The sequence below is a fragment of the Phaseolus vulgaris genome, chromosome 2, assembly GCF_000499845.2.
Source record: "Phaseolus vulgaris cultivar G19833 chromosome 2, P. vulgaris v2.0, whole genome shotgun sequence".
NCBI classification, from domain to species: Eukaryota; Viridiplantae; Streptophyta; class Magnoliopsida; order Fabales; family Fabaceae; genus Phaseolus; species Phaseolus vulgaris.
Genome location: NC_023758.2, coordinates 13,567,214 through 13,636,794, shown reverse-complemented (window position 1 = coordinate 13,636,794; position 69,581 = coordinate 13,567,214). Strand labels below are relative to the sequence as shown.

General features: G+C 32.6%; 3 protein-coding genes across 3 annotated transcripts; 1 reads left to right on the top strand and 2 right to left on the bottom strand.

Annotated features, from left to right (window-relative positions):
• The first annotated feature begins 13,485 nt into the window (after positions 1 to 13,485).
• LOC137810745 (E3 ubiquitin-protein ligase MPSR1-like) lies at positions 13,486 to 14,711 on the top strand. The gene has a single exon (XM_068612159.1). The coding sequence runs from the start codon at positions 13,893 to 13,895 to the stop codon at positions 14,565 to 14,567; it is 675 nt and encodes a 224-aa protein (XP_068468260.1). The 5' UTR covers positions 13,486 to 13,892; the 3' UTR covers positions 14,568 to 14,711.
• A 179-nt stretch (positions 14,712 to 14,890) lies between these two features.
• LOC137810744 ((R)-mandelonitrile lyase-like) lies at positions 14,891 to 17,416 on the bottom strand. The gene is made up of 3 exons (XM_068612158.1): positions 16,908 to 17,416; positions 16,165 to 16,815; positions 14,891 to 15,893 (listed from the first exon to the last, which is right to left on the bottom strand). Exons 1-3 carry the CDS (start codon positions 17,005 to 17,007, stop codon positions 15,016 to 15,018), a joined length of 1,629 nt encoding a protein of 542 aa, XP_068468259.1. The 5' UTR covers positions 17,008 to 17,416; the 3' UTR covers positions 14,891 to 15,015.
• Positions 17,417 to 32,289: 14,873 nt separating this feature from the next.
• LOC137810743 (myb family transcription factor PHL8-like) lies at positions 32,290 to 34,498 on the bottom strand. Its single transcript, XM_068612157.1, has 6 exons — positions 34,023 to 34,498; positions 33,831 to 33,907; positions 33,669 to 33,726; positions 33,510 to 33,585; positions 33,327 to 33,396; positions 32,290 to 33,054 (listed from the first exon to the last, which is right to left on the bottom strand). The coding sequence occupies exons 1-6, from the start codon at positions 34,153 to 34,155 to the stop codon at positions 32,434 to 32,436; spliced, it is 1,035 nt and encodes a 344-aa protein (XP_068468258.1). The 5' UTR covers positions 34,156 to 34,498; the 3' UTR covers positions 32,290 to 32,433.
• Between the last annotated feature and the right edge of the window lie 35,083 nt (positions 34,499 to 69,581).

Genomic DNA, 69,581 nt, shown 5'->3' with positions numbered 1-69,581 from the left:
TCATCCTTTTTTACTTGTGGGATAAAGGGTCCATTCTCTATGGCTTCCCAAATTCCTTTATATGTATATTGAATAAAAAATTTCATTCTAATTTTCTAGAATTGATAATTCACACAACAGAATAAAGGTGGTTTATTAATAGAAGCTCCTTCCCCAAAAGGCAACTTGTCTGCCATTAAAAAAGTTTTGAAAAACAGGACTTGAGTAAATTTCAAGAACCTAGCTCTTGATGTCAATTGATAGAATTAATGGCCTTAACAAGAGAGGGTGTGAAATTTTTAAGGGGCGTTTTTGAAAAGTTGTTAAGAAATTCAAAAATCAACCGGTTGAAATGTCGTTTTAACTAGTTGAATTGATTTTGAAAGTTAGTCAACCAAGTCAAAAACAATTTTGAAAACCCTCAAACAAGTTGGGTGCAAAACAACCGACTAAACCGTGAAATCAACCGATTGTTTTTCACTTGGCTTAGAAAGACACTTTTCTTTTCCAAAACAGATTGATTCAGTTGTGCATTGGTTTAAGAGTGAACTTTACAAATTCTAAACAACATAGAACTAAACCCCAAACACAGCAGCATAGACACCAAGTTTTTTTCACAGATTTGGAGACATCAAAACTTTATTTTCTACAAATTCCTCTATTGAAGTATTCTTATCATCACTTTTTGAAACTTCTAATTTTGTTCTCAAAATTTGTATATTTTAGTAACAATTTTACGAGTAAAAATAAGTAACCTTAAAACCAATCCAAACAAGATAATTGAAATTCAAAAAAATTAAAATATTTATTAGACATACTAAAAAAGAAATTTATTAGACTACTAATATTTATATAGACGTAAAGGAGTATGTTGAAGATAACTTTTGTGTTAAAAAAAAATAATAGATAAAAAATAGGTGTAAAAATTTTTTGAGTGGTAAAAAAACTACCAAAATTCGATATATAATTTGGAAATTTCCTTGAGTTACACAATCTATATTTTGGAAGTCTATATTTGTTGGGAATGTCCACAAAGATCTTGATGATTGTTCCTGTATGCTATAACACATGCAGCAAAATTTTGGCAATTTTAATAAAGATTGAGTGTACCTAATTAGTGTAAGTTGTAGAGAAACCTAGATTTCATAGTTAGCAAGAATAATATTATTGAATTCAAGCATCACAAGTTGCAGCATAGTTAGCAAGAATAATATTAATTTTATAATGATTTATTTACTTAACCAAATCTTTTCAATATTGGTAGGCAGTATCTGGTTTTATTATTTGCCACCGAGCTGTCGACAAACATTAATAATTGTCAACTAATTAAAAGCATTGAATGTATCACAAATGCAACATCAGCATATGATCAAACTATTAACATTAAAATATACATGTTTTCTTCCATAGATATTTTATTATTATACTCATTGTTCAATTGCTAGCCAATTCATCTTAGTTCAACTTCTTGTCGCATTTATTGTTCTAACAAAATTAATTTACATTTTCACTAGGGGTGGCAAATAAAGCAATACGAACAACTTTCATTTCATACACCAAAAAAAGTTACTTTTAGTGCAGGGTTGGACTTTAGTTTAAAAATAGTTTTTATTCTCAAAACAAACAAAAAATATTTCTTCTTTGTTTTTTTTTTGTATTATTTCAATTCCTAAAAGTACATTATCTTAATCTTAGTTTTATATTATTATAACACTAAATTCAGTGTTTAGGTAATTTTACTCTTATTTTCTAACTAAATAGAATATACTTTAATAATCTACAAATTAAAAAGTATTATTAAATATCTGTATAAATACACTTAAAGTTATATTTCAAAAAAATTATGAAATAATGATAAATGAGTTAAAATATTAAAATCATCATACTAATAAAGAGTGATAGTATATTTTTAACAAACCTTTTGGAGAATTCATTATAAGAACTCCAAATTATCTTTTTAATTTTGCTTTTTTTTTTCTTATAACGAAATTTTCAATGAGCATAAAAATACATTAAATTTTGTCAATGTATTAAGAGAGTAAAATTTAAGATTACTCAATCTCAAACAATCATCTTTATACAATTAAGTTTGTGCATTAACTTTTTTATTATATATATATGCTGAATATATATATATATATATATATATCATTTTTAATATTTTTCTAATAGATGTGAAATCTTCAACGAGAACATCAAGCGTTCATCCTAAAGACAAAGACAAATAGCGTGCAAATTTAGGAGGGTTTGATAGCGAGTAACATGACACGTCCAATTAATATTGACTAGGATAGATTCTTAGTGGTTCCAAATGTTAGAGATCTCATATCAGCTAGATATATCACCAAATTATAATATATAAGTAGGTGCAATTCTCACATTACCGAATCGATTTTGTGAGATTAAGTTTTATTTAAATTCCACTATCTTAATTTGTATAATTGTCTTCCCTCTATGTTAACGTATTTAGTTTTTCTGTTTTAAGTTAGTGGGCTTTGTTTGTTTAACCCAACTTTCTCTTTCTGTTTCAGCCAGGTCTTAGTCTTTTTTCTTATATACCATGTATTTTACTCTTTAATACACAAGTAAATAAGAATATCTTTTGTATTTTCTTTTCTATGCTTTTCTCTCTTTTATGCTTAAGTCATTGTCTCTTTTTCATTTGCAATTAGGGTTCATAAGAACCTCCTTTTCTTCATTGCGATTACATGCGATTATGTGTGCTCCATTTGATGCACTACATCAGACAAGGAATATTCATCTTCATTGACTGTAATATGGTATCAGAGCTCTTCAAATGAAGAGTTCTGCTGCGCTTCTCTTTGATCTTTATTTCCCCCCTTTGTTGTTCTTGGTTATCTCTTTTCTTCTCTTTCAAAATCTTGATTGTGTTTCAAAATCTCTTAGACAATGTCTAATGAAAACCCTAGTTTTCATAGTCTTAATAGTAGTCACACCATTACATGCAATTTATGTGGTAAATACGGTCATATTGAGGCGGTTTGTTTTCACAAAGTGGATTTTCCTTCTGGTAATGTTAAAACCTCAAAGTTTTCTTCTACTAGAAAATTCTGCACTTTTTTTTAATCGTCTTGACCACACTGTCGACACTTGTTATAAAAAGCATGGGTTCCCTCCTGGCTACAAATTCACCAATTGGACATCCCAAGCCAATAATATGATTACTACTGCATTTTTTTTGAGCTTTTTCCTAAAGAACATGATGTAAAGGGGATTCAACTTACATCACAGCAGTGCCAATTCCTGACCAACATTTTGCGTCAGCAAAACCTTGAGGATCCTTCTCCTCACACTCAAATTAATCAAGTCGGCACCTTCTCTGCAAATGAAATCCCCAATACTGAGCAATATTCAACATGTAAGTTTCTCTCTTCACTATATGCTATAAAAGAATCTTGGATTATTGATTCTGGTGCCACAGATTATATTTGCCACAATTTGAACGTTTTTACTACTTATACTAAAATTAAACCTGTCTTAATTAGTCTTCCAAATGACCAAACTGTTTATGCTACATATTCTGGTTTAGTACGTTTTTCTGATAAGTTTTATTTGTCTGATGTGTTATATGTGCCTCATTTTCAATTAAACTTAATATTTGTTTCTAAACTCACACACCAACTTAAATGCACTTTAACATTCACTTCAACCCATTGCATTATACAGTACAATCTCACCCAAGAGAGGATTGGTACAGTTAAAGCCACTGTTGGCTTGTACCTTGTCACTACCTTGCCTACTTCTAGCCATTCTAAACCGCATTATTTTGCTCCTTTTATTAATTGTAATATCACGGAAAAAACATTGTGGCATTATAGACTAGGACATCCTTCACCTGAAAGATTACATGTCTTAAGCAAACAATACTCTTTTATTACGGTTGATACTCATCATGTATGTGACACTTATAGTCGTGCAAAATAGAGAAAACTTTCTTTCACTTTAAGTAATGTTGTTACCTCTGTTATTTTTTATCTTGTACACTTTGATATTTGGGGACCATGTTCCATCTTTTCTATGCAAGGTTTTCGTTATTTCTTGACTATTGTTGATGATTACTCACGTTATACTTGGGTTATTCTGTTGCATAACAAATCTGAAGTGCGTCAGCACATCATTAACTTCATTGTTTTTGTTCAAAATCATTTCAAAACTAATATCAAAACGATTCGTACTGACAATGGTGTTGAGTTTGCTATGTCAAATTTTTATGCTTCAAAGGGAATTATACATAAAAAATCTTGTGTTGAAACACCACAACAAAATGACATTGTAGAACGTAAATATCAACACATACTAAATGTAACCCGGACTTTACTTTTTCAAGCAAATCTTCCTCCTATTTTTTGGGAATTTGCTGTAAATCATGTTGTTTTCTTAATAAATGTTATTCCTACTCCATTACTTAATAACAACACTCCTCATGAAAAGTTGTTTGGAAAATCGTATGACATTTCCTTTTTAAAAGTGTTTGGTTATCTCTGTTATGCTAGTACCATTACTGCACATAGGAAAAAAAATTAGATGATAGATCTATTAAAGGTATTTTTCTTGGCTTCCTGCAAAATACAAAAGGTTATATTATCTTAAATTTAAAGTTTCATAGCACAGAGATATAAAGACATGTAATCTTTCATGAAAATCATTTTCCATATAAATTGGACAATGGCTTGCCTAGGGACCCCAACACTTTATATCTCCCTATTTCTAACGCATATAATTCTGCTTTTGATTTTTTTTTTGATACTGCACCTCCTGCCGAGTCATGTGCCTCTACTTCTGCACCCAATAATGTCCCTCCACCAGCCTCATTATCCTCTGATCTTCCAGCAAATAGTGTCTCTGCTCTTGCATCCAACATTGCACCTCCACCAGAATTATCACCGCCTGCACCTCCAAGAAGAACCTCACCCCAATTTCCAAGAAGATCAGCTCGTCCTCACCGGCAACCTGCCAATCTTGCGGATTTCCACACTGCAACCAACACTGTAAGTAGTAGATATCCTATTCATAATTACTTGTCTTACAATTCCTTATCTTCCAATTTTAGAAATATTATTTCCTCTATCAATTCTCATCATGAACCTCAGACCTATAACGAATCCTCCAAACATGCTTCTTGGCAATCTGCCATGCAAGATGAGCTTCAAGCTCTTGCTACTAACAATACTTGGCAACTTACCCCTCTCCCTCCAGGAAAGAAAACTATTGGTTGTAAATGGGTATATAAAATCAAATACCATTTTGATGGCACTGTTGAGCGCCACAAAGCTAGAGTTGTTGCCAAAGAGTTCACCCAACTTGAAGGACTTGATTTCTTAGACACTTTTGCACCTGTTGCTAAACTCACTACCCTTCATCTTCTCCTTGTTGTTACCACTACTAAAAATTGGATTTTAAAATAACTTGATGTCAATAATGCCTTTCTTCATGGTGATCTCCATGAAGAGGTATACATGACCCCACCACCTGACCTCTCTCTTCCTTCTCCCCAAGATGTTTGCAAGCTTCAACGGTCTTTGTATAACCTTCGTCAAGCTGGTTGTCAATGGTATGCCAAACTTTCTACTTTTCTTTTATCAAATAATTACTCTATTTTTGCTGCTGATCATTCTCTTTTCTTAAATATAATAACGATAAACTTATTGTTATTCTTGATTATGTTGATGATTTGGTCTTAACTGGTGATGACACGGAGGAAATCAATACAATTATTGCATCCCTTCACCATCACTTCAAGATAAAAAAATTTAGGTCATCTCACTTACTTTTTGGGACTGGAAATTGCTCGCAACAGTTCTGGTCTTCATTTAAGTCAACACAAGTATACTCTTGATCTTCTTCACTAAACTGGCATGCTTGACTCTGCACCTGTGCCCACTCCTATGACTCACACCTCCCGTCTCTCTCCCGACCAAGGCTCCCCTCTTGATGCTGATGCAACTTCCCAATACAAAAGACTCCTTGGATGTCTAATCTACTTAACCAACACACGACTAGACATCGCCTTCGCTATTCACAATTTAAGCCAATTCATATATGCACCCACAACTCATCATCAACAAGTTGTCTCACATCTTGTGCGTTACCTCAAGGGCACCCCTGGTGAAGGATTATATTTTTCTCATACTAGCTCACTTCACCTCTGTGATTTTAGTGACTCTGGCTGGGCAACATGTCCTACCACACACAAATTTGTCACTGGATATTCCATCTACTTATGAGATTCCCTAATATCTTGGAAATCAAAGAAGCAACCAACTATCTCCCGCAGCTCCTCCGAAGCCGAGTATAGAGCCTTTGCCACCACCACATGTGAGCTACAATGGTTGTCTTACCTCCTTTAGGATTTACATCTTCCTCTCTCCTAGCCTGCAACCTTGTACTGTGACAACAAATTTGTCCTTCAAATAGCGTCCAATCAAGTCTTTCATGAATGCACCAAGCACATCGAAATTGATTGTCACCTAGTTCGTGAAAAACTTAACTCTGGTCTCCTTAAACTGCTGCCCATTACTTCTGCCATGCAAGTTGCTGACATATTTACCAAGCCCCTTACTTCCGCACAATTCTCTACTCTCAAATCCAAGCTGGGTCTGACGAATATCTACTCCCCAGCTTGAGGGGGGTGTTAACATATTTAGTTTTTTTGTTTTAAGTTATTGGGCTTTGTTTGTTTGACCCAGCTTTCCTTTTCTGTTTCAGCTAGGTCTTAGTCTTTTTTCTTATATATACACCATGTATTTTACTCTCTAATACACAATTATAATATATAAAATAGTGCAAATTTGACCAAACTAATTTCACTACCTAATTAAAAAATTTAATTCTTATGTTACGAAAAGTCACTACCTTAATACAACAAGAAAAAATTTATTCAATTCCTATGTTACAAAAATAAACAATTAGTCTAAAAAGTTAATCCTTATAAATAATAACAATAACAATGTCAAAAGAGGTTAAAATAATAATATATTATAAGTGAAACCTGGTAGGAAAAAAAAGTATGAATACTCATGAAACATTCCCTTTTTTAATTAAAAAATATAGATTTTGGTGTCTTTTAAATATAACAACTTGGATGACATGATTTAGAAAACTCCATAAGAGTGTGTTTGGATGACATGATTTGGTGTGAGGAGAGAAAGCTAAAGTAATGTTGACGTTACTGATTTGAGTAGAAAAAGGAGGGAGGTGCCCCTAAGAGAGGCAACTTACGGTGTGTTGGGCAATTAGCCCTTAATATATGTGAAGAGACGCAATTTACAACGTATTTGTATTTATGTGTGATTCAATTGTATTGTATTATGGTTAAGGGCATAATATTCTTTCTTTAAATTTTTTTTAAGAAATATGATTTTCATTTCACTTTTTTAATTTTTTTTTATAGAAAGAAAATTACATCTACTTTGTTATTTGTGATATTAATTATTAAAAATAATAAAGTTAAGAAATTTTTTAAAAGTATAATTTATTAATTATTTTATTTTTAAATTTAGATGGATTATTATTATTATTATTATTATTATTATTAATGGTAATAATAATAATAATTTATATGGTGATTAAAAAATTGTATTTATTTGATATTATAAGAATATATTTTTAATTTTATTAGTATAATTACACTTTAACTTAAGAGTCAAATGTTTACCTAAGTAACTATTGTAAATGATTTTGGAAGGTATATAGGTATTGGTAATTTTACAAATTTGCTTTTAGTATTTATATTCATTAGCAATAAGATAAAATTGATATTTGAATCTATAGTCCTTACAAGAAGAAAAAAAAAGTTTTATCGGGGTTTATTTTTACATTATCCAAGATTATAACCTTTATTAAGTCATTTATGCAGGGTTACAGTTTCCCCTGCCAAACCATCCTTGGGGAACGTGTTTATTGGGATTTTTTTAAACCTTAGAAAAAGTCTTTCAGAACCCCTGTTAAATATCATGAGTTTAATAACCTCCGTAAAATACCATGAGTTTCAAAACCTGCATAAAATACCATGGGTTTCAAAATTTTCCTAAAATGACTTGTCGTTTGAAATAACCTTCAACTTCATTTTACACCATCTCTAACAGTCCTATTGATTTCTCTCTTCCAATTCAGCCACACTTATGTCTATTATATCTAAGGAGAAGAAACACTAAATAAGAAATTATCTTCTTCTTACTCCAATATTGCTTCTTCCATCACCGTATTACCCAAACTTGGGTCACAAGTCACTCTTACCTAACTCAACAACAATTGGTGTTTATCACTGCTTTATATATCCTAAATAATTGCATTATATATCAGATGTGGGCTTCAAAGTCATGTGTGTTATTGGCTAAAGATTGCAATAACATATTGCGAAGAAAAATTAACTTTTTTACTTCTCCCTTTCACATTGAATTAATTATTAGATACATTTTAAAATAAAGGATTTAATTTAAAATATTTTAAAATTATGAGAATTAAATATTAACAATTATAACTAAAACTAAAATTTAACATAAAATATATGTATATCAAAAGATAAAACAAAATAAGTCATATTTTTTGAAGTATGAGCTCGCAACAAAAAAAAACTATAAATTATATAAACCAACTACCATCAATCATAAAAAATATATGCAAATATTGTTGATATACTTATTATCCAAGATTAATTGTTAACATACTTATTATCCAATGTTATTTTGCTGAGTTTTTAAAATAAATTTTTAAAACCTTAAAATATTTATTTGTAATGTAAAGTTACACTTTCAGAATTTTTGAGAATTTATATGTAGTTTTTAATTAATTAATTATAAATAAATTTAATTATATTTATTTATTGAAGTTTGAAAATTCTAGAATGTTTTATTGAAGTTCTACGATAAATCTTTGGAATTTAACGAAGGTTTAAAAAACCTTTGTTGTTTTGCTGAGGTTTTAGAATAAACATTTGGAATTTAACGAAGGTTAAAAAAACTTCTATGGGGTTTTAAAATAAACTTTTGAAATTTTACGAAGGTTAAAAAAACTTTTATTATCTTGCTGAGGTTTTAAAATAAACCTTTGAAATTTAACAAAGGCTAAAAAATATCCATTATTTTGCTAAGGTTTTAAAATAAACATTTAAAATTTAATGAAGTTTAAGAAAATCTCCATTAATTTGCTGACATTTTAAAATAACCTTTGAGACTTAAAAAATATTAAAAAAACTTCAATTAACTATATCATTTTCTAGAATTATATTAAACTCCCCTAAATAATCTTCGTTAAAACATTTTTTTTTATAGTAATTTTTAAGTATAATTATCTTTTTAACGTCATTGTTTATTTAATTATTTAGTTGTATTATTAATAAAAATTTAATTATGTTTCCAACTTTTAAAAATATTACAATATGACTATTTTTCATCCAAACTAAATTCAATTCTTTTATTAATAGGATCAGATTTAACAAAATAAATAAATGATAAAACAAAAATATCTTTATTTCTTATTAATTAATAATTATTCAAATATAATTTACACATTTACAAAATAATAACATAAGGACATATTAGTAATTTACACATTTAATCAATTTTCAATTAAATTCAGTTACTTTTCCTATATCCAAACAATGTTATTTTTTACTCATTTTTTTTCTTATTTCCTACCCTCATCCAACCAAATAAAAATAAAGCATAATGAAATACTTATTTTTCGATCTGAAATGTAGTCATTTAATTTTTTTTTTTAAAATTGATTTACATTTTCATCTTTTAACAAACTATTTTTTCTTCCTAATTTATCTTTAAATGAATTAATTTTACGCTCTCAATTTATGTAATTGTTCTTGTCGGTTGACCTGGTCGCCAGTTGCTCAAATTCCAAGCTCTGGCTCCGTCTATCTCTAGTGGAATCTGTTCTTTCATTTGGAATGTTGGAATGCGACTGCGTTGAGACAAAAATGGTCTTACCTGTTGATTGCACTCCAACGATCAAGTCAGTACAGGGTTTATAAGAATCAAGAAGTAACTAGTTTCAGTCTTAGAAACAACATACCTTTACCTGGTATCTCAAGTCTCTTTTATAGCCTACCTCTTGTAACAACTTCCCATCACGAGAGTCTTATCTCAACTGAAAGCCTATGCGTTTAGGAGGATATTCTGTTTAGGGCACACTTTCTTAGTGTCGCAGCTGAATAGAATCCTTCCCTCAAGGGAGTGCATCAAATCTTAACAGAATAACCAATAGGGTACCAACTCATGTACCAGTATCAAGGGTCCAATCTGTTTCACGTAGGCACGCTCGACGATGTGCTACGTATCACACATGCAACCTACTCATTGTGCCCTAGCACACATGGACTTAAGTTTAGAGGAAACATTTTGCTCATACTAGACTCATATGTACTAAGTGCACCCCAAGGTCCATTACTACCCCTTGTTGACCGCCTGGGCCTTGCACACAGGGGTTTACGTTAAGTATACAGAAAAGAATTAACATATACATTGAGCCCAACCACATGGTCCATCAACTTGTCTCAGAAGCCGAACTGACCTATCTGAGGCAGATGCTGAGCTCCAACCAGCGAGCACTGAGCTCTGAGCGCTCTGGCCAGTAGAATAATACATTTAATAAAAAATAATATATTTTTATACTTCTTAGTTTATATAATTTTTATTATTTGAATTTGCATATAGTATATTTAAATGTAACTCTTGTTAGTTTTAACTTTTTGTAATATTTTAAATACATGATATTTTCAAATATTTTTATAAGGTTATTATTAATTATGGTTAGTTTAATGCAAAAAATAAAAATATTAATTAATATAATCAAAATAATGAAAAATATTTTAGATAAAAAAAATTAATTAAGTAATATGTTTATTATTTAATATGAATAAATAAGTTATATATTATTTTTAATTTATCATTCAATAATCTATTCTTAATAATTTACCCCGAGCTTATGTTTTATTTTCTATATATTTATTTTGATATTATGATATTAAATTAAATATTTATGAAATTATTTTTAATATATTATAAACAAAGATTTTATAACTAAAAGTAAAAATAATAAAATATAATTTTATAACTTTATAATTATAACATATTAAAGCTATATGTAACTGTTCTTGTCGGTTGACCTGTTTGCCGACTGACTCTAATGACAAGTTCTAGCTCTGCCTGTTTCTTCAGGAATCTTTTCTATCTTTTGATGCTCTGGAACGTAGCTCCGTTGAAACAGAGGAGCCCCTACCTAAATGTTGATTGCACTCCGACGATCAAGTCAGTAAGGGCTTACTAAAAATCATGAAGTATTAAGTTTCAATCTTAGAAACAATATACCTTAACCTGGGGTCTCAAGCCCCCTTTTATAGCTTACCTCTTGTAACAACTTTTTATCATGAGAATCTAATCTCAACTAAAAACATACTCAACGAGAAAATATTCTATTCAGGAGCACACTCTCACGGTGCTGCAAAAGAACGTAATCTTTCTTCGAGGGAGTGCATAAATAATAACAGAATAACCACCAGAGCATCAACTCATGTACCAACATCTGAGGTCTATTTTGCTTACATGGGCACCCTACTCATGGTGCAACATTATCTTTTGTTATACATGCAACTTAACCATTCTGTGACCTAGTACCCATGTACTTAAGTTTAAATTAAACATTTACTTGACCTAGACACCACATGTACTAAACGTACCCCTAGATTCAAAAATATCCTTTACTAGTAAACTTAAATTAACGTATAAAAGGTTATTTCAATTATGCCAAGACAGGTTTACTGACACACATGACCCATTTTACTGGCCCAACAGCCGAGCTGACCTGCCTATGCTATGCACCGAGATCCGACCACTCAGCATTGAACCCTAAGCGCTCTGTCTAGTATAGTAACATAAAAAATCACTACTTTTTATTTTATTTTTCAACCCTTACATAATTTAAAAATAATATAAATAATTAGTTTAAATTTCTCTTAATATTGCCATGTCTTGATTTAGTTTTTATTTTATTTTAAATCTTTTACATTTTTAGGGTTGATTTTTTTTTATATAAAAGTTTTCATGTTAGGCATCACTATGCAACTTGACATCTCAGCTAGGCTGACACCTCAAGTAACAACAATCATCTGTCATCACATGAAAAAAGTATTATTAAAAAAAAGGAAAAAGAAAGAAAATACAAAAATATGGGGGGACTAGACCAAAACCCACATGTTAACAAAAACGATACATAGGTAAACTGTACCTATTCATAAAGAATTATAAGAACAAACTAGATGAAAGTCTATTATACCAATGAAATGATTCTCTACGAATGAACCCTAAATTAGCCAACTTATCAGCACATGCATTTCCCTCACGAAAAATATGAATAACCCTAAACCTGATTGTCCTATAGAAATTAAGACAAGTATTCCATCGATTACGAACCATCCATAGAACATTAGTCCTAACAGTAAACGCAACACAAACCAAGACAGAATCACATTCAAGCCAAACATTAGTAAGTCTCATCTTTTGAGCTTCCTCCATAGCATGTATAACTCCATAAAACTCAGCAACCAAAACAGTCTGAACTTCAAGAAACCCTGAAAAAAATACCAATAAATTCTCCCATACTCCCACGAAAAATACCTCCACAAGTAGCAAGTCCAGGATACCCCCTAGTAGCCCCATCAGTGTTAATTTTAACCCAGCCTGGTGAAGAAAATTCCCATCTAACAGGAAGAGGACGAAGAACTTTCCCTACGAGTCTTAATACCAAAAAACTTAATCACGTTGAAATCCAACATATCATTCTTCATTGAAACTTTAGACGAATTTCCCACTAGACAAGTTAAATCTTTAATTACCGAAATAGCCTTAGAAACCTCAATCTTATCCTGAAATCTAGCATAATTTCTCATACGCCATATCATCCATATAGAAAAGGTTGTCACAGCAAGCTTAATCAATTTAACCAAAGGACTACCATCACTCTTAATAAAAGAAAGAAGATGTTGATTTTTAGTGTTTATTATTAATTATAATTAATTTAGAAAAAATATGAAATATATTTATTATTTTTACCTTTAGTGATAGCACTTTATTTATAATATATTAGAAAATAAATAATTTTACCTTAATTCAAAATTAAAATATTAAAATCAATATCTAAAAAAGAATTCATAACTATCGAATTCAATTATAATTATTTTTAATAAAATTAAAATATAAAAGCTAAATAATTAAATAAAAATATTTAATATATATTAAAAGGTAAATATATTAATTAAATAAAATAAATTATTATAATTATATTAATCCAAATTTTTTACTTTTATAATTAAACTATCTATTTATAACTGTAAAAATAGAGAAAATATGAGAAATTTTAAGGTAATAAATATTTTTTGCAGTAAGAAAAATAAATCATATTTATATGTTTTAATCCTAATTTTCAAAGAAAAATTCTTTAAATGAACTAAAAGAAATCTAGCAAACATTGTGATGACAGACAGAATATCAGAAATTTTGATTGAAGGAAGTTACCTCATGATCTGTCTAAACCAAAAAGCTCTACCTTATAATAGGAAGGTGTGCACATAGCCTACCCAAATTCTTCCTTAAATATCTTTTGTCTAATGAATGAGACAGTGATTGAATTTTGAAGATAAACATGGCCTGTTACCTCATTGGCACACACAATACAGCACAGCACAACAACCCAAACAAGTTCCAGATCCTTCCACAACATTCTGTGAGTCATATCAGTGGGTGCACCCTTCTCCCTCCCCTGTTTTCCCTTATATTCACTCCCCTTTCTCCTTCTTTTCCATTCTCACCAAATTTTCCATAATTCTCAATTATTCATCACACCCTCTTTCTCTCTCACCCAACAAACCAGTTTTCTGAACAAAATTCATGGCTTCAGAGACTGAGGTGCCGGATACATCTGCTTTCGAGAGGTTAGAGCGAAACAGAGACATTTCTCTGTTTCTGCCTTTTCTCTTTGGCCTCTCAGAGACCACCCCAGGGCGAGATAGCGATGATCTACGTCACGGAAACGGCAACCCTGAAGGCTCCCAGCGTCAAAGAATCATCTTGGTGAACCCCTTCACTCAAGGCATGGTGGTCATCGACGCCGATTCGCATCTCGAAGCTCTGTTTCGCGAACTCGGGAGCGGAAAAGGTGGTAGACCTCCGGCTTCGAAAGAATCCATTTTGGCCATGCCGAGTGTGGAGATTAGAGAGGGTTGTGAGGATTTGGAGTGTGTGGTTTGTTTGGAGGAGTTTGGGGTTGGTGGGGTGGCGAAGGAGATGCCATGTAAGCACAAGTTTCATGGTGATTGTATTGAGAAGTGGTTGGGGATGCATGGGTCTTGCCCTGTGTGTAGGTATGAGATGCCCGTGGAGAAGAATTGGGGGAAGAAGAGCGAGGAAGAAGGGGGAGAGAGGAGAAGGGATGGTGGTGGTAGTGGTGATGAAGTTTGGGTTAGTTTTTCTTACAATAGGATTAGGAGAGGCCAGGATAATGATCAAACTGCTTCAAATGATGATTCTCCATCAAGTCTTGGAGACGATGCTGTAGAGAGTTAAGAGAATGTTTTGACTTTGGGTGTAGAGTATTGTTGGTTTTGTAATTGGGAGAATACTGAAGAATATGTATATAGCCACAATTGCACGAAATTGTTATTATATTATATTTTCTTGCATTAAATAAACGATGATTTTTTACTCGTATATATCTTTCTTTCTTTTCTTTCGGATTGTTATAATTTTGGTTGCATTGATGTTGATAATCGCGTGGAATAGCTATTTCAAACGTTGAACTCGTTAGCGAGAAAGAAAGAAAAGAAAAATTCATAAAGGTTTTCTTGTTCTCTGGTTCAAAGTTAATCAATGAATTGGATGAGAGGGAATGAAGTGAAATGAAATGAATTTACATTATAGAAGCAGAATTATGATTTGCATGGTACACACTATCAGGCTTCTAAATGCTGTCTTATTCATTTTTACAAGCTGGTTTTGTTTGAAAGTTTAGAGATCATTTTGTTTTATCTTTGACGTTATAGTCAGAAACTGCATTTCTTTCGCTCAGCATCCTAAGTCCTTGGTACCTTCCTAGCATGAGAAGGGTGGCCATTGGGTTTGTGCCTGGTGAATCTGAAAAAGTTGAACCATCCAATACTCTCAATCCCTTTATACCATAAACCTTGTAGTGCTCATCAACCACTGATCCAACCGTGCAACCCCCATGATAGTGATAGATTGTTCTCACATTTTTCTTGCAGAAGTTTCTTAGATCAACATCAGCAGATGTCAGTTTTTCTTGCCGTGACTCACCCAGAAAAAATGCAATAGACTTTGACCTTGCAATTCTTTCAAGCAGTTTTGTCATCTTGACGCATTCTTGCATGTCGTTTTCACTTGTTAGATAGTTGAACCTCACAGAAGGGTTTAGCCTGGGGTCTGTGTTGTTCAGGTGAAGCACTCCTTTTGAAGTAGGCATAGCTATCTTGGCAGCAACATTAACCCTTGAGGAATTGGAACTTAGAGGAAGTATTGATGCTTCAACTATGATTTTGTAATCATCTGTTATGCCTGCAATTTGGGGTGGATCAGGAAGCCTATTCTGTGGCTTAGAATCCACTAAAACTGCTATGCAAGGGTTGTCTTGCATTTCTTTCCCAACCCCTTGCATGTCACGCACTAATGTTATGTTGAACCTTCTCAGCTGTTCTTTTGGCCCTATGCCACTTAGCAGCAGAAGTTGGGGACTACCCAATGCACCTGCTGCCAATATGACATCACCCCTTGAACTTGAATTCTGGACTTTTTTTATGTAGGCTTCGTGTGTTTCATCTAATGTGCCATTGCTCTGCATGAAACTTATACCCTTTGCTCTGGTTTCATTCCTGTAACCTACAGCAGTTAGAGTGGTCAAAATTCTGAATACTGAATTGGTCGCTTAAAAATGCTAATTAGACTGGTTATGTAAACTTCTTCATAAACATTTATAATGCTTTAGAAAAAGTTTTATTAAGAGAGTTTTATAGAAAATAAAGTCATTAATTATTTATAATTTGAGATAATCTTTTCCTAGTTATTTACAAGAAGTTATTCAATTTAGACTTCAAACCTCCAGTTATAGCTAGTTACAGATAAGCATTATACTTTTTTTTGTTTCACTTACTATTGTGACGAAAGATGATACTCTTGACAGTGGAATTTATAAGAACTGTGAGGTTCTCTGGGTTCCCTGCATTCAGAAGGTCTGCTGAGGTGTGTCTCTTTCCAAATTCATCAAACACACTTCCAGAAATCTTGGTTCCCTTGATATGTTCCAAGCTAAAGCCATTGTATGGTAAAACTCCTGCTTCTAGTATACTGAATTCAGCAACAGATTGCCATGGGGAGAGATAAAAAGGAGGAAAGACAACCTTTGATTCCACCCATTCATAAGCTTCTTTGACCAGCTTCTTGTCCCAACCAGCTTTGCAAACATATTCTTCACTTGCTCTACTGTAAAAACCACCATTTATAGCTGATGATCCCCCCAGAACTCTTCCTCTCACATTGTCAACTCCATCTTGTGAAGTGAAACTTTGTGCCACTGATATGTATTTGTCAGTTTCAAGTAATGGAATGCCATAGTACCTCCTATCTATCACCAAGGGATTCCCATATGGTGAACCACCCCTTTCTACAAGTAGCACAGAAAATTTCTCTGATAGAGTAGCAGCTAGTGCACAACCACATGTGCCTCCCCCCACTATAATATAGTCATAAGACTTCCCTGCTACTTCCTTAACATCAGAAGTCATGTGCCATTGCCTAATATTGCCTACAAAGGGAAATTAAGTGACAGTTGAATGAGACCCTTCAAAACATTGTTTCAAGCTCAAGAATAAAGTGAAGGGAAACTATATAACTTACCTGGAGGCTCTAGAGGAACAGACAGAACCAAACTTGCAAGGAAAAACAACACAAATGCTATGAGAAGCTTATGAACTAGGTTTATTTGTGGAAGCTCCATGTTGCAATCAGCTAATGCTTGACTAGTGAATAGAGGAAGTGGATGATTTTATTTGCCAAAATGTGGGCTATGCAAATCATTTTCTTTTCTTGGCTGGTGACACCAATTGATTAAAGTTTACATTGCAAAAAATATATTTAAAAAATGCGCATGGTGTTACTAATAATTCCTTCTTCTTTGTTGGCCACAACCGTTGTCTGTTAAAGCCATGATGTCTTTGTCTAACCTTGAATTTCATAGGTTGTTGTGACATACAGAAAGAAAAACACTAAAAAAATAAGTAGGTTTTGTTAAAATAATATTTCGTGTGAATTAAGTCCACACAAATTTTGAAGATCAAGGCTAATGATTCCATTCAATCAAGTATTATTAGTTTCTCAAATCCATACCATTTCACTTTCTTAACATGGTCAAGGAGACTTTTATACGTTAAACAAAGTGAAATTATTACAAAGCTGTGGGCATAATGGTAAAAATGGAATAATCTATAATTATGCATGTAGACATAATTAATGATCTTGGTTTAGATGTCACTTAATCACATTATAAGTATTCCATTGTAATATGGCCCATGCTCACATGTTTGGAAGAAAAAAAGTGTGACTCATTTTCTATAACTTTTGACACAAGTAGTAATGAAATGATTAAGGAGTTAATTATCGAGACAATTGAGTTTAAGTATCTAATTCTAATAGTATTTACTTTGTCATAGTTCTAATGCATTCTTTTGTAGTAGACTAATCTAAAATGTTTTAAAATTAGTAAGAAGTGGAGTTTAAGGTAAACTATAAATTTATGGGTGATCCGATAATGGTCTTATAGCAGATGATTTGATAAGGCCAACAAACACTCGTTAAGATACTATAAATGATTCTTGATACCATATTAAGTGGATTTTAAGTCTAACTCAACCTTATGAAACCAGTGCGTAGTGAAGTTTGCACCCACTTATAAAGTATGAAATGTCTTAATCTCTAAATGTCTCTGATAAGACCAACAAGCACTCATTAGGATACTCTAAATAACTTTGATACCATATTTAGTGGATTTTAAGTTTAACTCAATCTTATGAAACCGGGGCATAATGAAGTTTGCACCCACTTATAACGTATGAAATGTCTTAATCTCTAGTCGATGTAAGATTTCCAACAAAAATAATAAAATCACATCTAATATAAATACATCATTTTGTTCATTCATTGTTATTTATTTTTATAAAATCTATTTACTCATGTATATTAATTTATTATATCTTGATTTTATACTTTTGTTATATTAATTTAATATTGTTTTTATTCTAGATGTAAACTTGTTATAGTTGATTAATATTGTTATATTTATTAAAATTAAAATTAAATTCATATTATGATATATTTGATTTATACTCTTATTTATTTATATTTTAATGTTAATAACTTTTAAAATAATATTTATTATAGTTTTGGTGTTATAAATTAGGTTTAAATAACTTCTTTTGTGGATTTTGTTTATAGTCCTCCATGATATTTTTACTTAATTGATCTTTTATAAACTTTTTTTTTGTTTCTTAATGCAACTAAATTTCATTAAATGATAATTTGTCTATTAAGTGATATATATATATATATATATATATATATATATATATATATATATATATTTATTGGTTTTTAATAAAAAAAATTAGATTTTTCTTTTAATTCTCATTTTTTTTGTTTCATTTCAATGTCTCGTATATTTAATTTATGTTGTTTACAATTTTTTTAGTGATAAATTGTTTAGTAAGTGACAATAAGTAAAGAGTATACATAAATATTGATATTATATATATATATATATATATAAATAAATATCAATATCAATGTTGACTCTTTAATTTATCACTAATATATATATATATATATATATAATTAATCATATAAAGAATTTTATTTTTTAGTGTACTAGTCTGGTTCGTACAATATTTGAAGGTCTGGAACCCGGTAAAGATCGACCAATACGATTAAAACCATTACGTCTAAATAGAAAATTAACGAGACTAATCAAAGATCAAGCATTAGGTAATACATTTTTAATCATGATCCAAATCTTTAATCCGGTTTAATAACAAAGGGCCCATGATAAAATATAAATAGGTAGATATTCCAAGAATCAGGTATGTCATCATCCAGTACTAATAGCATCGAGTGCCGAACACTAAATTCTCACTTGAGCGTCGGAGTGCCTTTTGCAGGTATCATCCGAGAGGAGAGTTCACGGAAGCGAGGAGTGGATAAGTACGAGAAGGACGAGGCGATCATTTCTAGAGGAAAGGAGGAAAGGTAAAACGAATGACCGAGAAGGAAGACAATAGTTCTCTTGGTTCCAACTCCGTTCGAGAATAATTGGTTCCCACCATGGGACCTAGAGAATTTGAAGGAGGTAAAAAACAAATGGTATCAACTAGAAGCATGGTGAACGAAATGATGTCAGAAGCTGAGCAGATGACGCTATTGATGTCTCTGCAAAGGGAGATGGTTGAGATGAAGAAGAAGAATAAGGAAGAGATTCTTGTTCACCCGAAGGAAAATGAAGAAATGAAGAGAAAGCTGGTAACAAAAGGTCCATCTGGCGGACCGAGCCATCTCGTGGGGAAGTCCATTATGACCCCCACCGGCACTAAGATTGTCGAGGAGCCGAAGCCCACTCATGCCCAGGAGGCTGAGGGCGAGTCCTATTTGAACGAATCGTTTCCCACGTCCGACATCTTGGACATATTCCGAAGACACCCATTCACTGACTACGTGATGGGAGCCCAGCTACCGCTCATGTGGAAGGGCTTGAACATAGACAGCTACGATGGGACGACCAATCCTGATGAACACATGGACGTATACACTATGCACACGAGTTTATATACCTTAGATAGTGCAGTCTTGTATCGAGTGTTCTCGACCTCGCTGAAGGGAGGAGCTTTAAGCTGGTTTACAAGGCTTCCCCCGAATTCCATCGACTGCTTTGAGACCTTGGTGTCCAAGTTCGGGACACAATTTTCCATAAGCCGACCGCATCACCTATCTTCCATAGCCCTGGTTAACATTCGGCAAGAGAAAGAGGAGTCACTCAGGCTTTTCATGGAGAGGTTCAACAAGGTGACGTTGAACATTCAAAATCTGAGTTCGGATGTGGCTATGCACTACATGGTCACGACCCTTTGGCCGGGACCATTTGTCGACAGTTTATGCAAGAATCCGAAAACAAATTTGGATGAGCTCAGGCAGAAACCGACCAAGTGCATGCAGCTCAAGGGGCTGAGAAAGTATAAAAGCCATGCAAGGGCTGAAACTAGCAGTGATAAGGGGAAGGAAAAAGAAAAATAGTGATCGGGCCTCAAGGAGATCAACAATGTGAAGAAGGGGTCCCCAGTTTCTGAGGTATGCCCCTTTGAATGCTGATAGGGGGAGGATTCTGGATGAGGCCCTGAGTCCCGACCTCATTCCGACACCGAGAAGGGCCATGAATCCCGATAATGTCAATCGGTCACGGAAGTGCATGTACCATCGGAACAGGAGGCACACGACCGAGGAATGTCAAGCACTAAAGGACAAGATTGAAGAGCTGATCTAAATCAGGCATCTCCGCTAGTATGTTCAAGGGGAAACAAGAATACGAAGCGTTCTCCCTCGAGAAGAAAGGAAGCAACTGGACGGAGGGAGTACAACTCTTGTCGATCCAACGAAGATGATCGTTGACATGAGCGTCGACCGAGAAGGGAAAAACCTCCGAGAGGAGATGGAAGTAGAGAAAGAGGTGGCCGAGAGGTTTTCGGTCGGGAAGGTTTTAATGAGGCATTTTCTTACATTCAATTCATTTAAATTCAAGTTAAATTTTATGCTTAATTGCAAAACTCAACTCGGCCAAGGACGCTTATCTTAACCGATAATCCCTCTCACGACTCCAAGACGGCTCAACTAAGGACCCTTACCTTAACTGGTAATCCCTCCTGAGACCCATAAGACACAACTCGACCAAGGTGGCTTACCGTAATCGATAATCCTTTCCAAGACCCAAGGACTTGAAGCAAAGCAACCTTGGTCTCAACCTTATCTTGCAGCTAGTCGAGTTTAGTCTCTGTTAGAATGTATGGTTTTAAACTAGAGGGGGGTGAATGGTTTAAAGAGTGTTTTTGCAAACTTTTTAGTATAGAATGAAATTCCTTCGAGAAAACTTGATTCAGAATTCAGTTTTTCAAAAACACAAAGCAATTTAGCACAACACTAGAAAAACAATCGGTTGTTTCGCATAAACAATCGGTTGTTTATACCAATTAACAAATATACAAACTGAAATTAAAGAGTTTAAGGCATAAAGAGATTGCACACACAGTTTATACTGGTTCACTCTTAAACCAAGAGCTACATCTAGTCTTCCCAGAAACCACTAGGGAATCCACTAAGTAACCAAACCTAGATTACTTACACACACCACCAAAGAAGTGACCTTGATCCCCTCAAGACACACACTTCCTTTGGCTCAGCACATACACCACCAAGAATGTTGATCTTGACAACCTCAAGAGCACACAAAACTTCTCGGCTTCACACACCAGAGTTTACACAAAGTACAAAAGGATTACATTTGTTACAGAATGATCTAAAATCAATACAAATGAAAATCATATTCCACTCTCTCTTGATCAAAGCAATCTCAAAGCAATCTTTAACTCTTGAAAAGCAAAATCAGTGAAAAACTCAAATTTGTTTTTCTATGATTAAATCTCAGTTCTTGTTTGTTACAAAATCTGAACAAACTCTTTATAGCTTTGAAAGACTGGTCAAAGCATTTAAAACAGGAGCGCATTTAGTTATAAAATCATTTAAAGCTCAGTCAAAGCACAAAACAGTTTTCTGTTATGATTTGAAAACAAACAATCGATTGAATGCTCGAAACAATCGGTTGTTTTGGCTTGACAGCAAGTCAACCACCAAAAATAGTTTTCAACCTTTCTCAAAACACCTAAGTATAAAACAATCGGTTGTTTCGACAAAACAACAGGTTGTTTTTCACTTAGTTTGAAAAACACTTTCAGTTCAAAAGGTTTGAGAATACTTAAGCTTTGAATTCAATCAAGAGTAGATTTACATAGAAAATCTACCCTAGATCCTATTCTAAAACACCTCAGCAACAGTAAGCACATCCAGCCTTCCATCAAACTTAAAGGATTTGGATTCTTCAAAGCTTGAACACACTTGATTCAACAATCTCTCCCTATTTGATGAAGACAAATCCCTGGTTGCTTGTGTTGAATTTTATTGAATCTGAAGCAGTTCCTGCAAGACAAAGTTTAAGCAAAACACAATATCTCTGATACAAGGTTAGAGCATAAGAACAAAAACATTATATCAACAGTATTAAAAACCAGTCTATCAGCAGAAAAAAAAAAGCAGAAATAAAGCTCACTTAAACACTTAAACATAACATAGAGTTTGCAGAAAATAAAAGATAATAAAAGACAACACAACATAAAAATCCCCCCTATTTGTCTTCAAAAATAGACAATAAGAAGAGATAAAAAAAGGCAATTGTTCCAGATTATACAGAATTGAAAAACAAAAGCACTTAAACTGATACAGGGCAAACACAATCGGTTGTTTCGAGCCTTCAACCGGTTGTTTTTCCTTTAATCATCCTTGCCATACTGGAGTTCAAAGATCTGATTCTGAACAACTTTTATCTATTCATCCAAGGTCATAAACCGAGTATCCATGTTGTTGAATCTATTGTCTATACTCTGGAAGTTGCTCACATACAAATCATGGATATTTCTTTGATTCTCGGCAAAGCCATCAAGCCTATTCACCATTTATCTTTCAAAAGAAGACATGGATGGCATTTCATCTCCTTGATCTCTTGCACTGGTTCCAGCACCAAAATTTGTTGCAGGCTGTTCTTCATGGTGAATATCCATGTCAGCAGCTTGATCTTCTTCATCAAAATCAGCAGCTCATGGATTTTTGCATGTGCTCTTTAATGATATGGATCCAGTTGATCTTGATCTTCTTCATGATGCAGTAGATGTATACAAGGTTTTCTTTTGTTAAGACAGAATGATTGCTCCCCCTTGGAGTAAGAATCCAAGTTACAATAAGAGCAAGCACCCTTTCATCTACCTTTAAGCCTCCAACCGAACAAGTTCTCACTTGGGCTTGTTGATTCTTCAAGCAACTCTTGTAGTATTGGACTTTGTTAAAATCCTCCACTACACCAAGATTTCCCTTGTTGATCCTTAGACCAATATATTTCAGGCCAGCTACAGCAATCCACACATCATGAGTGATCTCCATGTCAACTCCCTTCACATGAGAAACAAGATTGTTTCCTTCAAACTTAAGATTGGTGTAGAATACCCGAATCAAATCAGGTTATATGTTTCCCTTCATCTCCAAGAACCTTCTTAGTAGCTGGTCCTTGAGAAGCTTTCTCACATTGTCTAGCTTTAGGCTTTTCAGCATATCAAAGGAAACAACTTTGGGGTTGTTGATCACCTTTGTGCTAGTTTCAAAGCGATACCTTTCAATGAACTCATTGTCTCCAGAAAACCAGCCCTCTAGTCTCCCTTTAGACCTCACAGATCTGGTTTTGATCCTCTTTGATGTAGGAGGAGTGGATTCCATGATAGCAGAAAAAGAGGCAAAGAAGACTCACACAAAGAGAGCAAGAGATGTTGCAAGAGATGGCTCAATTGATTATTCTTGTGAGAGAGAACAACTGCACCAGAATTTAAAGAAAAATTGAACCATACTGCATTCAATTGATGTGAGTGGGTTTCAGTCTTCAAAGAGAAAAGACTTGACCAAGACCTGCACAGAAAACGTCAGAAAAAGCAGAAAATCACATGGTCATCACATGGGATCTTTGACTAGTCATAAAGACTCTTAAATTTTCAAGATTTTGGAATATATTCCTTTATGACATGCTGTAACTTCCTCCAGGACAAGATCAGGCTTTCAACACAGCTTTATTCACTCAGGATTCTTTCATAATTGAGATCTGCAACAGACAGAATTTAAAAAAGAATTAAATCCTTTCTTTCACAATGCTGTTAGAGAGGAAACAATCAGTTGTTTTTCTGCAGCAGTAAAACAAATTTGAATTATTTAGAATGAGCATATAGGATTCAATGTAGATGAAATTGAACATTTAACAAGAGATATTTAAGCATGAATTTGAATTTAAAAAGAATTAAAGATAGAGATAAGGAAGGTCTTATCCTTTATGCGGTTCCTTCAATGAGTCATTTGTTTGTGATCAAGAAGCCTCTTTTGACTATTGAGAAACTTGGACTGGTACATAACATTGATTCAGCTTCAATGTTAATCTTTTCCTTCCAAGAACCTGATCAGATGACTCAGAGCCTCATGTTCTTCTAGATTCCCTGCATAAACATGAATTCAAGCAACAAGGTTTGGTCCCTTTACAAATGTGGGTCCATTTGGTTTATTTTTAACATTTGAAACCTTACAACCTTTGGGAATCCATTTCATAAAGCCTCTGGGAACAAAATATTTCCTTATTTTGCAGAATCTAACAGAATGACATTTCTTCATGCAATAGAAGCATGTAACAACCGGTTGTTTCGACTTAACAATCGGTTGTTTTACTGGCTGTTTTGAAAAATTCTTTGAAAAATTATCTTGCTTGTTTTGTGGATTAAAACCTAATCTAGCTCTTCCAAAAACACAGTTTTGAGATGCCAAGACATTCTCAAAGTTGGATTTTTCTTTTGAAAGCTTATCCACAGTACTAACAAGATAATGTACTTTCTTTTCAAGATTTTCACAATTTTCACAAATGAGAGTGTCACACTTGCAATGAGTTTCTAGATTTTCAAAATCACTTTTTGATTTTTCCAACTCTTCTTTAAGTGCCTTAACTCTCTTTTCAAGCCAGTTGTTAAGCTCTTTTAATCGGTTGTTTGAAAGAACCAATCGATTAGCTTCTTCATGTGTTTCTTGAAAAGCTTCAAGCAATTCACTACAATTTTCAGCATTTAGAGAAGCACATGAACTTACATTACTTGAGCTACATGACTCATCATCTCCTTCTGCAATCAAGCATATGTTTGCCTTTTCTTCTTCACTTGATGATGAGCTTGATGAGGAGACTTCATTCTCATCCCAAGCTATGTAGGCCCTTTTTTACTTTTCCTTCTTTTCTTTGTAGCTTGACTTCTTCTCCTTGCTTTCTTTATTTGGGCAATCTGCCTTTATGTGCCCTTGCTCACCACAACCAAAACAAGTATAGTTATTGGAATTAAAATCATTGGATTTTTTATTTCCATACCTTTCTTTGTTGATGTCTTTGTTGCGGTTCCTTTTCAAGAATTTGCTAAACTTTCTAGATAGCAAACTAAGGTTCTCTTCATCACTTTCATCACTGGATTCTTGCTTGCTTTTGTGCTTGACAACTTTTAAGGCAATGCTTCTCACATGCTTGTCTTCACTTTCTTGAAGATTGAGTCTATTCATCTCCAACTCATGTTCCCTAAGCTTGCCAAACAAAGAAGCCATACTCAATGATATTAGATCTTTTGATTCAGATATAACAGTTACCTTAGGTTGCCAAGACCTATCAAGACATTTGAGGATCTTGATGTTTAGCTCTTATTTTCCAAAGATTTTCTCAAGGCTCATGAGGTGGTTGATGATGTGAGTGAACCTCTTCTGAACTTCAACAATAGTCTCACCCTTGAGCATTCTGAACATTTCATACTCTTGGATTAGAGTATGTTTTTTTGGCTCTTTTCACCTCATTGGTAACTTCATGAGTTACCTCCAAGGTCTCTCACATTTCCTTTGCTGATTTGCATTGAGAGACCCTAAAAAATTCATCTGAATTCAAGGCAGAAGTTATTATGTTTTTAGCAATGCAATCAAATTTGGCCTTCTTGCTTTCAGAATCAGTCCATTGAGACCAAGGTTTTTCAATGGAAGATCCATCTTTTTCAAATTTTGGAACAAAGGGGCTATTTTCAATTGCATCCCAAATTCCTTTGTCAAGGGATTCAACAAAGATTTTCATTACGACTTTCCAAAATTGGTAGTTCAAACCACAAAATAGAGGTGGTCTGTTTATTGAAGCACCCTCCCCAAAGGGTAATCTATCAGCCATATAAAAACAGTTTTAGAATCACACTTAAATAAATTTCAAGAACCAAACTCTTGATGCCAATTGTTAGAATGTATGGTTTAAACTAGAGGGGGGGGGGGGGGTGAATGGTTTAAAGACGGTTTTCGCAAACTTTTTAGTCTTGAATGAAATTCCTTCGAGAAAACTTGATTTAGAATTCAGTTTGCCAAAAACACAAAGCAATTTAGCACAGCACCAGAAAAACAATCGATTGTTTCGCAGAAACAATCAGTTGTTTATACTAGTTAACAAATATACAAACTGAAATTAAAGAGTTTAAGGGATAGAGAGATTGCACACACAGTTTATACTGGTTCACTCTTAAACCAAGAGTTACATCCAGTCTTCCAAGAAACCACTGGGGAATCCACTAAGTAACCAAACCTAGATTACTTACACACACCACCAAAGAAGTGACCTTGATCCCCTCCAGACACACACTTCCTTTGGCTCAACATATACACTACCAAGAATGTTGATCTTGACAACCTCAAGAGCACACAACACTTCTCGGCTTCACACACCAGAGTTTACACAAAGTACAGAAGGATTACACTTGTTACAGAATGATCTGAAATCAATACAAATGAAAATCCTATTTCACTCTCTCTTGGTCAAAGCAATCTCAAAGCAATCTTTAACTCTTGAAGCGCATTCAGTTATAAAATCATTTAAAGTTCAGTCAAAGAACAAAACAATTTTCTGTTATGATTTGAAAACAAACAATCGATTGAATGCTCGAATCAATCGGTTGTTTTGGCTTGACAACAAGTCAACCACCAAAAACAGTTTTCAACCTTTCTCAAAACACCTAAAATCGGTTGTTTTTCAAAACAACAGGTTGTTTTTCACTTAGCTTGAAAAACACTTTCAATTCAAAAGGTTTGAGAATACTTAAGCTTTGGGTTCAATCAAGAGTGAATTTACACAGATAATCTACCCCAAATCCTATTCTAAAACACCTTAGCAACAACAAGCACATCCAACCTTCCATCAAACTCAAAGGATTTGGATTCTTCAAAGCTTGAACACACTTGATTCAACAATCTCAACCTTGGTCTTCCCGATCTCCAATGTCGAGCACTTGCCTTCAACTTCTCCATGACCTTCTCCAGCTCGAAGACCTTCTTCTTTTCCCTCTCCTTGAGCTTAGCGTACATCATGTTGCTCAGCTCGAGATCGGCATCGACCTTGGCCACGACTCGAAAGCCGAAACTACTTCCAATGACGACTTTAGAGAGCTTGAGGCCTCGGCCAACTCGTGCTCCAGTCGGGAGATTACCTCGACCGACCGCTGGTGGCGAGTGTCAACAGCTAGTCTGGTAAACACTAGAGCTCGAGACTGCATCTCGATGGCGGTCGAGGTCACCTCATCTTCGGGAACAGAGGAGAGAAGTTTCTCCTCGATCGGTGTTAACTCGGCCTAAACGCCCTTGGAGAATTTGGCATTTCCCCCAAGAAGCACCAAAGGAGTGGCGGCAACAGTAACCTGAATCGATGATAGAGTCACGAGCCAAATGGGGGATGAAGGAAGAGGACGCCTCCGCGTGCCATGTGGAGGCCGAATGGTGGAAACGGTCATTTCCTCTTTCTTTTCTTGCCCCCGTTAGTAAGAGGACTTGAGGGACCGAATGCCCCAACAACAGTGGGGTTGCCTGTCACAACCGTTTCCAGGATACCCTTGCCTTTGCCGAGGGCCCTTGCACAGAATGCAACCAAAACATCGCCCGCTTGGGGAGCCTCTTAAGTCATAATGTCTGCATCAACCAATAAAACATAAGTCAATAATTTCAACCTATTAAGACGGAAATAATGCAAACATACCATTAAATTTCATTCATCGCTAGGATGATTTATACACATTTAATAGTTTTTGGATAGGGAGCCTTCGAGGGAGACTGTCAAACACGGCATAAACCTCCAACTCCTCAGCGCTAGAGGCCGAACGAGGCCATTGTTTGAACCGAGTGGTGGTGTTGGTCCAATATAGAAGAAACTTGGACCGGTCGTTTTCATCAAAGAAAAGCTCCTTACCCTCGGACTCAACAAAAAGTTTGAAAATTTTCCCCTTAAAATTCTTATATGAAGTAGTGTAGAGGGCAAAGAGAATGTTACTCGACCGATTGATAAATGATAGCCAACTAACGGGGTCGATCAGGTGGGAGGTATAGTAATGAAGAAAGGTGGAAGGGGTCGAAGAAAGGTGAAACATGTCGCATATGAGCTGAAAGGTTTGAAAAGAGACCCAAGTATTATGGTGAAGTTGGGGGGGAGCAACGTTAAGTGCCCAAAGGACCCACATGATGAAGTCATCAAAAGGAAACGCTACGTGTAAACCCAAAAAAAGACAAGAGTAAACAAAGAAAAAAAGGATTTCTAAAGGAGACCGGGCGATACAGATGGTATTAGCCAAATGACAATAATTGATTGCTAGAATGCCATCATTAGCATCCGATTTCAAAATGTTATACTTATCTACAAAAAAGGAAATAGAAGATGAATCCCTAAACACAAAGGTGAATCTGGTCACCTTGGGATCGACCCAGTCAAATCCCAAATGATGGGATGACTCTTCCACAAGGTCTGACCGTTCGACAGTGCCTTCCGGATCATTAACCCTTACCAAAGTCTCCACGGGGGGCAACGTTTAAATTGCTCCGACCAACAGAGGCCCGGATGTGGAGGAACCGGGAGAAGAGGAAGACTAAGTAGAAGATGAAGAGCTAAGGGGAGACATGACTAAGATATCAGAATGTAGGGAAAATACCTCGCCAGAATGATTAGGTTTCGAGAGTCAGAGCAAATAAGTAGTGAGACAGAATAGTGAGGGACCACTATTTATAGCCTCAGAGGAGAGAGGAATATTGAACGTCTCTCTCATCTCAATCGTTGGATCTTCCTCAATCCAATGATCCACAACGAATGGCGCCAAAAAACCCTAGGTAATCATTACACATCACGTCATGCCTTTGACACCACTAATGTCACATCTCGTCTCGAAAAGCGCAATTGTCACCAAGACTCTTCGGATTCAACCTCCTCGAGCCCGGGGGCAAGTGGTCAGGTTAGTACGACACTTGAAGGTCTGACACCCTGTCAAGATCGACACGACCAAAACCATTACACCCAAACAGAGGATTAACGAGACTAATCAATGATCAAGCACTAGGTAATACACTTTTAATCACGACCCAAATCCCTAATCCAGTCCAATAACAAAGGGCCCATGATAATTATATAAATATGCACAAATTCCAAGAATCAGGTATGTCATCATCCAATACTAATAACACCGAGTGACAAACACCGAATTCTTACTTGAGTGTCGGAGTGCCTTTTGGAAGTATCATCCAAGCGGGGAGTTCACGAAAGTGAGGAGTGGAGGAGTATGAGAAGGACGAGGTGATCATTTCTAGAGGAAGGGAGGAAAGGTCGGCCAACTGACCGAGAAGAAAAACAATAGTTCTCTTGGTTCCAACTCCGTTCAAGAACAATTAACAATGAAGATGAAAAAAATTTAAAGACTAAAATAAAAAAAAAAACTCATATTTATGATGACTAAAAAACTAATTAAATACTAACCAATTATAAAATTTAAGACACTCTCAAACACCTCTTATTTTACAAAGTTAACAATTTTTTTTATAATTGGGTAAAAATTGTAAGGTATATAGAAGATTCCATTTTCACTTGGTAGATCCATTGCTAAATGAATATAACTCACTTAAATTTTAATCATTTAGACACCAATAGTAATACTCTCCATTGAATATGCATTTTTAAGAGTTTTTCCACTTATATACAACAGTTTGCTTTTTCCTTTTGGTGAATCGGAAAGGGTAGTTAGAGTTAGCTGTTACTAAAGGAAAAAATTAAATATAATTAAAATATTACTTTGTTGAGTTGTTAAATTAATATTTACATTGAGTGTGTCATTATTGAAGTGTAATACCAATCACAACTTTTTTGTTTGGATTGTGATATAGGTTGACATTTTAGTGAAAAATATCTATTTTAATTTAAAATATTATTATATTATTATAATAGATTATGAAGTAGATATTAATTTTTTTTAATGTCAAAGTAACCTTTCCTTTTTTTTTTTCTTCTTAAGATCTCGTAACAACTTTCACTGTATTACCTGTTTCATTTTAGTTGATACATTTTAAAATATAATGATGTGATAAAAGTTCCGCATCAAAATTAACGGATAAACACGAGACATTGAAAATAGTTAGCAAATATTAGATAAGTAGATTTAAGCTAATCTACTAATTTACTTGTATTATACGGAGGTAATTTGGGTGTTTAATTCTATCTAAATTGTTTTCTCATTTCTTATGTGATTCTTGCATAAAATGTGTGAAAGAGTATTCTAATACAAAATGTTCTTAATCCACATAAATGCACAATCTTGGATTCCTTAGAGCTAATCATTAGAAACAAACAAAATGAAATTGTATTTTAACAAAGGTGAAAAGTATGTTCTATTCACCATGTGTTCTAAAAAAGAGAAAATGTAGTTCCTAATAAGGACAGCTTTAACCATAGTTTTTTTTTAAGATCATCTTCAACCATAGTTAATCACTTATTTAAAGGAAACAACTATTTTTTTTTTGTAATATTAATTATTGGCAATGGGAGAGCAACTCAATAATTCCACATTTTATATATTGTTCTTCAATAATTATTGTGTTCATATTGCTAATAATTAAAACAAATGATAAGCATTTCTTTTAATTTTTTGCTCTTTTAGAGGTGTGTGATAGGTTGAGGTTAATTTAAGAATTTATTTAGAGTTATTCAGTTAGAGTAAAAAGGTTAGATGAAATGTTTATGAAAATAATAGGCTCTGAGGGGTTTATTTGAATTTTTTAAAATTTGATATATTGTTAATGTAAATTTTTTACATTATTAGTTAAATAAAAATACTATTTAAAAATATTTTTAATAGAACAAATAGTGTATATATTAAAAATATTTTTTTTCATTACCATCTAAATACAAATTATAATATACAATAAATTCACTAATTTTTCTTATAACTATCTTAAAAGTTGTACACATCATATTATATATTTATTTATAGTTCAAAAAATTTATATTGGCAATGCCCTAAAAAATGTTTTTTTGTTATAAAATTAACAATCATGTTGTCTGTAATTACATAAAAATGAAAAAAAAAACTAAAAAAGAACACAATCTTATAATCTAATAAAAGTTATGAAAGAAGTTATATTAAGAGATTTATCTATTGCCTATTAAATGGTGTTAAAAAAAGAAGAGACAATTATCTAAGAAGAAAATGTCGTTATCAATGCATGAGATCAAACTTCTGGTTTATTTAAACGAGTTCCTCCACAAAGTGGAAGAGGCAAATAAGACCAAGACAACAGCCAAGTGAGTTATGTTACTTAGCTTGAGGGTGAAGGCAGAGAGAACCCAAATTTTCAAATAACAAAACCAAAAGGGCTCATGAACTTGTTTAATAACAGTGTTCCACATCTAAACATGACATGGATAATGCATTCATTTTAGAGTTATGTTAGAACATCATATAATTTAACTAAATCAATTATTCAAATAACAAGGTTGCCTCCTAAAAATCGACAGCATTATACCAATAAATTAAAGTTAGACCTCATCAAATCAATATGCATAAGTTTTTTTGACTCATCATTCATTCATTCCTTAATTGTTTCCTTTTGTCCACAACTTATGCTCATCATATATCATTATATATAGGTCACGAGTTTCTTTCTTCCCTTTAGACAGTTCAAGTAAACTTATCTGGTTACCATCAATTTAACTTTATATGAACAACATGGCTAATGTGCCTGCCTAGCACAACAGTCTTAGTGAGTTACTTGGAGGTAAAAATTGGTTCAAATTGGAATAATAATGATCTGTGTTAGACGTTACGAACACATTTTGGTAGGGCCTTTAGAAGGCTAATAATTAAACCAAACCAGTGGGTACCATTACCAACTTGTAACAGCAGAAATTTGTTATTCTGTGGCCCAATATCAGCAGCACCAAGAGATGGAAAAAGAGAGAGTGATTACTGGTTGGAGAGATGTGGCACACCACACCTTATGATTATACATGCCTTATACCTTTTTCCTTGACCAGATATACAGTCAATTGTTCTTTCTTTTCATTATAATAATAAAAAATATACATACTATATTAACAGATTTGTTTTATGACAAAGATTTTGCTGCATATATTATACATACATATATATATATAATATTAGGGAGTATGTAAAAACCATCTTCATTGATCCCAAAAGTTTAAGCTGCAATTTAAGTCTAATGTTTTTGAAGTTGTTGAGTCCATGTCACTCTGGCATTGGCTGTTTAAGTCAAGCATTTCTGGTTTCCTCAACTTGTTGCCACCTCTTTTCCCACATGGTTGTTCAACAAAACACCTACCATCATTAGATTTTGTTGCTGCACTTCTCTTTCTCCCACTAGCCTCACTGATTGAGCCTCCGTTGGACGCTTTATTCTCAGTGTGAATGCCCATCAATGGCAATTCATGTGAAGCATTATTGGAGCTTTTGAACTCCTCTATCTCTTCCATTGACTGTTTCTCTTCCTTTCTCCCAGAGCTTTCAGAAGATGTTAAGGAACTTTCCAGTGAACACATAGTGCCTCTGTCTCTTTTCCTATCCCCACAGCTTAAACTCAACCCTCTTGTCTCTGTTAGTTCTGAGGTGGGAGAACTTGGACAAGCATTGTTGATGATGGTAACTAGCTGAGAAAGTTCAGCTTTTGTGAGTTCTATCCCCACTGGGGCAGAGTTGTATCCAGCAAGTGCTTCCTGTGCCTTCTTTAGCACTGATTGCAAATACTTCCCTTGAGCTTCAATCCGGAGCTGCAAATGTTTCTGCACCTGAAATCACCATCCAAATTGATTAACATGTCTTTATGCATCATTCAGAATTGAAACAAGGGAAAAAGGTTTTTAGAAAAGGATCTGCAATCGCCATTTTAGCTGCAACATCAAAGTTTTTTTAGTATATATGATCACACTGTGATTGAAACTGTGACCGCATTAATCGCATTTTGCAATATCAAGGAACATGACAAAACTGAGATCATGACGACAATTTGAAAACCTTGATAAGAGCAAGTTTAGATTCGTAATCATATCTAATGTGCTACCTCAATTTGTTCATAAAGCTTCCTTTGTACTTCCATTTGCATTTGGAGTGCCTGAGCTATCTCCATGTTTCTGGTAAACGGACACAGAACTTGATGAACTAATTCTCTAGGAATACTATTTCCACATGAGACACGAAGTCTTTAAAAATAAAGTAAAATATTTGATCAATTTCAAATTATTACTCAGTAATTTGATTCTGGGCCCCAAGACTGATTTCCCTGCTGCAATGGCCATCACTGCTCTTGGTTTCTATGTAATCTGCACCAAAAGGAGATATTATGCAAAGTGAGATAATTATTAATCATGCTATTTTCTGTTGAAGTAGACACACTACAAGTCACCTTCTTGTTTGCTGTCAGAGCTGGTATCTAGTTGTTGGCTTTTCCCAAGTCTATATTTCTGTAATCAGAAACAAAAAAAGAAATGTCACAACTCCTGATTTCCATATTCAGTGAATGAAAACACAAAGAATTATAATATCATTACAAAAGGGAAAGGAATGCCTGTAAATGGCTCTTCAGGTGATACAAAGTAAGTCCTGGAATCCCCATCACCCGCATAAGACTCTTTGGAGTTGCTTCTGCCACATGATGCCACAGTGTGAAATAGTATCAGCTAAGATGTACTATAAAATCTAATGATAATTATGATGGTAATAGAAATACTAAGGTTTATCAAGTTTGTGTTATACTCACTATCTGCACCTCCAAGCTGATTTGTCGCCTCAATGAACCGTTGGTGAAGTTCAGGAGTCCATTTTAGCCTTGGTTTGGCATCAGTGGACAACACAAAATGCATGCTTTGATTTTGCATGTTTTGTAGATCCATTTGCTATTTATGGACGAGTTACTACTCACTTACTGGCAAAGGACTGAAAAATAGACGTCTTTTGATCCTTTTAGCTATGCATCAATATGTGCCAGCTATAGTTCTCTTTATAACTTGGAGTTGGTTGTGTTGTTCTATGATCTCACTCCATATCAGGAAACATAAGTGGGGCTATGTTGGGGGAATATATGCCATGAGATGTGGTTCTTCCTCTCTCATCCCATTTCATACCAACTTTTTCTTTTTTCTTTAAAAAAAATTCCCTCTATTCTTTCTTCTTTGACTTGAATGGGGTGGAGAGAATCTCTGATGCAGCAAAAACAGGGAAAGCAAAACACCCCAATTTTGAGTCTTAAAAGGAGAGAAAATAGGGAAAGTGTGTGGTTTGTTTTTATCTTGCTGTTTTCCCACTTCACTATCTCACTCTATGGTTGATTCCCTACTGAATTAGGTAGGCCCACCATAATGAATAATAGGGTACTACCTTCCTAATGCTGTGAGAAACTTTTAGGTAAAATAAAAATCCTGGGCATGCTGTAAACTAGTTAAGGATATTTTCATCTTGCGATCCAAAGTGAAAATTGAACCATTTAATCTTATTTCAACTTCCATTTTTAAAAGGAGATTTTCTGACGATTGTTTTTCCTATGAAGTAAAAATAGCTTCAAGCCTAAAAACTGATCATGGTGTGGAAAGAATTTAACTTTGATTTAAATATATTATTCCAAACATATATTTTAAAATAAAAAAGAAGTGGAATCAAATACTTTAATTATGTTTTTTCTTTCATGTAGTGTTTGTTTGTGGTGCCATTGGCAGATTCTTTTTGTTCCATGTAGGGATGGAGGAATCAAAGAATCTAGAATTGGATTTTTGGACCCAGAGTCCCCATGTTTGTACAAAGAAAGTAATGTAGAAGAAAGAGAACTAATCAGGCCTGTTCAAAGATCAAGATGGAGCTACTATGAAAAGGAAACTAATAAAATACTTGCTTGTTCATGACACTTAACAGGTAACAATTAATTTGTTACATTATCCTTGCAAAGGAATCACAACCCCCAAGTTCATTAAGGGACCATCACCACAGTTTAGTGCTTGTCATGACATAACTAAGCACTAGCCCAATCAATCGGTAGGGTCATGTATATATAAATCCATCATTGATTGTAAAGCTGTATTCCATCATGGAATTGAACCTTAACAAAACATGCATAATATAAGAGTCTATAGCACTCACAGATAAAAAAAATAATGATGAATAAATTAATAGAATGAAGTTTTCTATTCCAATTGTATTGTACTGAGAAGTTCCTCCACATGTTGGTGTTCAGAGGCAAGGCAACAAACTAACTAATGCAAGTCAGTAAAAATTATTAGTCAGATACATATGTGGCCGTGCAGTTAACTTTTCTTTGTAATATGAATTATTAAGCAACCCATCTACTACAGGGCTCACTCATCATACAAGCCCCATAAAGAATTTATTCTAAAGGGAATGCATGCTTTAATGCTGTGATATATATCCATGCTGAGGAGAATAAAACAAGTTTTCGCCAAAAATAAAAGGAAAAAAGAAAAGGATAAAGGGGGTTTATAATGGCCAACAACATATTGTAAAAGTCAATTCAAGCAAGCCACTCTTCACATTTTTCTTAGGGTGGCGTTAAGAGTTTGATCACCATAATCAAAATGCAATTATTTGGCCTTAGAAACAGTACCATTCCAGTACCATGAAGTTACTCGAATCTGTACCATGATTCAAAGCTGAGGAAAATCGACCCGAATTTACTTTAAGCTATCCATAGGAAGAGCAACACTTCCACACAAATGCACTCCCTGATTAGTTGACTTAGCACAATTCAACTCTTAGTGGAATGTAAGACACAATATTTGGAGTAAAAAACTTAAAAATCCACTAAGCAACAGTTATGAATTCAGATAAGTTTACAAAAATGGTACTGTAGAGTATAAGGATGATCTTGGTGGGTCCTACAACACTAAGAGGGGGAAGGGTGGGTTCTTCCTATGTAAGCATATGCTGCTGCTTGTGTATGTATGGAAATACATTCAACTCAATACCTTAGTGGCAAACTTAGCTCACATTGGAAGAAAGGAATATTATTATTGATGACACACGTATTTGTGGTGAGTGGACCAAACGTTTGAAAGACAAGGATAAAAGAGGGAGAGTAATTGCAAGAGCCTTAATCTTTAACAGTTGGTGTACTTGAAGCTCCTTTCTTGCTTTAATATATTCCACAACAGGTAAAGGAGATTCCATGATGATGCTAAATCCAAAGGGACCCCGGTATTTTTATTAGATCAGTAGGAGAAGGTCCGGTGAATCAAAAGTCATTTAAGCAAAGTTGCCTCATCAATTATTACTCTTTTAATGGACCCATCAAGGAAGATCTCACAAATCCAAAAGCAGTGAAAGAAGATGAGAAGAATGTGGCCTCAGGAATCACAAAAAGAGAAGCAAAAGGAACTTGTCAACATCCCACCATAAAATAATTGAATTTTACTGAGAGAAAAATATTATGTCAAACATGGTCACTTGCTCAAAATGACGTGAGCCATATGTCACTGGGTAAATGTAGGATTTCAAGCTAGAGTGGTAGAGTAGGCATGAAGCATTTCATTGCATTTTTTTTTATCTGCAGGATTGCTACATGGTTTTCTCCATTTCCTTTGCTTAATCTGTGTCAGCAGCACAACACAAATGAAAACCAAGACATATTCCGGACTATTAGGAAACTTTAACATCGTATATTCAGACCTATAAGGTGCCATAATTGTATAGGTTTCAACAGATCAGGTCATGAAAGGTACCTCAGTTTCATCTCAGGACATGGATTTTTGGAAAGTGATAAGAAGGGTACAGTTTTGAGGGGCAAGGTGAGCATATAGGAGCTCTAACTAGGCCTCCCCATGTGCTCCAAAATGCCCCTAAAGAGACACTTAACCTATTGTTTGTATCATCAAAGCATTCTCTATCAGACCGAAGTATGAACAATGCTTCCATCTTCTTGAAGTTTTGCAAATAACTTATTCACATCAAGAATGTTCTCTTAGGCTCAATCCTCGTCTAACTCCAGTTCAAATGGCCCACTACACATCAAAGTAAACACTGTCACAACACTCAGTGCTTCAAATAATTGAACTAGGTGGATGACATAAAACGCATGTATACCAATACCATCCAATTATATCATGCAACTCTATCCAGCTTCATTAAAGAACATGTAAAATAATTAGATATTTTGACATAAGATGTTTGTTACAAATTACTCTATTGATTTTCATGGGATGACACAAACTAAACTTTTTTAATTCTTTCTAAGAAAACTTCTATCATTTAAACTTGTCTGATATATTAATTAAATATTCAAAATCTGAAACTTACAAATTCTAACCAAGAATACAACTTCTTACTCTATCTGCAGACCCTGCACAACTACAGTTGTTCAACATTGAATGCCACAGATTCATTAAATTCTGGAATCTCATTGGGGGCAAACACACTTGTGCAATCATCCAAGGTCTTTCACGAACTGCCTGAGTAGACAAAAAGAGAATCGTACCAGAATATTCCCCACATGTATATAATTCAGGCAAACCATCACATTTTTATGGGCCTCTGCCACACCAATTTCATAGTAATTGGAAGAGTACTGTACCATAAGTTCAGAATTAAGTTGCTTCTGTTCAAAAAATCCAAAAGTAAAAGAATTTGAAGATGTTTTTCCTAAAACGTTCTAATTAACCCATATTTAGAGGTCCTACGAGCCTAGATAAGGGAAATAAAGCTAAATAATTAACAAGGTAATCAGTACTACTCCTTTGAGTCTTGAACCATGCTCTAAATCTAAGCTTTTATTGAATCTAAAACACTCATCAAACAATATATAACTCCTGAAAATAATATAATGTCAAAAATGTTATTCCTTCTAATGACGGATTTGCGTAGACGAATAAAAAGCGTAAAAGAGAAGAGAAAATGAAGTTAGGGAATAAAAAAATTAATAAAAGCACCAAATAAAACCAAATTCTCACGTATCTCTTTCTTGGTGTAATAACGAAAATTTGTGAACAAACAAATATATAGTCAATTACAAACTAAATTATATATGAAAATGTAATAAAACAATGGTTATATATATAATAAAATATTCATGATTTTAACATAAATGATTATAATATAAATATTTTATTATTTTTTATACAACTAATTTTTATTAAAATTTATATTTTTATTCTAATAAAATAAATATTAAAATGATAAGTTAAATAATTTAAATTTTCGTATTTTATAAAATATTTATTTTAATATTATTATTCTGAGTATAAAATTTTTATTTATTAAAATTTTATAACATTTTTAATATAAAATATTTTTTATTAATTAAGATTTTGTGAAAACTTCTAATTTTAATTTAATTAAGATTTTTAATTTTTTTACATCAAACTATTTTTAATTTATCTTTCAATTCTAATTCATACTCATTCATTATATTATTTAATTAATTTAATTTTTTTATTCTGTCACATTTATAAAATTAAGTATATTTATTTATTCTTTAATTCAAATAATTTTATTTTTTATTTTTATATTTTTTCTGAAATTCGAAGACAAAACATAAATGAGATGAGATGAGATATGTGAGTAACACGTTTTTAGAAAAAAAAAATGTTTTCAAAAATATTTTCTTAAAAACTTTTAAAGGAACATTTTTCAAATTTATCAAAGAGGAAGAGTTATAATGAAAGCATTTTTCAAGTTTGTTAAAATGATGTAATTTGATTTTAGTTTGGATTACTAGGACAAAAGAGACTTTTTAAGTATATTATTTAAAGGTGACATTTGCGTTGAATTAAAGATAGAAAAGACTTTTTACGTTTTTAGGAGTTTTTACATCTATTAATATTTTGACACGGATATGAGTAACATTTACGTGGCATCAAATTTCGGACTTAAAAAATTGTATATTACATCCATGAAATAGAAATTATTATTTAGAAACAATAAATAATTAGTTGTTATAGTGACTAAATTATATATCATTTTAGATACTAAAAAAATTTAGTTTCTAAATTTGTTTTTATTATTGTTAAATAGTTTCTAAATTGGTGTCTAATTAACAACCAAAATTTTTGTTACCAATTATTTATATTCTAAATTTCGTAGCAAAAACCTTGGTTGCTAATTAGACATCAATATAGAAATCATTTAACAATAATAGAAACTAATTTAGAAACCAAATTTTTTTTAGTCTTTGAAACGGTCTCTAATTTAGTCACTATAACAACTAATTATTTTTTGTCTCTAAAAATTGATTTCTATTACATGATTTTTTTGAAGTGATCATACTAGAATATAGTTTTGTTAAAAAATAAATTTAAAAGGTCTAAAATTTACGTCGAATCATGAAGTGTTTAACGTTAGACAATAAAGTATTTGACATAAAATTTTGTTGAATTGTATCAAGATTGACATAAATTTATATCGAGCAGTTCATGGTTCAACGTAAATTTTTAATGTTTTTTAAAATTATATTGATTTTCGCTTCAAACAAAAACTTGAAATATAGAAAATTCTCACTAAACATTTCATACAATATATAAGTTAGCAATTTCAACTAAAAGTTTCATACAAAATAATCTAAATTAACCTAAAAAAGTTTAAACAATAAAATAACACTATACTTTTATCCTGGAGAAGGAATATAGTCCATTATTCTTTCAGCTTTTGGAGTCATTCTAGGATAGCGAAGATTCATCATTAAAGATGTGAAACATTTCACCCAATTGATTATACCGTGATTCATAAAGGTAAAACAGAAATCATCTTATTTTTAGATATGTTGTATCTGTTCAGAGTCAATGATACTCATCCAAATGATGCTCTCATCCAATACATCACGCAGTAGCCACATTCGAATGAGTCTGGTTGTCTATTACATTAAAATGAGAAAGAAGTGACAAAATTTGATGTAGTCCTATGTTGAATCCATGTACATCTTTGTAATTTTTTATATATTGCAGTTTGAGGGATGCCTTGAGTGGGTTAAATGGATGAAGAAAAATGAATGGAGAAGATGAATTTGGTTGGTGAATATAGAGACTTAGAAGAGGTGGGGTCAACACCTAAGTGATTCTAAGCTAGATACAAAACTAGTCCTAACAAAGAGTGAGAAAAAAAGACAAGATGTGCACAAATTTGGACAACATTTCTTTAATCAATTATAAGCTAATTTACAAGAAGGCTATCACTTGTATTTATAGAGCTAAGGGCAGCCAAAGTGCAAGTTTTAACCCTAAAAACTCTCCACTCCCATGGTGACAATTGAGTTCCTCTCGTTGGAGCAAATCCTTTCAAATTAGAAATTGACAAGTGTCCTCCTCTAATTGGAGAGAATCTTCTTCATTCCCATGATGGCAAATGGTGTTTTAACATTGGTGGGAATCCTCTCCATTGAGGGAATGACATGTGGACCTTCATGTCTTCCTTACAACTCCATGCTTTCTATTTGCACTATAGACTTTTATTTGTGCACTATAAATAGTCTAGAGTTGTATTGGGTCCAAGGAGACTCAATTGTAACTCTAGCTAGATTTTTTTTCTATTTAAACCCTACACTAATTGGCCTACAAGCTCAAAATAAAGCCTACATTACTTTGTATAATTTTTACAAGACCGAATAAATTGGAAGATCAATCAATAATTAATTCTCCACAAAAAGATAGTCTTCTGAACTCATTCTTCTTCTTCCAACCTTCTGGCCATGTGATGAAATCCTGAGAGATAAAGCACCCATTAAGCTAGCCCAAAATTCCAGAAGGATGACCAGAAGCATGACACAAGACCCAAGGCTAGGTCAGGTTCAACCCATAGCTAGTGCCTCAAAGCATTTTATACCTCAAAGGATTACCAGGAGCAAGCCCACATAATTGGACCTGAGCACCAGTTGTTTTCCCTGCTTTTGATTTCAGTAGATTAAGGTGTACTTAGCATAAATTGGGCCTGTGCCAAAGCCCACCTTAACCTAGAGCTTCTAGAAACACACTTCATGTGTTTCCCCTTACCTCACTTGACCTAGTTTCTAGAAGATTTCTCTCCCATTGTGCGACACCCTTGGATAACCTAGCTTCTAGAATCTCCCTCACATGTATCGCCCACACCAAGGCACCAAATGCTATAAATAGGGTGTCCCACCTCTTGTATTTTACATTGAAATTTGAGTAAAGAAACTTTGTCAGAATGATATTCTGAGTGTGTTCAAATTCTGTCTAATTCTTATCTTAAGCAAAGATTGTTTCAAGTGGTGACTCACCGTCACTCATCTTGGAGCTCTCTCCTCCAAGTGGTGTGATTCAACTCCCATTCTCCATTCCATAAGCTTTTTCTTTCAATTTTGCCAATTGTTCTACGTTTCTCTATTTCACTCTTCTCTTTTTAATTTCGCCATTTATCTTATCTTGCCTTATATTCCATGTTCATCATCATCATCATCATCATATATTGTGTTTTTCTTTTTGCTCTCTTGAAGAAAACCTTCACACTTAAGCACTTGGTTAAGTTCATGTCCGGTGGAAATCTTCATTGAATCTCAACATATCTTGCTAAATCAAAACTCATAAACCAAGTAAAAATCTCTACAATGTACAATCCTAAAATCAACTCACATCACCATGGCCCTTGTTAGAGGCCCAAAATGAGTCATTCCAGATGGTCCTCCATCAAAATTAATTTCATACATCTTGGACATAAAATAATTATTATATGTATTAAAAAAATGCCTAACCTTAGGAAAGATGAGTTGTAGTGACCTTTTTATGCTTTTTCCACTTAAAAGGTTTGTCACCCAAAACTCTAATTAAAATAACATATGTTAGTTTAAACACACTCAATTTGTCCATGTACCTAACACAATGAATTATAAGTTAATGTAATTATTATAGTATGGAAAACATCTAGTCCTCCTTAATTATTTGGTACTTCACACATAAAGTCTGTCTTCTTTATGCTTTCTGAACATGTACTCCCGTGTTAAAAAAGTCTTGAAGTCCATCCACCTAGTGGAAATGATTGATAAAAGCCTTTTTTCTTGCCACCTCAGTGTTTGTAATGTCCAAATTTTGTTGTAAAAAAACATATAAAACTTTAATCAATTGAGACTATCATATAATAACGAAATTAACTAATAAGGTGTTAACATAAAATGGTGTAATACCTGAATATCTTGTCACATGAGATTTTTCTCTATCTTTTCAACCTCATCCAATGATGGAATGACAATAGATACGTGTTGTTAAGCTATCAGTCTTAAATAGTTACTAAATTTAGTAGCAGTTGGGTCTACCAACTTACCCGAATGAGGATTATGTCAAACTGCATCCTCTCCTTATCAATCCGTCTCACAATGACTTGAACCAATCAGGTCACATATCTCCCGTCCTTTCTTTCCATTTCCAAATCTAAAGTTTGCCATAATGCTAAACAATAACAATCCCAATAAATCATTTCACAAAATAATTAAAATTTTTATAAAAATAAAGATTTAATGCAACAAATATTTAAAAAGCTTCCACTTCATTATTTTCTAGTCAATATCAAATTCATAGCAATTTTTAAGTGTTAATCTTGAACTACCTAAAAAATAATTTTGAAGTTATCACAAAATATCTAAAAATACTATAAAAGTAAATGTTCAAGTTGAAAAATATTTAAAAATACTTTAAACTTCCAATTAATTATTTTCTACTCAAAATCATATTACTAACAAGTTTCATACGTTAAACTTCAACTACCCAAAACTTAATTTACAAGTTCCACCATTCTAACCAAAATTGTCCATAAATAACCCAAATATACAAATCTAAACAAAAATATATATCAAATGAAATCCAAATTTTATTATTCAACTATAACCATTTTTAGTTTTCTCAACCTATCAAACTTCAAGTACATATTGAAATAAACAATAAATCAAAATGCAAGTCAAAACCAAATTTATAACTACTTTAAAGAACCTATAAATCAAACTTCAAATGTTATCATCACATCCAAGCATTTATCAACTCAAAATTCTATATCCTCATGCATAATAATTATTTAAATAGGGAGTTTAGATCACTAACCTTAATTAAAAAAAAAGAACTCAATCCAATTGAACAAAAACACTGTTTCCATCAAAGGAGCCTCCATAAAATTGTTGCGGCTGCTGACAGAAAGAAAACTAAATTACAAAAGAAATCATCGTTTGCGAGGAAGAAGAAGAGGCACACATAGAGTTTTAAAAGTCTTTTACGTCGGATTACCTTAGATCAAACGTAAAATCCAAAATTTGCATCAGATACTGAATGTGATTTGATATAAATTTTGAATTTTATGTTGGATAAAAAGTTATCCCACCTAAACACATAAACAAATTGGATTTATAAAATTGTAACCCCACATATTTTTCGTCAATTATTTTTTGGTCAAATGTAAATTGGTGGCGTAATGGATGATTAATAAATATGGAGATGTTATGTGATGTGAGAATGAAGTTTGACACATGTTAAATTATGTGTGCTTTAACAATTTCATGAAAAAAGTTTGTTTTTCCCCAATATAGTAGCATCAAAGCTTATATATATTAGCAAGTTTATTGTAGTTAAGCTCAGTGATAAGTTATTTTAGACAAGTACTAAACTACGATGAAGTTGACAAAGAATCTATGTTGAACTGATAAACGAGTTTGATTGAAAAATTCGTGAACTAATATAATGATTGGTTCATTATAAAATCGATATTCAAAGAGCTAATTACAAAATAAACGAAGCAATAAAAACCAGAGAAGACGAGATAAAATCGTAAAAATAATTTCAATGTGGGTCAACAATTTTTTTTAATATTATTTTATTTTTCCCTTAAAAAATATATATACATTTTCGTCATTTTTGAGAAATTTTGCATTTTTAAAGAATATATTTCTAAAAATATATATACCGTTGAAGTTTGAACTCAAATATTGTAATATATTCAAATTGTAGGTATATTTTAAATATTAAAAACTTATAAAATATGTTATTTTTAGTTTTTAATATTATCACGTTATAATATTATATTTTTAATTTTTTTTTAATATTATTTTTTTTATATTATTTTGTTAATACTGGTTCAATTACTAATATAACTGTAAATCTTGAACCAATTTCTTTACAAGTTTAATAATTAATCGGATTTTCAATAACATAATAACCTCTTCAATAGTTCATATTTAGTCTCAGATTTAAGACCTAAATCAACATTAGAATATTAAAAATATCTTTTCAAAGAAATATTCCACTAATAATAAATAGGAAAAATAATTCACAACTAATAATAATAGTAAAAATTAAATTTAAATATTTATAGGTTGAGTAAAAATAATATATTATTAAATTAGGTTTTATAAGATTTTTGAATAAGAAATTTTTTAAAATAAGAGATTTTAAAAACAGGTGGCATAATTATCACTACAAAAAAAAGGTTTATTATCGTGGGCCAATAACAAACGTTAAGTATGAAAAACCTACGCAAAATGTCATTTTCGTGGTGTTTTTTGCATAGGTCAAGCGTGAGCTTAGCCTACAAGAAGTTTAGAAATTTATAAAAAATTGTGAGCTTGACCCACGTTTAGCTCACATAAAATTATATTAGCGTGGGTCAAACCTTCAAAATGTCCAAGTAATTATAAAAATTGTGAGTTTGACTCACGTTAAGCCCACACAAAATTAGATTAGCATGGGCCAAGCCTTCAAAATGTCCAAGTAAAGTGAGTTTAGCTACGAGGGGCACACAAGGAGTGTAGGTTGTTGGCCACAAATTAGCGTGGGCTTAGCCTTCAAAATATTCTTTATATTATTTATTTGAAAAAGTGTAGGCTTAGCCTACAAGTTTGGCACATAACTAGTTTCAATTTAAAATATATTTTTATTGAAATAAATCAATTTAAAAAAGAAAATTATTTTTTTATTAAAATAAATCAATTTTAAAATTACATTAACTAATGTGAAATCAATTTTAAATTACTTTATTTCTCTTTTTCTTATTACATTTATTCTATTTTTTACCTATTTCATTTTTTTCAATAGATAAAATTATTTTAGGAAGCAATCTAATATGAAGAAATGTTTTTCTTACTAAAAAAATTTTATTTATAACTTTTTCTTTAAGAAATATTTAGTTACGTTAGTTTGGTTGAAAAGAATGTATGAGGATTTATAATGATGGTAAAACTCTATATCTATACTAAAACTAATTTAAATTTTTTAATTAAAAAGCTAAAATTGAGAGAGTTAAGTAAAGTAAATGTTGAAACTCTGTAGTTCATAATGATAAAGCATAAGCCTAATAGTTACTTTTGTCTGCCAAGCTAACTGCACTATTAATATTTTACCCTCTAGACAAACCAAAATTTCCACAAACAAATTACCAACTTTATATATTTTGCTTCATCAAGAAAATAAATATTCTAGTTTATTCTATTTGCATGCCAAAGGAAGAAAAAAAGTAAGGGAAGAACAGAAGAGGAAAATAAGAAAGGTAAGCAACGAATATACAAATAACTAAATGGTGTTTTGGGGTAAACAAGGTTAATGTGAGATGAGAGATGTCCTAGGCTCCAAAAAGAACATCAAAAGCACTTTAACTGCAGCAAAAACAGCATCAAAACAGCACCAAACCAAAACCAAAACTGCAGCATAAACCAGCATTTATACAGCATAAAATCAGCTAAAAACAGTACCAAAACTGCAGCAGAAAACCAGCATTTGTACATCATAAAACCAACACCAAAACTGCAGCAGAAAACCAACATTTATACAGCATAAAACCAGCAAAAAACAGTACCAAAACTGCAGCAGCAAACCAGCATTTGCAAAACATAAAAACCAGCAAAACCAGCACCAAATCTGCAACAGAAAACCATCATAATCCTAGCAGCTACTTCGTGATATCTAACTCCCCCTGCATAATCATAATCATAATCATAAGTTGAGCTATTAAAGACTACCCTACTTACAACAAATCAATATCTGCTACTATCTAATCACCCACCAAAGGAAAAGAAACTTCAACTTTCTGATTATTTTGTACATTATCAAACTTCATCAAGAGCAGTATGCGACATCAATGAAGGTAATGAAACATAATCTAGTTAATACAAGGAAAAACAAGTTATAGTACCATACATAGATATTCTTTTAAGAAAACTTACAAAATGATGAACTCAAGGCAAGGGTTGATCATCAAAGTTCCAAGCATAGTGAGGGTGAACCTCACTTGTGCTTGTTGAGGTGTCACCTTGTTGTCGCTCCATCATCATGGTTAACTTTTGCTCCATGAACTTTATTTTATCCTCCAACATTGCACACTTTTGATTTTCTTGAGCAGCTATTTGAGTTGCTTGATCGACTCTTTCATTTGCTTGCATCACTTGTTGATGAAGTTGTTCATTATGAGAAAAGTAATCACTGGAAGGAGCAAGTATTGAAGGTTGGGTTAGGGAAGACACTCCATGCGAATGTTGGAAGCCAAGTCTGCAGTGCCATAACATCGACCTCTACTCTTGCCTCCAACAACATCCTTCCAGCATTGAAGTTTTGTTGTTGGATTGATCGGTTGGTTGTTGGAAGTTGATCCTTCAGAGTTGTCTGATTGAAGGGCTTTCAATCGCTCATGGTAGGTTTCCTAGTTCATTGTGAAAATTGTAAGTGAGACAATAATAAGTTAGAAATATAAATCATGTATACAAAAGTAGAGTAATAACTTATGTAAGTCTGTTTGGCAGGACTATCTACCCAAAGTCCATCCTTCTTAGTGTGTGTGGCTATGAATAATTCATCGGGTTGAACCGGCCGGCCAAGTTTTCGTTCCTAAAATAAATGGAAAAGTTACCAATATTAGATATTATCTACCAAATTTAGGCTTATGCAACAAAATATAGATACTTACTAGGCCCAATGCAATGTCGAGGTGTGATTTACGACCAATAGAGTGTAATGTCCCGCCTCTAGTCGATGACCTATTCAATTTATTTTGGATTGATTGTTCTTTGAACTTTTTTTAATCCCAATAGTCCAAGAGACCAATCCATGCTTGTTCACTAATCCAGTTAGGTCTAGTTGCTTTCATCCTAGCTTTACCAAGCATATTAGAGAGGTGTTTTCTCACCTTTGACTCGTACACTTTTCTAATTTGCCAATCATCATGAGGGGCCTAAGTCACTCGAGTCTGTAAAAAGAACAACAAATTTAAATAAAAGTTAATGAATATAATAAATGCTTAAATGGAAATGAGTGAAAATGCTATGTTAAGATCACCTTAAATTCAGTCCACCATTTAAGTTGGACTTCCTCTGTGTTTCGTCATAGTGATAGTAAGGACCCCTAAATTGTGACCTAATTGCATGCCCAATTGCCTTAGTAGCACAATGATTAGGTGTCCATCTACAAAACATGCAAACCAAAATGTTAAACATGAAGTATAGCAAACAATTCACAATAAAGTTCAATGTGATAATAAACTTACCCTTTACCCACTGGTCGAATGATGACCCTCCCACTACCACCATGTTCTTCATCAGGAATATCATGGTGTGTCGTGGGTTGTACTGGCGTATCAAGGGAGGGTTGCACTGATGCCTGAGTAGGCTGAACTGATGTATGAGTGGGTTGCACTGATGTATGAGTGGGTTGCACTGATGCCTGAGTGGGGTGAACTAATGTAAGAGTGAGTTGCACTAGAATTTGAGGAGTCACATGAACGGATGAAGCACTAGAGAAGTGAACTAATGAGGGAGTAGATGTGGACTGTAATGGACTGTAAGTGGGAAAGAGTGTCGGAGTAGACAAATATTGGGCTGCTGGAGCCATGGGTGACAGGACTGGTATAATACGAGAGGTATAAGGAGGAACATTGTCCTGTCGCACTGCAGAATGAAAGGATGAGGAGGGGGTTGAGGAGGAAGGGGTCGAAGAAGAAGGGGTCAATGAAGAAGAAGAGGTGGAGGAAGAGGGCGTGAAGGATTGAGGAAAACGGGATTTGGGTGATGGGCCAGAATAAGGAATGGACCCTAATTCTATTGCAAGACGGCCATGCATAGATGTGTGAACTCCACGCCTAGCATTGTTATGTCTAATAACAGAATCATCCCTTCCTCTAGTTCTAGGCATTTTCCTGGAAAGAAAATGGCATCATAAAAAAAGAAAGCATAATAATGATATAATTTGATCACAAAAAAGAACGATTATTAGTTTGGTTATACATAAACAAAGTCAAAAGGAGACAGGCAACACAAAACATGGGAGAACAAGTCTATGCTAGGTCTCAGTTGGAGTTAAAAAGGGTAGGTGGAAATGACAATTATTCGGACAAAATAATCTGTAAACAAAGTACATATATATTTTCATCTAATCCATATTCACCACAAAAAAGAGAGAAGAAAGAAGAAGAAAAGAAAAGTAACCTGAAATTCAAATGATCGGCTAACATGGTTCAGACCAAAGCTGACCAATTGTTGAAGTGGGATTACAGTATGTTGCAAATAAAAGTTGAAGATATATTAACGACACAGCAGAGTCTAGAATTGATTCAATACAGGAAAGGTCAACATGTAATATACGCTGATCACAAAATGTTGGATCGCCATCTAACTTGTACCTTTTTGTACAGTCACAATCAAAATAGTTGTAGTTGTAATGTAACTGTAATAGCCTAGCTAAGCTCTATTATTTCTTTCTTCCTCCAATCAGCAATGCCGCTGCCAAATATCTATTTTTGATAATTCAACTATACAGTATGAAATTTGATAATGCAGATTTCTCTTATCAATGTTGTTATGGAACTGCTTAAGCTGTGCTGCCACCCCTTCATGTTACAAGGAGTTCAACCTGATCTTAATGATGAAAAACAGGCACATGAGTAAGCTCACATGCTATATTATCTGAGTGCCATTATCTGTTTGAAACATTGATTCTTTTTTAATTAAAAGAAAGAACGATAATGTATCACTATTGGGTTGCAATCCTAACCAGATTTAGTCTACAAAGTGTACCAATCATATGCAGCATTTCTGAATACAATTAAACCAATCTGAACCGTATGGAAATCCAAACAATAATCCAAGTTCCTGTCAAAGTAAAAGAGAAAGTATATGAAGTTTATAATTGTTAACTTTTGCACCTAAGCTAAAGTATTTAATGTTCTTATGTTTAAAGTCATTAACATTAACATTTTTTACTGGTTAATATTATGGTTGATTTACTATTGTTTTCCTTCATTTCTATTTATAGGCAATTACTTGAATCATCTGGGAAAAGTTGCAATTGTTAGACAAGTTGATGGTGAAACTTAAAGAGCAAGGTCATAGAGTCCTTATATATTCCCAATTTCCGAGAATGCTTGGCTTGCTGGAAGATTATTGTTCTTACAAGGTAAGCCAGTTAGTCATCTATGATAGCATGCTTTGACTTGAGATAAAAGGAGATAAAAAAAATTGTATTTTGCAAAAAATTATATTTTGTATGATGGTGAATTTGTTTTCCTTCTCTTTTAAACATTAGCAATGGCAATATGAGAGGATTGATGGCAAGGTTGGAGGTGCTGAAAGACAAGTAAAGATAGATTGGTTTAATGCTGAAGATTCTTCAAGATTTTGTTTCCTTCTATCTACTAGAGCTGGGGGTTTGGGGATAAACCTTACTACAACTGACACAGTTATTCTATACGACAAGTGGAGCTTTACATCTTTTCAACATTTCTTTTCGTTTTTTTACCTCCCTCACCTTTTTTTACACATTCAAATCACATTAATTGATGTTTTTTCATAGTGTTGACATTGTACTGTTAAATCATACAACTTCTTGTTAGTATCCTATAACTGCTACTAGTAACCTTCAGTTAGTTAGCTTAGGCTATTCATTAGTTGGTCTCTTAATTTCTTTTAGAAGTTGTCACTGTGAATAACCAAGAATGTTGGCATATTAAGGGGATCTTTACAAATTAAAATAACCATATTCATATGATATGATAAACAGTGGTCACCTTCACTATACTCATTGATTAACTGGAACGAGCTACCTCGGCTTCTCTACCTTTGCCTTTTTTTTTCATCTCCTTTGTATGAATTAAAAAAATTAGAGACTCTGTGTAATATGTTACCTAATACCATGATTAAGTTTTGGACAAAACATAGTACCACGTTTCATCTCATTCCTCACTTCTTCGTCTTCCTGTCATTCTTGCTAAAAAAAGCTTCAAAGAAATGCGAAGTTCCCAGAGATACAAAAAGAAAACTATATACACTACTGTTACCACTATCATATTCATCTGGATGCATTGAATTCGAACAGTGTCAAACATACAAAACTAATAAAAACCAGTGAATCCAGTATCATTGAGAATACAAAATACACACTAATAAAAACCAGTGAATCCAGTATCATTGAGAATACAAAATCACAGAGAATCATTGAAAACCAAAACACAATGTTAGGGCAAAACTGAGAGAATCACTGAAAATCAAAACACAATGTTAGGGCAAAACTGAGAGTAGAAATCAAAAAATAAAATTATACATAACACAGAAATAAAGGAATCGAAATGAAAACCTAGGGCAAAACCGCGAAGACTCCGTTGGCACGCTGCTTATGAACGATTCTCCCTGGCACGCTGCTTCCCGAATGAACCTTAACAATAGCTGAAGCTGAAGGCTATTCTCTGGCACGCTGCTTCCCAAATGAACCTTAACAATGAATAACAACACTTTCCCTAATGAACCTTAACAATAGCTGAAGCTGAAGGCTATTCTCTAGCTCGTGCTTCCCAAATGACCCTTAACAATGAAGAATAACAATAATTTGTGAAAAAGGGGTTTAAAATTTTCTCAAAATATTCAAAACCTTAACAATTAAGAATTTTCAAATAAATACAAATTAATTGTTTGCGTGGGTTTCACCTTCAGAATTTAATTCTTTGTTTAAATTTAATTTAAAATATTTAGCGTGGGCTAAACCTTCAAACATTTAAATTTTTATTATTTTTATACTTTTAATAGTGGCTGTTCCACCCACGCAACTTTTTTTATTTTATTTTTTTTTAAGTTTGTGTGGGTATAACCCACGCTTTCTCACATTTTGTTTGAATTTTGTGAATAGCGAAGGCTTATTTGACACTATTTAGTGTCGACCTAAGACCTTCGCTCTTTTTTTTTGCAGCTAAATAAGCAATTTCTTGTAGTGGATACTCGAAAAAATAAAATAAAATCCTATATTATGACTTCTGTGGTGGAATTAACTAATAATTTATTAATGTTGGATTTTGTGCAAATATGTGTTGAGGTGAAAATGAAGATGCTTTTTAAAAGATAATGCAAATCCTTAAGTTAAATAAGCCCTGTCCAATATTTAATATGTAGGGTGAAGTATTTCTATGGAAGCTAAAGAGAATTGGATTAGTAAGGTTTAAAAAGTTATTTTTTTAAAGATAATAATTTTTTGTTGTTTAATTTTTGTTTATTATAATAATTTAATACGGGTCATAGAAGTTTACAATAACTTATACACACTATCAATGTATTTATAAAAAACTATAACTTATTGTCCTTGTTTTCATATACCTCTTACATTAATGAAAATAATATTTCTATTCTAAAAAAAACCTTTCCTAAATCTCTCATCAATTGTTTTTTATGAAGCTCAGACACTTCTCTTAAATGACGTGTCGGTGTCAGTTATATGTATCGGACACCGACACTCGTAGGACACGTATCCGTGGAGTGTTCAATTCAAAAAATATTTGTTGAATTTTTTACAATTCTAACACGATTTTAACACAATTTTTTTTAAAAAATACATTAATTTTCTAAAACTCAAACTTATTGTATGAATTTTTATTATGATTATAAAAATAAGAAACAAATCATTATGAACCAGTCATGAAAAATATATTTTACTCCAAAAAAATATCTGGAATATACTTGTGCACATAAATCTTTATTGTTAATTTATATAATTCATAGTTATACAATATATAGATTCGTGTCCCTATATCCTACATTTTAGAGATTATACGTATTTCTGTGTTATCAGTATTCGTGCCAGTGTTTATGCTACATATATTGTATTTGTACATTTCTCACTTTATTTATTTATTTATTTATTTATTATTATTAACAATATTGTTAATAACAATAATAATATCTATAAAAGATTCATGAAATGTGGATATTAATAATGGACACACATTCGTCATTTATTATTCAAATTCTAATATATTATTTTGAAAATGATTAACTCTTTTATATTTTTGCAAAACGTAATTAACTCATTCATTTTGTTTTCCTTTCTCTCTTTTTATTTTATTTCCTTTCATGTTAAAAGAAGGTTGAGAAATTCATAGTCGTTTGAATTTGTACCTGTCTTAAAGTGGAAGTAACTAAAATAGTTTTCACAATTAATATACTAAAATATCTTTCTTAAGTGTTTTTTTTTATAGTTTATTTGAGGTTTAAACATAAAACTTAAAGTGAATCAAAATACGCATTCATACTCTATTTAGAAAGAAAGAATACCATTAGTTTATTATTGACATCTTATTGAATACCTTTACTTAACTATTCTTATTTTGATGTTTTTTTATTAGGTATATGTATAATCAATGTTGTCACTAGAAGTTAGACATTTTGATTAAGAGAACAATTGATTTTACAGCATTTAGTGTGATCCAAAACCTGATTGGTTTCTAGAATTTACCCAAATAATAACGTATAAACTAATAAGAGATTCTTTAAAAATTATATAAGAGATAACTTGGTGAGAATAACTGAATAAATAATCTATGTTTGTTACTATATTTTAAATATATTAGGCTAAATTAATCCTTAAAATTATACAAACGTTGAAAATATGATAATTTTATTTAAGTTTTTAAAATTATCAAATCTATATGATTAACTAGTTACATAGGAATTATAAACCCTACTTATAAACAACACAACTCCACTCTCTCCTTAACACTTGATTACCAACAAAGACAACGGTTAGTTTATGAGAATTTTCATTAAGTTTTAAATTAAAAAATTATAATTATATCTTTGATATTTTTAATGTTTTTCTATTTGAGTCCCTAGAGTTAATTTAGGGCAGTTTGAATTTGTATTGTAACAATTTGCGATAACTTTGCTAATTTTAGGGATCTAATTGTAAAATTTGTAGAAGACTAATAATTTAAATATTTTTTAAATTTAGAGAGCTAATTAAAAAAAATATAAGTTTAAAGATCTACTATCTATTAAACCCTTCTATACCAACTGTAACTATAAAAAGTTTTACATAATTAACCAAATGAAAATAATATTTAATATATTTTTTAAGATAATCGTCATAGAAAATAATTTTTTTACCATACCTTGTAATTTATTTATTAGACTAGAATGTAAAAATCTTCTAAAGCGTAAATTCAAAATACTATGTACTCATTATTTTCACTAATTGTTTTTTATATTTTTTTGACAATTATTATTTTCTAACATCACTCATCCAATATTTTCTTTCTTTTTCTTAATGTCTCTCTTATTGTTAAAAGGTTGTTGTAGTCTATCAACCAAATGTTAGATGATAATGAAAGAAATTGTAAGAACAAACATAAAGTAAACGAAGAATCATATATAGAAATATTTCTATATGCGATTTTAGTGAAACTTAATCTAAATCAATCTAAATCTACGGTAAGATGTTCACTAAGAATAAATATGAGATTACAACACAAGGTCTATCTCACCAGTGAATTATAAATAAGTTGAACATAATTGTTCATTACAATGTCCTATTTACACTACAAGAAAATAACAATTTAGTCACCGAATTCAGTGACCGAAAATAAGTGATCGCAATTTGCGATCGAAATAGCCACCGAATACTCATAGTGTTAAATTCGCGACCGAAATAGCAATTGAATGAATTATTAATAATGTTAGTTAGTTTTGCGATCGAATCAGTGACTAGACATGAGAGTGACAAAACCGTCGGTCGCTAAAGTGGTGATTGTTTTGAATAAATTAAGAAAAATATATCTGCGACCGAATATATTTATTTTTTAGCTAACAATTTTTTTTTTGTGTGGCTAAACATAATTATTTATTTTTGCTACCGAATCAGCCACCAAATTTGTTTATTTTTTTTTGCCACCGATTTTGTTTTGTTTGCTAAATATAATTAATTATTTTTGTCATCGAATCAACCACCAAATACGTTTATTTTTTAGCCACCGATTTTTTTTATCGCTAAATGTAATTGTTTATGTTACTACTAATAATAATAATAATATTTTATTTTTATTTTAAAAAACTATAAAAGGATCACACTTTAGATATTCATGAGTAGTCATCCGTTTAAAATGTAATTAGTTGTATTACTGGTTTCTTTTTCTATTTTAAAAAATATGTTTTAATTATATTTTTAATTTCTTAAATTTAAATAAAATTAATTAAATAGTTTTTCTTAAAATATCAGCTAAAATAAAAATTCTAAATAAAAAAATATTATTATTAATAAAATTAATCCTTTTAAAAGAAAGTAAATTACAATACATAATTAAATTTAAATAAAATTATCTCTTTAAAATAACTTTAATTTTATAAAAATAAAAACATTTTCAGAATTAAATTGTAAATAATTTTTTAATTATTAATATTTTTTATTAATAGCACTTTTATCACCTGTTTCTAAAAAAGTTGTTTAAATAAAAATGATTAACATTGGTAATAAGTATCTGCAAGTTAAAAAGCATGAAATTTGTATTAGTATGAAAAATAATTAACTAATTAAAATATACATATTTAATGTCATGGATATTTAAATACTTATTTAATATTTATTTTTAAATTTTACAAAAATGTGTTTGGTTGTAGTTTTATTCACTCCTAATAATAAATAATGTAATTAGATAAAACATTTGGGATTGGAATGTTGATTCTAAATCAATTTTAGGACATTGAAGAGGGTAAGTTTTACAGAGCCATAGGAGGTGAGGAGGAAGCTGCAGGAGGTGGTCGTGGTGCAAACGGAGGTGAGTGGAGGTGCGAGCAGAGGTTCGAACGGAGGCGTGAGTGGAGGTACGATCAGAGGTGCAAACGGAGGTGCGAGTGGAGGTGAGAACGAAGGTCCTTGCTGTTCCCATGGAAAAAAGCACTAAAGCATCTTGCACAAACACTAAACCATCATTTTTAGCAATTAAAGCAGCGTAAGAATGTAATTTCTAGTTAATGTTTATTGCCATCATTTTTTTTCTTTGCAGATGTAATTTATGTAGTGTTATTACACAGGGACAACTGTACTCTTCTTTTCTCCTTCCTCTTCTCATATTTGATAACTTTGAACCCCAAAAACACTAAACCCCTTAAAATACTAAGATAAATTAGTTTCCCTTCAATTTTATGGTCTGGACACGTTTTTAATCTATTAAGTTTTAAAATAATCAATTAAACTTATAACATTTGATATGGTTATTTGCAGAAATAATTTTTTATTCCTGAACCTCTGAAATATCTTATAATTGATTGTTTCAAAGCAAACAAACACCATATTTCAAACAAAACACTATCTATATGTCACAATTTACTATTTATTTGCTTTCTCTACTGTCTCTCGAGTATTTAAGTATTTATTACTAAAAGATGAAAGTGTTGGTGTTTTACTTTTCTTTGAAAACTTAAATGCTTGAGTCTTTTAAAGCTAATCTTGACCTATCAAAGGAGGCAAGTGACATCTTTATTTGGTGCTTGACTCAGAATCCTGAGTCTTACAAGCAATGGGTAAGTACAAGCGAATGCTATTTCAAAATTTATTTTCATTCGTTTCCAACACTTTTTCCCTTGGGACTCCTTTTGTACTTACTAACACAAACATGTGTTTTATACTGGTATCTTACTATTGAATCAACAATTGATGTGAAATTCATTTTTTTTCTTTCTCGCACTATTCATTTTCTACATGTGAGATTCCTCTGCATTTTTCTTTTCTATAATGTGCGTACGTCCTCTTCTTTTCTATCTCTGACATGCTTCTCTTCTTCATACTACCAGTAATTGATGTGAGACATTATGTCACAGGTTTGTGGTGTGAGGTGAAAGTCTTAGACATTTGAGCCTCTAATATTCATTGTTTTGAGCCACTCAATGCACCATGACGTTAACAACTCATATGGCTCACTTTAAAAAGAAATATTTTTGTCTTCCTATCAAACACATATGAGTTTCCTTCCTGGATAATGATTATGTAAGAGAAAAAATATCATCAATAATAATTAAAATTGAAAATGGGGGTCCCCAAATGATAAACAATTATTTTTTCGCCACCCTGCTTTCTCCTACTTCATTTATATACATCTCATTCTTCCACTTTTCTTCTCTCTCTTCCATTACTTCACCTCATACATTATCTATTTCTTTAATTCACACTCATCTTTTTAAAATTGCATAACGCATGAGGAGATGAAAATCACATGCTCCCAATAATTTGTGTTGGACAAGTTTAGTTCTTTTCTTTATACTTGTTGAAAGCAATATATTCCATATGTTAATAGATGATCCCTATTCCCCTTCTGATAAAATTGAATGTTAAACTCAACACTTAAGCCTAATAATGCAAGACCAATGCCAGAATGTTCTATTCAATATTCCAATATGAACATGTTAATTACATAAACCCAAAGTTTTGAATTGTGCTTTAAACGATTGGAGATAATTATCTTCACAAGCATTTTCCGAACCTCCTTTCATTATATTGCCTCAATAAATATCAGCCAAGCCTGATGGAACATTATTAAAATATCTTAACTTCATAATTGTTTCCATTTCCCTCTTTACTACCAGTAACATGTTTTAGGGCATCATTGGAATGTAATTGTTACAAGTTTTGGCATTGTACATATGTGTGTGGCCTAAATTAACCGTGATAACACAATTTTCTGTTTAATGATGATACTTATAAATTATAATGTTGTTTGACTGTGTAATTTATTTAGTTATCTTTCTTTAAGAAGTCACTTCTGAATCTTGTCCTAATTTGTAAATAATTAATACTCGGTTTGTGTATATTTATTTTATGAAAAAAATGATAGACAAATGAAAGTTTAATTGCTGAAAAATAATATATATCAATATATCTCATGCAGGTTACCATCAAATGGAGATCTTGTTATCAATCAACTAAGGTTTTTCGAAATTTTCTTTTAAAACTATAAGATAAAATTGCCTTTTTTACATTTCTATATATCATAATTTTATGTAAACTAAAAAATAAAAAATTGTCCTTAAACTATGACTTCATGTAAAAACAAGTGGTGTCATTTGGTCCTCACAGACTAAAAATATTCGATTGTGTTTATTGTTTAATTCTTTTGAGTATGTATTCGATTGGGCTTGGGCTTTGGGCTTGGGCCTCTCTTTATTTTATGTCTTCTTTTAATTTTGAGAAGACTAGAAGGAAGAACTTCAAGTGTGATGGTGAATTGCCTCTTCCTTCATTAATAAAAACCTCCTTTACTTGATTCTCATCAGTATTTATGTGATGATGGCCATTGGGTAGAAGGCACTCACTAATCTTTCCCTCTTTCCATTACAAGCATGCCCATATACACTAAGGAATAACTTGCAACTTTGGTACACCATTTCACTGTTAACCTGATAATGCTTGTGGTTTGGGGATAACCATTTAGGTTCCCACAACAAGAGAAGCTATGTCAAACAGACAAGGCATGAAATTCTTTTATGATCCAAACTTAATTGAACACCCTTCTCTCTCTTGGTGGACTTGACAAGTCTTTTCTGTGTTGTATAAATAAACGAATTAAAATTCTAGCCCAACAAGAATAATCATTTGTTTAGTAAAAGTTATTTTTATTAGTTTATTTTATTTTATTTTATATGGTTCATTTATTCGCAGTATTCAATTGTAAACTTAATAATGCTTATTTTCTGTACACTGTCTCTTAAATCCACAACTCATTCGATTGATGATTGTCATAAGTTTACCGTTGAAGTCACTTAAATACAATAAATATTTAAATGTCTATTTTTTTAGTGACTATATGGTGACTAAACTTTTATGATTAGGCTAAAGCCAGTTTTACTTATTTTAATGATCTTTTGATTCAATATGACTTTCTTCATCTCTCTTGTCTACAGGACAAATATATAGATAGCAACACCTTTATATAAATAGTAGCACCTCCTCCCAAGATCAGTTACAAAGTGAACCAGCAAAGGTATGCTTCTCTTTCTATCAACCCAATACTTTCATATTTGCATTTTTTACTTTCTCCATTCAGCGTTTTGTTTTCTCTCTCTTAAAAGAAGTGTATACAATAGGAATTTTTTGTAGTCAAATTGCATTAATGGAAATCCCCGAAGGTAGAAAGTGGATGTATAAAAGATTGGACAGAAACAAACATATTGTTGGGTTTAATAGTGTCAAAGTTCAAGAGGGGGGGTGAATTAACCTTTTAAAACTTTTACACAGATTCAATCTTTTTGCAAAATAGAGGAAAAGAATTCTTTATTTAGCAATGAACAGATTTATTTTTATTCTGCTTAGTGTATTATCACAATTATATCAGTTATGTGATTCTCTGATTTTAAACAGGTTAATCAGCTAGCAACATTCACATTAATTTCTATGGAGTAAAAAGTGAAAATATATTTAGTAAAATGCAATCCTTGAATACAAAGTCAACCTTTTGATTCAAACTTGTCAATTAATTGAGTTAACTTTCACAAAACAATGAACTCCAATTATGTTCAACAGCCCATACAGATTTTCACATAAGTTTCAAATTGATTTTCCAAAAATCAAGAACAGTAAGAACAGATTTATACTTAATTGAACATATTTAATTTCTGACAGATTAACAAATTAATAAGTAAAAATTGTGCAGAGATGAAGACAGATTGAACACAACGAGATTATACTGGTTCACTCAAATGAGCTACATTCAGTCTCACATAATCCTAGGTGAAATCCACTAAAACACAATTCAAAAACAATTACACAACCACTGTTCTTGAACCCTACAAGAACATGACATACCTTGTTGAAAAACGCTATTCCAGCACACACAACTCTTCAAGAAACCCTATCAAGAAGAGTCTTACAATCGCACTTTACAAAGGAAAGAAAAATGAAATGAATACACCTGGAAAGAGAAAGCAGAAATCTGACTTAGACAAGTAGAACAGATTGCACACACAGTGACAACAATTCCAATCAAGCCTTAGAACCAAGCAAGAACAAACACCATTTCTGGTTTTGAAAAATCTTTCAAGAACACGTACTTATTCACTGAAAATACTCAATCTCTATTGTAAAACTTGTTTACTCAACCCATCTTTTAAGTCAGAACCAAACCTCCTTTTATAAGAAACATTTTATAACAGACTTTTAAAAAAACAATTAAAACAGTTATAAAAAGAACATATTGAAAATAAAATTAACAGATTTATTTTCAAAGAGCAAAGAGAGTTTTGAAAGGATGTAGCTTGATTACAAGAGATTTAAGACAAGCTTCTTAATGCATAGATAAACATGTGGAAAACTCTTAAGAGTCAGGCACCAGACCAAAAACAATTTATTCATTTAAGGAAGAACAAATTCATTTTCAAAAAGATAATAAGAGATATTTGAATAGATGAAACTCAGTCGTTTTGATAGCATGAAGATTGAGTCATGATACTTGATGCACAAAACAAGGTTATTAAAACTTTTTAACAAGACATCAGTTTAATAAAGAATCTATTCATTTAAGAAAGAACAAATTCATTTTTTGTGCAGTAAAGAGTATTTTGGCAAAGCATGTGAAAACATTTTTAGAAAACATTGTGCTTGCTCTTATCACATGATTAAGGGTTAAGAGGTAGGTCATACTGCAAAAAGCTCACTTTAAAAACCTCTAATCTAAACACAAGACAACCCCTAAATACAAACTCAAACAACAAGGCAAAATACACATCTGGCTTCATCAACCACATTGTCTTGAAGGGAACAACATCCATCTTCAACACATCTGACAAAGGAATTTAGAGAAGGAGTGTATGAGTTCCTACAATATGTTATTAGTCAAGAAAAGTTTCAAGAACAAGGTGAAATGTTAAGATGTTCTTGTATTAAATGTAGTTGTAAAGTTTTCAAGTATGTGGATCAAGTTAGGTGGGATCTTTATCAAGAGGGATTCATGCTTAATTATTATTGGTGGACAAATCATGGTGAAGAATTGCCACAATCTCCCTCAGTGGATGTTGCCAGTTCATGTTATGGAACTTGTGAACAAAGAGAAGACTTATCATCTGATCACAATTATATTATCATCTCTCTAGCATTAGACAGATCTACACTAGAATAATTTTATTTTAACAACAAAAGTTCAACTATCAAATTGAAATTAGTAAAACAGTGTTTAGAATCTATCTGCAAGCAAGAAAAATTAGCAAGAACAATAAAGATAAAAAGGGGTTGAGATAGTTGTGCAAAAAATATAAAAGAGATTAAAATAGCAATTAAAAAGTGGTTGATCCCAAGTTTTTCCACCATTGAATTCTTCACAGGTTTTCTAAAGATTAATCATTTCTCAATCCTCCAACAGAGGTAAACCATATCGAACATGCACTAATTTGGTTCAACTGAAACTCACCAGTAAAGCATGTGTTTACTGGTTTAATCAATATCCACTTTGTTCCATGCATATACTCCATGGGAATGCTTATCTTCTCTCTCTTGAATCATGCGCCCAAGAAATTAATTAGAACAATGTGAACTAACTAAGAAACCAAAGTTTAAGATAAGGAAGACTCTCAATCATGCGTTCAAGCACAACCTCTCACAAAAACCAATTTTATAGGAGATTAGAATATTAAAATAATCGCTATAGAGAATTAAAAAATGAAACTTCTCTTGACTAAAACCTCATAACTCAATGGGAAATTACAAAGGACAAAAAAAGTTTAGTCTTTCATACGGAGGCAAAACAAAATAATTACAAAGAAGAAAAGAAACTAAGAAAACCCTATGAAGCTCCCCCCCCCCCCTTTCTCCTTGATGGTTTTGTCCTTTTATAGGTTTTTCTGCTCCAAGGATCTTGAGAAAATATTGTAGTTTAGATTTTATTAACAGTTTCCAACTTTCCAGAATTCTTGTAGTTTGTAAAAGATTTGCTTCCAGTTCTGTTTCTGAGATATTGTAGATTTTATTTTCTCTTTCTTCTCCTCAGAGTTTGTTTTCTATTTTGATTCAAGACGTAACTTGGAATTATGCATATTTGGCACATTCACAAAGGTAGACACTTCCTTCTGACCATTTACTCTAAAAACACAAAAATAATAGTTAAGGCCCAACCCAATTATACAAATATTAATTAAAATAATAGATTTGTTTATTATTATAGTCCAATAATCCATATTAAAGCTATTGAGTTTGAATAAATATATGCTCATCAAATACCCCAACACTTATCCCTTTGCACTCATGGGCAAAACACTCTAAGGTTTAAAAAGAAAAAAAAAAGTGCAAATAACAAATACCAAATTCTAAGAATGCATAACAACAGACATGATATAATTTCAAGGAATCAAGAAAATTGTGAATGGAAATACCCATATTTTAATATACAAGCAGGTAATTGAAATAAAAGGTTGAATCAAAATTGACCAAACTTCACTAGACATCCCCAATTCTCAAGTGTTTAGGATTTGTATTTACACTCAGCACTTATGCAGACAAACACTACCATATGCTTAGCAAGACTCTAAGATTCGCAACAATCGAAAAACATGCAATCAAAGATTAAGAGGAATTTATAAGGGATGTAATGGGGCTAAAGGTAAAGGTGGGTAAAAAGTGAAAAATAGTGTTAAAATATATAGAAAAAAAAGGAGCAATGGAGGATAAGTTTAAAAACAAGTCTAAGTATCATGACAATTCAAATCCTCTTTTTATTTCAAGATATCATTTTTTTTTTCATATAGTAGACAACCAATCCAATGTATTAGAGGATCCACTCCTATTTTCTTTTCTTTTTATTGTTGTATTCCTTTTTTTCACTATATTTTTCTTTTTGTATTTGAAGAGGTAAACTATGAAAATGAGATACACCCTCACACTTTTTCAAGAACCTATTCCCAAATAATTTCAAAGCTCCCTTATCTTCTAAGGTAGGGACAAACATGGTTTTTCGGTTTTGGGGCATGTAATAAGGGTTAAAAATAAGAAAAAGGCTATAGGCTCAAAGGGCTGACAAATGGATTATCATGAAGGTAGACTAATATGACTAGTGGGTTAATTTAAACAAAAACAAATGTCTCTATCATATCAGTTTATGCACGCAAATCACAGTTGTAAAATAAAGAATCGAGCTCAGTTCTAGAGTATAAGAAAACATATGTGAAAACATACTAAAAAAAGTATTAAACGTATATCATTTAAGGCTAAAAAACTCACTAGGGACACTCTATCAAAAGGTTCAACCCAAAATTTCTCATAACCAACTTATTTATCAATTTTTAAAAAAATCCAAACAACAAAGATCAAGAAACCAAGATTTGCAAGAATTATGAAACATGCCAACGATTAGATGATCCTAGAAAACTAATTTATTTTATTGAAACAGAAGTAAAAAGAAACTCAAACAAATTAAACAAAAGACATAAAACAAATCAACAAAAGATAAATCCTAAACTATGATTGTCCTCCCCCACACTTAACTCATACATTGTCCTCAATCTAAAATCAACAAATAAATCTGTATAATAAAAGTAAAAGAAAAAGTATTCCCTCGTCAATCTTGAGGGAATATGGAAACTACAACTATTTCAACCATCCCCTCTACAATACACACCAACACTTTTCATCCACAATGGTCTAGAAACACTATCAACTAGAGCGTTTAACCAAAGCATGCAGTACCTTGGTAAACTATGACATAAACCTATTATGATGAAGAAGCCTTGAAATAGTGGATGGAACTGGGGTAGGTTTGAAGGGCATGTGAAATGGTACAATTTCTTCCATGGATAGTTAATTGTACTGTACATGATGTGAGTTTATTTTAAGATTGCACATTTTATTGGTTGCTCTTTGTTTATGATTTTTTATTTTTAGCCATTTAAGGTGAGAACCCTAAGAAGATTCCCACTGGACACGAACTTAACCAAGTAGTTAAGTAAGTGTGAAGGTGCACTTCATAAGGGCAAAGAGAAAAACATAAGTATATGGTGTGGATGATGCAAAAAGGGCGAAAACTAACAGAAAGAAAGGGGAAGATGACAAAATATGGATCGAACATAAAAGATATAAGAAGATGAATATGATATGATAGTTGGCGTAAAGAGGAAGCAAAGAGGAATAAAAGGAAAAGATGAAGAGATAGAGAAAGCTTATGGAGAAAGGATGATGTCACGCCACTTGGACCAGAGGGGCTCCAAGATGAATGATGCAAGAGCCGCCACTTGAGATATTACTCACTCAAGATAAGACCCAGATAGCTAGAGTCGCCACTTGAGATATTACCTACCCAAGATAAGACCCAACATGAGCTCACAAGCCTCACAAAAATCACTCTTGCAGAGTTTCTTTACTATTCAAATTCAAGTTGTCAATACATAGATGCAAATGGTTTATCAGAGACTTCATCATACACAAGCTTTCCAACTTTGTCCATAACCTTGATGCGATCTTCTCCTTTGAAACTTTCCTTAACATCTTATCACTAATACTCATAGCAATTGCATTGTAGGCCTTCTCCAATAGCACAATTATGTCCTTCTCAGCCATGATTCTACCAAACGTGGAGTCACCTTTCAAAGCTTCAAGGAGGTCTTGTTGAACCAAAAGAGCACACATATTCCATAACAATAAACCCAAAATCATTCAAGCCAGTGAATTACTGAATCTCATACTTCGCAGAAGTCATGATGATTGAGTTTCTTTGCTCCACGTTAACTGCTCCCATTTGTAAGAAAATAGTCACAAATTCATTGGACCATTTACCAACCACAAACGTTGGACGATAACAAAAGAATCCGCAAGAACAGTCAGGAGATAAACAAGAAAAGTAAACAAATAATCACACAGAGGAATTTATGTGGTTCTACTTAAACTCAACCTACGTCCCTGCACTACAAGAAAATCATTAAATAGAAACTAATTTTAGAGAAAATAATAATTAGTTACTATATTGACTAAATTAGATATTTTTTATAGACTAAAATAGTTTCAATTATTAATAAAAATTTATAAACTAGTTTCTAAATTAATATCTATTTAGCTACCAAGATTTTGGCTACCAATTACTTTAGAATATGATATTACAAGGTCTATCTCGCTAGCAAATTCTCAACTCTAAGTTAAAGATAACTTATTCATTATAAGGTTTTATTTATACATTTGAAACTATGTAAATAACTTCCAAAAGGATGCGCCAAACAAGTTACAAAGTTATGTGTACAACGATTTAGTTAGAAGCTGAAAAGGCTAACTGACACTAGAAGTTAAATTGACATAATAGACGGTCTAATCAAAATACGTTCTTATTTCATTAGACGCTCTAACCCTGAGATATTTTACTAACCAAATATTCACCATTATTGATAAGGTATGTTAAAATGACATGCATGGGATTGTACAAATGAAGAAGTATGAAGAAGTAAGAATGATTTCCTCATTTTATGAAACCAATGATAAATTAACCTCAGGTAATTGTTGGGTATGAAGCCAGGACCAATTGGGTTGGGCTGACTAGAGACATGTTTAGTGAGTGGGCTTAATTATTATGTCCATTTATTATCTCTATTTATCTCTATTTAAAGAGATCATTGTACTTGTAATTGGTGTGCAACAGGATATAATGTAAACCTAATAGTTGCCCGGGTGGATGTGAGTTGGCGACCGAAGCACGTTAAATCTTGTGTCGTTTATTTTTCTGCAGTTGATTTGTGATTATGTGTGTTGTTTCCGCGTGCGTTTTTCCCAACAAGTGGTATCAAAAGCCTTGGTTCATTTACACACTAGAGATCCGATCAGCAGAAATTAATCGATGAGATGTGAAAATTGCGGTTGTAGTAGCGTCCCAGAGTTAGGGTTTCGCAAAGGCGGCAACAATGTCCCAAAGTTAGGGTTTCGCAGAGGCGGCAACAACATCCCAAAGCTAGGGTTTTGCAGGGGTTGCAGTAGCGTCCTAAGGCTTAGGATTTCCCAGATCTGCTTCACAATAGCGGTGACCAGCGACGGTGGTGGTGCGGAGCGCCAAGCCAGTGGGGACTGCGACCAGGTCTGTTGGTGAGTGATTTTGGGTGGTGCAATTTTTGTGTTCTTGATTTAAAAAAATAAAAAGATTGCCAAGATCTGAAATCAGTTGTATCGAGTATCTCGTCTAGTCATTTGAGATGACAGAAGAAGGGAGGTTCCGAATTGAAAAATTCGATGGTATAGATTTCAGTTGGTGGAAAATGCAAATTGAGGATTTGCTAGTTCAAAAAGATTTGGACGTGGCTTTGGATGACAAGCCAAAAAAGATGTCTAATTCAGAGTGGGCAGGTTTGGATCGGAAAGCTATGTCCGTTATCCGACTCTCTTTGAGTAAGAATGTTGCGTTCAACATTTTGAAGGAGAAGACAGCGAAAGGTATCATGGAAGCATTGTCTAACATGTACTAGAAGCCATCTGCTGCAAACAAGGTGTTTCTGATTAGAGAATTGGTAAACACAAAGATGAAGGAAGACAATTCAGTTACTGAGCACATTAATAAAACGAATTCGATCTTAGCCAGACTTATGTCAGTGGGCATTAAGTTCGGAAATCAGCAGTGGAAGGTCGTCAAGGGAAATCTTGTCATGGCCTGCGAAAGAAAGAGAGGTTCGTTGTATATAGTCAGATTACTGTGTCTGAGGGAGTGATCATCCCAGTTCAGAAGATAAACAAAGTCCAGTTCACAGAATCTCGTGGGCAGAAGAGGGTTGTCTTTACAAGAGAGAAACCCAGAGCCATAAGTCAGATTTAGGATGAACGAGCATGGAAAGGTTCAGGTAGACCAATCAGAGGTACTTGTGGCTGTGGGAGCACGGGTTGTGCTTCAGCTAAGGTTCCTAGACGACAGTGGGTTGGGAGAACCAGTATTCCAGCGGTTGAAACTTCTCCATAAAAATTCTTGTTGAATATGGAGAGTGTTTGTTCTCATGTTGTTCCAGGATCCGGCAGTTCCTGTAAGTGGGAGTCGGTAGGAACAGAGAACATGTCAGTGACTGACGTGTTGAAACTCAGTTTGTTCCAGGATCCGGCAGTTCCTGTAAGTGGGAGTCAGTAGGAACAGAGAACGGGTAAGTGACTGACGTGTTGAAACTAAGGGGAGTTTTAACAAAGTCTTCAAAATGATTAAGAAGGCTAGTGGCAACTAGGGGTGGAACATTGAGTTTCGTCGACAGATTACAGAAGTACATGTACACAGTTTGAAGTGCAGGTGAACATTGTTGTTTTGTGACTTCAAGTGGGAGATTGTTGGGTATGAAGTCAAGACCAATTGGGTTGGGCTGACAAGACACCATGTACACAGTTGAAGCGCAGGTGAACATTGTTCCGTGGCTTCAAGTGGGAGATTGTTGGGTATGAAGCCAGGACCAATTGGGTTGGGCTGACTAGACACATGTTTAGTGAGTGGGCTTAATTATTATGTCCCTTTATTATCTCTATTTATCTCTATTTAAAGAGATCATTGTACTTGTAATTGGTGTGCAACAAGATATAATGTAAACCTAATAGTTGCTCGGGTGGATGTAGGTTGCAGTTGGCGACCGAACCACGTTAAATCTTGTGTTGTTTATTTTTCTACAGTTGATTCATGATTATGTGTGTTGTTTCCGCGTGCGTTTTTCCCATCAGTAATGACTTAAAATGCAATGATGATTACTGCATTATCAATAACTCATCGGTGGTAACAAGATGATTTTTCTTTTTTCCATATGCCAAATGCTAATATGGGTTCTAAAAACATTGCTATAAAGAAAACAAGTAGAAAGATTTTGTCAAACAATTTACTCGTACATCTCTAATTATAACATGACTTTTTTAAGTGATTCCTAGACACTTTCTGTTTTCATGAATTTTCAGGATTAGACACGTTCTGCTGATCAAATAAAAAATCAAAGTATTTCCCTGAAAGTGTTAAAAGCTTCGCTACTATCAATAACTTTGAAGTTCTAGGTCCTTAAGAGAAACACTTTCCTGTTGCATTTCTTTCCTTTAAGTCTCTTCCTCCTTCAAAAACTGGCTGGTACAATGTCAGTGTGCCACAAAATGCATTTTCCATTCTTTCGGAAAATAGAGCCTTCTTCTCATTATAGTTCTTGTAGTTCAACAATTTTGGGACAATCATAGTGCTACACTAACTAAGGACCAGTTTGTTTATCTGTAATGCATAGGGGTACGATTTGGTTTGGGCTAAAATGTTTTCATTAGCTTTTGTGTTAAGGTTGCATCACTCTTTTTTAATGAAATGGCTTCACGTGATGCTTAGGAATCTTAGTTACACTATTCGGCTAAGTCCAATATAATCTACACTATAATTTATATACATATTTTTTTTTATTTACTAAAATATATTTTAAAGATAAAATTATGAGAGGATTCCAAAGTTTTAAAAGAGATCCGTACATTAAGCTTTAAAAATCTCTATTCTAAAGTAACCAACAACTTTAAAGTTGAAGTACTGGAAAAGAAGTTCTGAATATTTCAATCCACTATAGTAAACCAGATATTTTTTAGAACTTGTGAATAAAAAAAAAAATTACAATAAATATTTTTTTATATCTATTATTAAGTTGATTATAAAAATAATTAACACAAAAATTGTTATTTTGACTGATTTAGTTTTTGTATGTCATCTAAAATTTTATGTTTACGACTAAGATAAAAAAAAATCAAAATAACTATCATAAAATGTCTTCTCCACAACCGTGTAAACGTAACATTCTATTTTTCTCAAATGATTTTCGCAAGATCATATTCTCCGAAGTGGATCCAGTGAGATATGCATACAGATAAATTAAAATAAGGGGTAAAAATTTATTTGAAACTCACCTTTAGAAAGAAAAAAAGTCAGTTCCTTAATTAGATGATAATATTTTGCTAGATTCTTCTACTTTTAACTTTCGAACTAAAAATTGGATATGAAAAAAAAAAAATCCCACTATTCTTATTTATAAAACAAAAAAAAAAAGACTATTTTTAAACTTTGTTTTGATATTAGTGATATTACACTAAAAAAAATCATTTAATACAAATTAATTATAAAAATAAAAATAATTATATACTATTTTAAAGATTTCACTAGTAAAAGAAAATACATTAATGATAGTTAAAAGTGGCATATAAAGACGGTTCTCGAACTGTCATTATTGTGGGTATCATTATAAATAAATCATTTATAACGACAGTTCTCCCACCATCGTTATAAATGAATAAAATATCCAATTTTCAGAAAATAAAAGTATTTAAAATTATAATTTAAATATAGAAAATACATACAACAAATTATAACAACAAAAAGTTTTGTTAATAAATAAAAAGTTCTATATCATTCTAATAATTTATCTATTCTAAGGTGTTATACATGGTTACAAAATACTTTGACCATGTTGTCCTTACGTACTTCAATGCTTCCGAACCTAGCGTCCGTTGGTCATTGAAAAACTTTGACATTTTAATTTTTTTTTAATTAGTGCATAAATAATAAACCCCAAATTTTAAAGTGTTTTTTGTATTGAGATATTACCTTATCCCAACCTCTATCAATTGTGGCTCGTACAATAGTCGACATCCACTGCATAACATATAACCCGCACTTATAACTTCCAGATTTTTTGTTGGACTACATGTGAAAATAAATGTATTAAATAAATAAATGAGACACATTAAATTGAGTAAACAAAGATACTTTAAATACCTTAAGGAACATCCAAGTGAGTCTTTGTGCGTTTGCACTTCCCCTCCCACTCAACATGTTATATTCAGAGTAAGCACTGAAATAATAAGATTCATGTTAGAATACATAACATCATATAATGTATAAGTAATAATAAATGTTAAATGAAATTATCGGAGCAATAATTTAGTTAGTTTCTCTTATTTCAATAATTTAGTATAACATATTTAATAAATATGGACTTACTTATGGATGTACAGATCAAAATAAATTTATTTTCCTCCATTTTTTAAGGCAGTGATGATGTATGTTTGTATTTCTGACTTATGGATATGAAGTACTTTCTTTTATTAATAAAAATTATAAAGTAATTTTTAAATTGATATCTAATTAGCTACTAAGATTTTAACTATCAACTTTAGAATCTAGATTAATTGATAGT

Coding starts and splice junctions, on each gene's coding strand:
- LOC137810744 (XM_068612158.1), bottom strand. CDS start 17,007: ATGGAGCTTCCACAAATAAACCTAGTTCATAAGCTTCTCATAGCATTT. Junction 16,816..16,907: donor TGTTCCTCTAGAGCCTCCAG/GTAAGTTATATA, acceptor TTCCCTTTGTAG/GCAATATTAGGCAATGGCAC. Junction 15,894..16,164: donor TATCATCTTTCGTCACAATA/GTAAGTGAAACA, acceptor TAACTGCTGTAG/GTTACAGGAATGAAACCAGA.
- LOC137810743 (XM_068612157.1), bottom strand. CDS start 34,155: ATGGATCTACAAAACATGCAAAATCAAAGCATGCATTTTGTGTTGTCC. Junction 33,908..34,022: donor TCAGCTTGGAGGTGCAGATA/GTGAGTATAACA, acceptor ATCATGTGGCAG/AAGCAACTCCAAAGAGTCTT. Junction 33,586..33,668: donor CTCTGACAGCAAACAAGAAG/GTGACTTGTAGT, acceptor CTTTTGGTGCAG/ATTACATAGAAACCAAGAGC.
- LOC137810745 (XM_068612159.1), top strand. CDS start 13,893: ATGGCTTCAGAGACTGAGGTGCCGGATACATCTGCTTTCGAGAGGTTA.